Here is a 72,089-nt window from a genome sequence, read left to right as displayed (position 1 = left end):
AAGTTCAACTTTTTAACTAACTAATAAATAAATATATATAAATATATATATATATAATTATGCTTAATTTCAAAGTGTCCGGATTGCCGGATCGAGAGTTGTGGTTAATTTATATATATGTGAGAGTAAATGGATATTTGGGTAGGATTGTGAGTTGACCCGCCCATAAACTTAAAACGGTTAAAATTCAAATTAAAATGATATATATGTTTTGAACTTCCAACCTAACAAAACAAGTACACCCTTTTAACCAACTAGGTTAATAAGACTTTATATTTTAAATTCAACACCAAATTTGATAAATGTGGAGCATTTTAATAATATAAGTTCAACTTTTTAAATAACTAATATACATATATATAATGATGCTTAATTTCAAAGTGTTCAGATTGTCGGGTCGAAGCTGTGGTTAATTTGGATATATATGTGTGAGTAAATGGATACTTGGATTGGATTGTGGGTTGACCCGTACATAAACTTAAAATGGTTAAATATCAAATTAAAAATGTTATATGTATGTTTCAAACTTGCAATCTAACAAAACAAGTACAAACCTTTCAAGTGTGATTGAGATGTGGTTTGTCGAGGGATAATATGTCGTTATCAATTGAAAGTGGTTAAAAAATATGAATAAAATATTTGATTAACCAAAGTGTAAGATCACAATGTTAAATGTTAAAATAATATGAATTAAATATTTGATTGACCAAAGTAAAGTGTAAGGTCGCGAGATGAGATGTTCATTCAGAAAAAATATGTGATGAGATATGTGAAAAGATAAATTATTTTATCTAACTAAATAAACTTTGGAATGAGAGTGTTTTATTTTTTTATGTTAATATATTATTTATGATTTATTAAAAAATTTAAACATTAAATACATATTATTAATATTATTAAATTTATTTTATTTATATCTGTATCCCTATGAATTGTAGGATAACTTTCCTAATTTATACAAATATGCATACAAAAATCAAGAAACAAAAATTGAAAAATACATTCAAAAGTTTAATGGAATGGTAATTTAAATACTTATGTGACAAAATATATATATATATATATATATATAATTTTATATGTAATAATATATAATTATATATTATATATATAACAACCTATTTTAAAAAATATATATTATTTGTCACATTTTTATATTAATATTTTTAATTCTCTATATTTATTAGATATATTATTATTATAAATATTTTATATTTTTCTTCAAAATAAATTTTCTTAATAAATAGTTATATATATATATATATATATATATATATCGATAATTATATTTTTATTAATTATTTTATAATATATATTAAAAATAACGAAATAATAATTAATTATTAAACTTAAAAAATAGTAAATAAAAATTCATTTATCTTTTTAACTCTATTTTATTATATATATAATTCTATTTTTATTAATTATATATATAGTTATATATATATATATAATAATAACCTATTTAAATAAATAAAATTTATTATTTGTCATATATATATATATAATTCTATTTTAATTAATTATTTTATAATATTGAACCCCGAGAATACATAGCGTCGTAGGGTGGCTCGAGATTCGATGTGTTTCAACTTTGGTTTGCGGGTCAGACATCTTTTTAAAATGAAACATTACTTTTAAAAGATTTTAAAACTACATAGGAGCTTTTGAAATTAATCATTTAAAAATAATTAATTTTGTTCAAATTTTAATAATCTAGGGATCAAATAATAATTTGATTAAAGCCTGGTTTAAATTAATCAAAACATAATTGATTTAAAAGATTATTTGAAAATAGAGTTGCCAAATTATTTTTAAAACAAATCAGTAAATGTGTACGTGTATAAACGTATTTCATACTAGAGTTTCCATAAGATGTTCTTTTTTTGTTACGCTCGGGAAATGGTTTTTGCGATATGTCCTCTACACTCGTCAAATGACGGTTTTATTTATAAAATAAATGTCTGGCTATCAAATGCTTTATTTATAACATTTCTTTTCTTCAATTATTAGTTTGTGGGTCCTAAACAAGGATAGGTTTAGATTACGTAAATAATTGTACAAATTATTTAAAAGGGCGTACCTATGATTCGTGATATAAAATTGAGTAAAAACCCTGAAAAATATCAGAAAAGTATTAGAATTTAAAAATAAATTTCAAACGGGGCCTTAGTCAAAATATTTGTTTGGGAAATATCCCAAAACTATTTCATATTCATTTTCTAACCTTTGGGGATTAATTGAAAATGGATTAGGGTTCCAAAATTACAAAAATAATTTTTAATTTTGAAAAGTGGAACCAAACATGCCTTAGGATCGAAGTCCTAGGAGTTAGGTCCATTTTTGCCGATCTGAGTTTGGATGGGCTCGGTCTAGATTGGGGTGGTCTGGATTAAGGCTCGGTACGCTTGGTCAAGGGACCGAAAAGCTCGGTCCTGGGATTTAGGAAGCTTGGTCCTAAACTCAGCTTGTTCGGTCCTAGGTCTGGGATGCTTGGTCCTAGGTCTAGCTTCCTCGGTCATGGACTTGGGGGTCTCGGCCCCATGTTAGACCTCTCTATCATATGTTAGAAACCTTGGTCGGACTCCTCATTCCTTGCTCAAGAACACCGATCCTAGGTCTCGGTCCTAACACAAGAACATTGGTCCTTAGTCTTGGTCAGGACCGAGGATTCTCGGTCCAATCCTACAAGACTCGGTTAACGGGGACCGAGTGTTCTTCATTTGGCATGAAGAATTGCAGGTTTGTGTCTTTTGGTACAGATCATTAACTATAAGTTGCAATCAACTCATATGAATGTAAAGATCATAACCCCTAACCCTAAACACGATCAATCAAACTTTATAACAATTAATTTTCCAAAATCAATTTTAGGGATATTTTGGGAACTTTTGGTTTAGGCCATCTCATGGCCTAAGATGATTTATAAGCTTTATGTCAAAAGAAATTTGATCAATTCAACATAAATCGAAAATACCCAAATTTGATTTGAAAATCTAGAAAATTTGATTTTTGTGTTCTTGAGCTTCTAGGCTTGAATTTTGATTCAAATAGTTGTTAAACATGTTTTTAAAGATATGATGATGATTTCCAAATCATAATATCAACATCCCGATCATGTTTGATCCAATTGAAATTTAAAAAAAAATTAAATTGAATTTCAGTTTTGAATGTTGTTATAAAGCTTGATTGATGTTCTTATTTTGGTTTTGTTTGACTATAATCATAATTCAAAGTTGTTACTTCAGACGTGGTATGAGTAATGCGCGAGTAGACGTCGACTATCTTCATCAGACGTGGTCTAAAGAAGAGCGCGAGCAGACGTCGTATATCTTCATCAGACGTGGTCCGAAGAAGAGCGTTTGATGTTTTGCTTTAGCAGCCGTCTGAAGGAAGCATCCGTCTACTCATCCAGTTCATCTGTAGTGTTCGTTATCAGCAGTCTGACAAACCAACTAACCTTAACAAATGAACAACTACCACGTACACCAATATTCAAATTTCTCACGCTATGTTGTACGTTCCAGTATAACATAATATTAGAGAATATCCGGCGCACTATTAGTCATGTACGGCCACGATCCCAATCCTTATGCTCTGCTTTACAATCATGTACTATTGGCGGCCGTCCAACGAACACATGACACGTGTCCACAAAGAAGTTTCGATCATTGCTTCTTTTTAAGTATAAATAGATACCTAAGGACAACAGACGAACTACCGGACTTACTACTTACTTGATTTCTTACACGCTCACTAAATTCCTACTTGCTGAAAGCTCGATGCGAATTAAGATTCATCAAGTGTTGTATTCACTTTCCCTGTGATCATTATATAAATTATATATTGTTCTTTCTGTGTGAAATCTCAGTATTGTAAATTGAATAAAGGTTATTTTGTTCAACAGAGAGTTAGCTAAAAGTTCAGAAACAGACAGTTGTTAAGTCTTGTGTGTTTTTGACTGGGTTTGTGCAGTCGTTGTACTAAGTCATAGTCTTCTAGTGAATATACTTCCTATTGAGGAAGAAGGGGTGACGTATGAGTTTTATCTCCGAACATCCATAAGTCTCTGCGTTCTTTACTTTTTGTCCATTGCATTCATCTGTTTGACGTTTCAAATCCAACAAACTGTTCCGCACTTGAATCCTTTCAAGAGTTTGCGAAGATGTGTGAAGAATAGAAACATATTTTAACTTCTAACAGAGTTAAAATTGAATTGAAGTCATAATCAAGCTGTTAACAATAGTCAGACCATTGTCTCTATAGTCGACACCGATCCTAACAAAATGTCAGATTATATAATTATAAAATATGTTAGGAGATGGGTTGTTTGACGAAGTGAGAATAAGGTCTCTAGATGAGAGGTCGATTGTAAGTTAGTGGATAAATATAGAATGAGATGGTTAATTAGTCAAAGTGAAAGTAAGGTAACGAGATGAGAGGCCGATTTTGGTGGATAAATGTGGAATGAAATGTATGGTTAGCCGAAGAGAGGATAAGATATCGGGTTGTATATTATAAAATATGTGAGAAGATGGGTTGTTTAATGAAGTGAAAGTAAGGTATTCGAGAGATGAGAGGTCGATTGTGATTGGTGAATAAATGTGGAATGAAATGATTTTTGATTAGTCGAAATAAAAGTAAGGTAAAGATATGAAGATCGATTGAGAAAGAAATTGATATTAAAGAAGATTAGTTGTGAACGAAGTGAAAGTTAAAGTCACGATATGAGAAGTTCGATTTGAATTGGTAAACAAATGTGGAATGAGATGGTTGGTCATTCGAAGTAGGTCAATTGAGCATTGGTGGGTTAAAGTGAGGGAAAAAAAGAGATTGGTAATGTTTAAGATTTTTGATTTGACCAAAATAAAAGTGTAAGGTCACGAGATGAGAAGTTCATTGAAAAAGAATATTTGATTTGAGATATGTGAAAAAATAAGTTATTTTACTGAAGTGAACAAAATGTGAAATAAGAGTATTTTATTTTTTATTATAATATATTATTCGTGACTTATTAAAAATTTTAAACATTGAATACATATTTTTAAATTATTAAATTATTTTATTCAAATTACATTTGTTTATACTTGTATATGTGCATCATAAAAAGGAATATAGGTATATTTAATACTTTCTTTTTTAATTATTAAATTATTTCTTTAAAAATATTTTAGTGTTTTATTTTATTTAAAATTTTTAATTATATAACATATATAATTAGTTTTTTATAATAAAAATATATGTTTAATATATTTTAAATTTTTTTAAATAAATGTATAAAGTTAACATGATACCTTACTCATGACTTGAGTCTTCCTTTAAAGCGTCTAATTTAGAAGAAAATAATGATAATAATTCTTACATTCAAATTATAAAGTTTCATTTTATTCTGAAAAAGTTTAAAATATATTAATCACATTTTTTATTATAAAAAAATAATGGGAAATTTGACGAAATAACCCTCATAAGAGGGTTATTTCCAAATTTAGCATAGGCTAAATGATTTTTTTTCAAATATAACATTTTCCCTATGGAAAAAGACGTTTTTGCCCTTAAATTAAAAAAAAAACAGTTTCCCTTCCTTTCCCCTTCTCCCCTTCAGTTTTCCCTCCCTCTCCTCCTCTTTTCATATTTCCAAACCCCATCTCTTCCCGACGACGATCCAAGCCCCCGAAACCTCACCTCTCCCCGACGACGTTCCAAACCCACGAAACCCCACCTCTCCCCTGACCCCCGACGACTATCCGAGCCCCCGACGACATATACGAGCCCCCGACGACAATCCAAGCAGAACGACTATCATTGAAGGTGAGTTTTTCCCGTTTTCTGTCTTTTACCTTCCATGCATCTGTCGAAGGCTTTAGTGTTTTATTGTGAACGACTATCCAAGCAGAAGCAGAACGAATGACTAGGGTTTTAGTATTTATTTTTAGGTTTGGGTTTATTGGCTCTGACTGAATCGTTTTGGGTTTAAAATGCATATGTCGAAAGTTGTTGCAGGCTGTCGAAGGAGAATGTGCATCTGTCGCAGACAAATGCGCATTCGTCTGCGACAGATGCGCATTCTTCTGCGACAGATGCATATTCGTCTGCGACGTTTGCGATATGTATCTCTCAATCTCCATTTTATGTTTTGCTTACTAGTCTATGCATGTGTTATTTTGATGTCTATAATCAGTGAATGAGCATAACTTCACTAGCCTGTACGTTTGAATGCTTTTGAGGCACACAGAATGGGCGTTGAGGATGGAGTCCGAATGAAATGGGTAACAATAACAATGGGTGGACACACAGAATGGGTGTTGAGGATAGAGGGAGCCCGAATGAAATGGGTAATAATAACAATGGGTGTGGAGAGGTGAATGCACAAAGGGATGATCAGAGAGAACCTTTAGAGTATTTTCTGAACGACGAGGAGACTTATAATGGGCAAAACGATTGGCGTGATGGAGGGGGTGAGTTTGATTTAAATGCTAAGTAAAAGAGGAACAATTCTAAATTTGAATCCAAAGAATGATATTTTGATTGATTGATATGTTTGTGAATTAGAAGGGTTTTATTTTCATCACTGAGTGGTGGTGTTTGTTGTTGCAGTTTTTTTTTGTCATAATCATTTATATCGAAATCAGATTACTAGAAATGATTTTTAATTGTTGATATATGTGTTAAGAAATTAAGTTTCATTTAAACCAATCAGACATGTCATGATATTGATAATTAATAATTTACTGTCCAATCTAATAATCATTAATCAAAATATTTATATTATTGATGTTTTTACATAAAATGAATGTTATTTGAAAACAATGAATTGGAGTTGGGTACTAAGATTTAATCATTCTCATGATTATTTAAATTATCACCATGTATCATTTATTGTAAGACACTTAATTTGAATGTTCTAAACAATTGTCAAAATATCTTTGTTTTTCTGACAAAGTCTTCGCCATCAGATGAACATCGCTCTTTTCATCGTTATACTGCATTGCATTGTCGAACACTAGCCTCATATCAGCAAAAATGTCACGGACATTCTTATAACCAGTTCCATCTTTGGCCTCAATTTGATTCTTTATAGTACTGAAGTACATAGGTCTGTCAATAACCTATACACACTTTCCAACATTAAAATCAATAGAAATGTAAACCAGAAAAGAAAAAAGTACCTTAACTCATAGTAGTCATCCAAACCAAGACCTTCAATATCAAGATACTGCATAAAGGGCCATGCCCACTTGTGCTGAGTTATCTGATAAGTAAATCACAATGTCAGAAAGCAAACTAACATTGTTTGTACAAACAACTAAGTAACCAAAAGGTCGCAGACGAAAAATGCATCTGGCAAAAAATGTATCTATCGCAGGCGAATGCGCATCTGTCGCAGGCGAATGCGCATTTGTCGCAGGCAACAGATGCGCATTCGTCTGCGACAGATGCACATTCGCCTTCGACAACCTGCAACAACCTTCGACGGATGCATTTTAAACCCAAAACGATTCAGTCAGCCAATAAACCTAAACCTAAATCTAAACCCAAACACTAAACACCAAAACCCTAAACCATTCTTCCATTTCAGCATGCATTGAAGGTAAAGGACAGAAAATGGGAAAAACTCACCTTCAATGTTGCGGCGTTGCCTCGGGAGTTCGTTGCTTCGGAAAAAACTCAACTTCAATGTTGCGGCGTTGCTTGGGAGTTCGTTGCCTCGGAGAAAACTCACCATCAACCTCAACCTTCGTTCGTTCTGTTTTTTTTGTCATCGGGGGCTTGGATCGTCGTCGGGGCCCGGATAGTCGTCGGGGGAGAGAGGTTTCGGGGGAAGATGAATAGGCAGTTTGGAAAGGGGAAAAAGGGACCGTTTGGAAATATGAAAAGAGGAGAGGGAGGGAAGAAACTGAATTTTTTTTATTTTTTTAAGTTGAGGGCAAAAGAGACTTTTGCCATAGACAAAATGTTATATTTAAAAATTTTAGTTGGCCTATGCTAAATTTGGAAATAACCCTCTTATTTCCAAATTTCGTCAAATTTCCCAAAAATAATTATGTCATTATTTTTCCTATTTCAGCGTGTATTTTATAACTTTAAGCATTTTTAATTATTTTGTAATGGTAGTACTCTAAAATTTCATTTTGTATTATTTTTTAATTTATTTAATCCATTATATATATATATATATATATATATATATATATATATATATATATATATATATATATATATAATGGTTATATTATAGCTACTAGAAAAGATAAATGAAAACAGAAAAAAAAAGTAAAGGTAAAATAATATTAGTCAAGATAATTATTTGAATGAAAAAGTTAAAGCATTCAAAAAAAACAAATCTATCAAACAATCAATATAGAACCATTTTGATTTACATTGTCTACCATGCATATCTAATTTGAAAGGAAAAAAAAAATCTAAATTAGAATATATATGAGAAATTATATATATATATATATATATATATATATATATATATATATATATCACTATATATATATATATATCACCGACTTTTGTGTTAAAGAAGTTTTTTATAAAAGTTTCTTAAATTGTTTTACCATTTTGTTTATTAATATAATAATAGAAATGATTGGGAAGGAATTTGGGAGGGAGTGACACAATCTTTTGTAAATAACAAATTTTGCATCACTCTCTCATTCTCTCAAATTTCATCTCTTTGTCGTTCCTTATAATTGTAAGTTATTAAATAAGGTATGGAACATAACAATTATTTTCTGACCACTTATGTTACCTCCATTATTGTTTTTGGGAGGTACATAACAATTAACAGGATTTTCTTAAATTTCACCACAAAGCTTGAAAGATAATATATATATGTATATATATATATTTGAAACATATTTTCTACTAAATATTAAAATTAAGAAGAATAGAGAATAGGTGAAGGCAATCTATAAACAAGTTTTTTTTTTTTTTGGAAATTTTTGAGCTAGATTTTTATATAGTTAATGGGTGAGAATTTTGTTTTAAGTTTTTATTATTTATTTTTCAAATGTTAACTAGTTATGTTTCAGATTTATTTGGTGTCATTTTGGAATACTAATTATTTTATATTACTCCTGTTATTAAGTTTAAACTACTCATTTTTATACCATATTTTATAAAAAAATCAATTTTTTTTATTAAAATTTAAGTTAAAGAAAATAACATAAATAGTACATGACACTCTTTATCCTTTAAATTATTTAGAATCTTATAATTCATTATGTAGGTCCTTTGTTAGGGCCAGGACAGCACGCCACTTTGGAATGTGTTTAGAAAAAGTAGTTTTTAACCAACCAAACCCCAACAGGTAAGTGAGTGAGAAATGGAATAAAATCATTAAATATATATATTTTTTATTTTATCTTATTAATTAAAAACGTGATACTTGCCGGTTTCACCTTTTTCATTTTTTTATAATTTTCTACTATTTCTTACTGTAGATCCAACGCGATTATATTTAATTAATAACTTTTCTTTTTTCTTTTTATTTTCAGTGTGATAAAATTAATTTTTAATTGATCAAATATATTTCATTCATTCAGTTGTCGGTTGCGATCTTTGCAACAGTTATTATATTGTTTGTGATAAGTTTTTTAAATAAATTAAAATTTTATTATTATTATAATCACAAAAAAAATATATAGAGAGAGAACTTGGGATAAAAATTGTCATGATTTATGAATGTAAATTAAAAGGAAAACCTTATTTCAACACAGATCTTATAATGCATCTCCTAATATCAATGCTCATATCATAATTTACTTTACTATAAATTATATTTACCTTTTTATGTTTTAAGTTTGATATTTTCTAGTTAAGAATTATCAAAATTTTAACTTGTTGACTAAAAATATATTATTTCTCCATCATTTTTAAGGGATCGAAAATAACGGATTTGATATTCACTTAAAAACACTTTTAACTTATTATTGTGAGCGTAATATTATATTCTTAAATTCAAAAAAATAATATGATTTAAAAATTAACAATAAATTTGGCATTATATATTGAGTAATGAAACGGGAATTTAGTGCTATAAATGTTGTCGAGAATAAACTTAAAATCTAATAGGCGAGAGAAATTTCAATTTTCAAGTCCACTCATTTACTCGTTTAATGTCTCATCATTTCGACTGACACCAAATTCCCGCTCCATTCATTACATTGATAGTTAATACTAAACAAAAAAAGTTTCTATCTCCATCATTATCATCTTCACCATCTCCACTAAGTTCCTTCCTCCCTCCGGGGTGTAGCATCCATCATTGATTTTAATTTATATAAATACATACCCTTCATCATCATCATAGTCAATTCAATTCAATCCAATCCAATCCAATCATCATCATTGTTTCTGTCCACACTGTTGGAGATCCGGTTTCTAGCATGGTTATCCAGATTATTTCTTCTTCTGTCTTCAACTGTCCAATCCTTCCTGTCTTTATCAATGATTATCGGTCCTTCGGCCAGAATGAACTGCATCTCGTCATCCATGGTGATTAAGTGTAGGTGCATGCGTGCCTTCCAGTTGACAAAGTCATCACCTTCTAACATTGGTGACCTATCGAAAGACATGCTCGCTTGAGTATTGAAACTAACTGCTCTGATACCAATTGTTAGGATCTAGGTCGCGGCTGGGGGACCGGGGTTGGGCCGGTTAGCGCGTCTCACTCAAAGGGTGGTGATTAATTCGGTTAGAGATTAATACCGGGGTTTCAATACTACACAAACTGTCACAAACCCTTGAACCAGGTTCAAGCACGGAAGAGGTTTGTTTCAGGTTGAAGCAGCACACTCACGAGATAGGCAGAACCAGTTTTTTGGATAAGGCAGGTTTGGAAGTTGCTGGGTCGGTTTGGAGCTTAGTGATTCGGTTTAGGTAATGTAGAGTTGGTCAAAGCGGTGTAAGTAGGTTAGTACAAATCGGTAAAAATATAGAACTGGCAGAGAGTAAATAACAAGACAGGTTTTTATGGATGTTCGGAGATAAAACTCCTACGTCACCCCTTCCTCTCGAAACCGCAAGAAGGATATTCACTAAGGAATACAAATACAATCCGATCGAGACTTATTTCCTGCTCGATAACACCCATACAATTTACACCGAAATTGTAGAATTACACTTCAACTTAGCACTTAAGCTTTTCTAGAGATAGAACACACTATTTTCACTTGTAGATTAATTGTCCACTATGTCCCACATTTACTCCTCTTCAGCTGCTCCTTTTATAGGTGAAATATGTCAACGGTCATATTTCATTTCCTTGAATTTGATTGGTTGAGCAGAGGTTCAGTGATTTAGACCTGGTGGTCAACCTTTCAAACCTGGCGGTCTGTTCTTCCAGTATGTAGGACAAACCGGCTAGGTTTGTCTTTTACTCAATGTGGTAACTATCGGTTAGACAGTTGTCTGTACTTGGAAGATTGCCTTTCTGATTTATCCTGAAGTGGAAAGATCTTGTAGGACGGTTTTCTGCAGCCTGCAGACTGTCCTCAGACTTGTATAAATATGGAAATGTTTAGTCTGTTCCTTTGGTATCATTCTCAACAGATACCCGAAGTATCTTCTTATGCTGGTCGGTTATTTGTCTTAACCGGATGGCTTCCGGACTGGTCGGTCATTTGTCTTAACCGGATGGCTTCCGGTTATTCCCTTGGCTTCTAAATGACCGACTGTCTGGTGTTTCCCGCTTTTAGTTTTGATCGATCTTGCCTTCTTTGTGCGGTCATGTTTCTGGTCAGTTTAGGTGTTTGGCCGGTTGAGCTTCTTAACCGGTTCATTGGTTTGACCGGTCCGGTTCTTTGTCTGTTCCTGCATAGGAAGTTTATTTGTGTTAAGTTCTATTAACCGGTCTAATTTTATCTAACATAATATATTATTCGTGATTTATTAAAAAATTTAAACATTAAATATATATTATTATTATTATTAAATTTATTTTATTTATATTTGTATCTGTATGAATTGTACGATAATTTTCCTAATTTATACAAAGATGCATAAAAAAATCAAGAAAAAAAATTGAAAAATACATTCAAAAGTTTAATGGAATGGTAATTTAAATACTTATGTGACAAAATGAATATAGTAATTTAAATGAGCTAGGTATAAGTTATATATATATATATATAATTATATATTATATATATAATAACCTATTTTTAAAAAAATTATTATTTATCACCTTTTTATATTAATATTTTTAATTCTCTATATTTATTAGATATATACATTATTATTATAAATATTTTATATTTTTCTTCAAAATAGATTTTCTTAATAAATAGTTATATATATATATATATAATTATATTTGTATTAATTATTTTATATTATATATTAAAAATAATTAAATAATAATTAATTATTAAACTTAAAAAATAGTAAATAAAAATTCATTTATCTTTTTAACTCTATTTAAATATATATATATAATTCTATTTTTATTAATTATATATATATATATAACCTATTTAAATAAATAAAATTTATTATTTGTCATATATATATATATATATATAATTCTATTTTAATTAATTATTTTATAATATTGTAACCCCGAGAATACATGGCGTCGTAGGGTGGTTCGAGGTTCGATATGTTTCAACTTTGGTTTGCGTGTCAGACATCTTTTTAAAATGAAACATTACTTTTAAAAGATTTTGAAAATACATAGGAGCTTTTGAAATTAATCATTTAAAAATAATTAATTTTATTCAAATTTTAATAATTTAGGGATAAATAATAATTTGATTAAAGCTTAGTTTAAATTAATCAAAACATAATTGATTTAAAAGATTATTTGAAAATAGAGTTGCCAAATTATTTTTTTTTTAAATCAGTAAACGTGTACGTGTATAAACGTACTTCATACTAGAGTTTCCATAAGATGTTCTTTTTTTTATTACGCTCGGGAAATGGTTTTTGCGATATGTCCTCTACGCCCGTCAATTGACGGTTTTATTTATAAAATAAATGTATGGCTATCAAATGTTTTATTTATAACATTTCTTTTCTTCAATTATTAGTTTGTGGGTCCTAAACAAGTATAGGTTTAGATTACGTAAATAATTGTATAAAATTATTTAAAAGGGCGTATCTATGATTCGTGATATAAAATTAAGTAAAAACCCTGAAAAATATCATAAAAGTATTAGAATTTAAAAATAAATTTCAAACGGGGCCTTAGTCAAAATATTTGTTTGGGAAATATCCCAAAACTATTTAATATTCATTTTCTGACCTTTTGGGATTAATTGAAAATGGATTAGGGTTCCAAAATTACAAAAATAATTTTAAATTTTGAAAAGTGGAACCAAACATGCCTTAGGATTGAAGTCCTAGGACTTAGGTCCGTTTTTGCCGATCTGAGTTTGAATGGGCTCAGTCTAGATTGGGGTGGTCTGGATTAGGGCTCGGTACGCTTGGTCAAGGGATCGGAAAGCTCGGTCCTGGGATTTAGGAAGCTTGGTCCTAAACTCAACTTGTTCGGTCCTAGGTTTAGCTTCCTCGGTCATGGACTTGGGAGTCTCGGCCCCAGGTTATACCTCTCTATCATATGTTAGAAACCTTGGTCGGACTCCTCATTCCTTGCTCAAGAACACCGATCCTAGGTCTCGGTCCTAACACAAGAACATCGGTCCTTAGTCTTGGTCAGGACCGAGGATTCTCGATCCCAATCCTACATGACTCGGTTAACGGGGACCGAGTGTTCTTCATTTGATATGAAGAATTGCAGGTTTGTGTCTTTTGGTACAGATCATGAAATCATTATCTGTAAGTTGCAATCAACTCATATGAATGTAAAGATCATAACCCCTAACCCTAAACACGATCAATCGAACTTTATAACATTTGATTTTCCAAAATCAATTTTAGGGATATTTTGGGAACTTTTGGTTTAGGCCATCTCATGGTCTAAGATGATTTATAACCTTTCTGTCAAAAGAAATTTGATCAATTCAACATAAATAGAAAATACCCAAATTTGATTAGAAAATTTGATTTTTGTGTTCTTGAGCTTCTAGGCTTGAATTTTGATTCAAATAGTTGTTAAACATGTTTGTAAACATATGAGGATGATTTCCAAATCATAATATCAACATCCCGATCATGTTTGATCCAATTGAAATTTAAAAAAAAATGAAATTGAATTTCAGTTTTGAAAGTTGTTACAAAGCTTGATTGATGTTCTTATTTTGGTTTTGTTCGACTATAATCATAATTCAAAGTTGTTACTTCAGATGTGGTCTGAGTAATGCGCGAGTAGACGTCGACTATCTTCATCAGACGTGGTCTGAAGAAGAGCGCGAGCAGACGTCGTATATCTTCATCAGACGTGGTCCGAAGAAGAGCGTTTGATGTCTTGCTTTAGCAGCCGTCTTAAGGAAGCATCCATCTACTCATCCAGTTCATCTGCAGTGTTCGTTATCAGCAGTCTGACAAGCCAACTAACCTCAACAAATGAACAACTGCCACGTACACCAATATTCAAATTTCTCACGATGTGTTGTACGTTCCAATATAACATAATATCAGAGAATGTCCGACGCACTATTAGTCTGTACGGCCACGATCCCAATGCTTATGCTCTGCTTTACAATCTTGTACTATTGGCGGTAGTCCAACGAACACATGACACGTGTCCACAAAGAAGTTTCGACCGTTGCTTCTTTTTAAGTATAAATAGATACCCAAGGACAACAGACGAACCACCGGACTTACTACTTACTTGATTTCTTACACGCTCACTAAATTCCTATTTGTTGAAAGCTCGATGCGAATTAAGATTCATCAAGTGTTGTATTCACTTTCCCTATGATCATTCTATAAATTATATATTGTTCTTTCTGTGTGAAATCTCAGTATTGTAAGTTGAATAGAGGTTGTTTTATTCAACAGAGAGTTAGATAAAAGTTCAGAAACAGACGGTTGTTAAGTCCTGTATTTTTTGACTGGGTTTGTGCAGTCGTTGTACTAAGTCATAGTCTTTTAGTGAATATACTTCTTGTTGAGGAAGAAGGGGTGACGTAGGAGTTTTATCTCCGAACATCCATAAAAGTCTTTGCGTTCTTTACTTTTTGTCCATTGCATTAATCTATTTGACGTTTCAAATCCAACAAATTGTTCCGCACTTGAATCCTTTCAAAAGTTTGCGAAGATGTGTGAAGAATAGAAACAGATTTGAACTTCTAACAGAGTTAAAATTGAATTGAAGTCATAATTAAGTTGTTAACAATAGTCAGACCATCGTCTCTATAGTCGACACAAATCCTAACAAAAGGTCGGATTATATAATTATAAAATATGTTAGGAGATGGGTTGTTTGACGAAGTGAGAATAAGGTCTCTAGATGAGAGGTCGATTGTGAATTAGTGGATAAATGTATAATGAGATGGTTAATTAGTCAAAGTGAAAGTAAGGTAACGAGATGAGATGCCGATTTTGGTGGATAAATGTGGAATGAAATGTATGGTTAGCCGAAAAGAGGATAAGATGTCGGGTTGTATATTATAAAATATGTGAGAAGATGAGTTGTTTAATGAAGTGAAAGTAAGGTTTTCGAGAGATGAGAGGTCGATTGTGATTGGTGAATAAATGTGGAATGAAATGATTTTTAATTAGTCAAAATGAAAATAAGGTAAAGATATGAAGGTCGATTGAGAAAGAAATTGATATTGGAGAAGATTAGTTGTTTGACCGAATTAAAAGTTAAAGTCACGATATGAGAAGTTAGATTTGAATTGGTAAACAAATGTGGAATGAGATGGTTAGTCATTCGAAGTAGGTCAATTGAGCATTGGTGGGTTAAAGTGAGGGAAAAAAGAGATTGGTAATGTTTAAGATTTTTGATTTAATCAAAATGAAAGTGTAAGGTCACGAGATGAGAGGTTCATTGGGAAAGAATATTTGATTTAAGATATGTGAAAAAATAAGTTATTTTACCGAAGTGAACAAAATGTGAAATATGAGTGTTTTATTTTTTATTATAATATATTATTCGTGATTTATTAAGAATTTTAAACATTGAATACATATTTTTAAATTATTAAATTATTTTATTCAATTTACATTTGTTTATATTTGTATCTCTGTATCGTAGAGGAATTCTCATAATATTCATTATAGGTATATTTAATACTTTATTTTTTAATTATTAAATTATTTCTATAAAAATATTTTAGTGTTTTATTTTATTTTAAAAAATTAATTATATAATATATATAATTAATTTTTATAATAAAAAAAATAAATTAATATATTTTAAACTTTTTAAAATAAATATATAAAATTAGCACGATACCTTACTCATGACTTGCATCTTCCTTTAAAAAGTCTAATTTAGAACGAAGTGAAAATAATGATAATAATTCTTACATTCAAATTATAGAGTTTCATTTTATTCTGAAAAAGTTTAAAATATATTAATCACATTTTTTATTATAAAAAAATAATTATGTCATTATTTTTCCTATTTCAACTTGTATTTTATAACCTTTAAGTATTTTTAATTATTTTGTAATGGTAGTATTCTAAAATTTCATTTTGTATTATTTTTTAATTTATTTAATCATTATATATATATAATGGTTATATATAGCTACTAGAAAAGATAAATGAAACCAGAAAAAAGAGTAAAGGTAAAAAAAATATTAGTCAAGATAATTCTTAATTTTTATTTGAATGAAAAAGTTAAAGCATTAAAAAAACAAATCTATCAAACAATCAATATCAAAGCCATTTTGATTTACATTGTCTACAATGCATATCTAACTTGAAAGAAAAAAAAAACATCTATATTAGAATATATATGAGAAATTATATATATATATATATATATATATATATATATATATATAATATATATATATATATAATATATATATATATCACCGACTTTTGTGTTATGAATTTTTTTTTTAAAGTTTCTTAAATTGTTTTACTATTTTGTTTATTAATATAATGGTAGAAAAATGATTAGGAGAGAATTTAGGAGTAAGAATTTAAAAAAGAAGTGACACAATCTGATTTTTTTAAATAAATAACAAATTTTCTCTCTCTTCACCTTTTATCATTTTCTTACACATCATTCTCTATCTTATTCTCTCAAATTTCTCAAATTTCATCTTTCGACTCCTCATAATTGTAAGTTATTAAATAAGATAACTCGCTCCTCATCATTGTAAGTTATTAAATAAGGTAAGGTACATAACCGACCACTTATTTTACCTCCATTATTGTTTTGGGAGGTATATAACAATTAACAAATTAACAGGATTTTCTCAAATTTGACCACAAAGCTTGAAAGACTATATATATATATATATATATATATATATATATATATATATATATATATATATATATATATATATATATATATATATTCTGTTTGAAAAGGTAAATTTTCTACTAAATATTAAAATTAAGAAGAATAGGTGAAGACAATCTATAAACTAGTTTATTTTTTTGAAAATTTTTGAGCTAGATTTTTATATAGTTAATGGGTGAGAATTTTTTAAGTGTTTATGATTTATTTCTCAAATGTTAACTAGTTATGTTTCAGATTTATTTGGTGTCATTTTGGAATACTAATTATTTTATATTACTCCTGTTATTAAGTTTAAACTACTCATTTTTATACCATATTGTATAAAAAAAATCAATTTTTTTTTAATTAAAATTTAAGTTAAAGAAAATAACATAAATAGTACATGACACTCTTTATCCTTTAAATTATTTAGAATCTTATAATTCATTATGTAGGTCCTTTGTTAGGGCCAGGACAGCACGCCACTTTGGAATGTGTTTAGAAAAAGTAGTTTTTAACCAACAAAACCCCAACAGGTAAGTGAGTGAGAAATGGAATAAAATCATTAAATATATATATTTTTTATTTTATCTTATTAATTAAAAACGTGATACTTGCTGGTTTCACCTTTTTCATTTTTTTATAATTTTCTACTATTTCTTACAGTAGATCCAACGCGATTATATTTAATTAATAACTTTTCTTTTTTCTTTTTATTTTCAGTGTGATAAAATTAATTTTTAATTGATCAAATATATTTCATTCATTCAGTTGTCGGTTGCGATCTTTGCAACAGTTATTATATTGTTTGTGATAAGTTTTTTAAATAAATTAAAAATTTATTATTATTATAATCACACAAAAATATATAGAGAGAGAACTTGGGATAAAAATTGTCATGATTTATGAATGTAAATTAAAAGGAAAACCTTATTTCAACACAGATCTTAATGCATCTCCTAATATCAATTCTCATATCATAATTTACTTTACTATAAATTGTATTTTCCTTTTTTAATTTTGATATTTTTTAGTTAAGAATTATCAAAATTTTAACTTGTTGACTAAAAATATATTATTTCTCACTTAAAAAAAATATTCTTAAATTAAAAAAAATTTTAACTTATTTCCTTTTAACTTATTATTGTGAGAGTCATAATATATTCTTAAATTAAAAAAAAATATATAATTTAAAAATTAACAATAAATTTAACATTATATATTGAGTAATGAAACGAGATTTTGGTGTTATAAATGTTGTCGAGAATGATATGTCGTCACCCGAATAAACTTAAAATCTAATAGGTGAGAAAAATTTTAATTTTCATGTCCAATCATTTACTCGTTTAATGTCTCATCATTTCCCATTGACACCAAATTCCCGCTCCATTCATTACATTATAGTTAATACTAAACAAAAAAAAAAGCTTCTATCTCCATCATTATCATCTTCACCATCTCCACTAAGTTCCTTCCTCCCTCCTTCAGGGTGTAGCATCCATCATTGATTTTAATTTATATAAATACATACCCTTCATCATCATCGTAGTCAATTCAATTCAATTCAATCCAATCATCGTTCTCTCTTTCTTCAAACCATAAAAAACAGAGCAACAACAAGTGAGAAACAAACTTGCAGAGGATCATGGTGATGTCGGCGGAGGAGGATCATCATAGTCCAGATTGTGATAACACATGCCTCTCAGACGAATACATGAGACTAGAGCCTAACGAGGTAACATTCATAGACCTATTCAAGTTCTTGTTCCTAAAAGACAATAAAAAGTGGGAATTTATCAAGACCGAATCACTTAAGAAAGACAAGATCAACCCTTTTGATTATCCCAATGAGGAGCCTAAATTCATAGACCATAAAGAAAATAATAAAAAGAAGCAATCGTCCAAACCTTTTGAGTATCGCTGGATAGTCTTCGTCTGTATTTTCATACAGAAGTTGTTACTATTTGATTCCAAACCTTTTAAGTATCGCTGGATAGTCTTCGTCTGTATTTTCATACAGAAGTTGTTACAATTTGTTTCCAAACCTTTGTCATGGGCTGGCTCTAAGTTTGAGATGTGGCTCAATATCTGTTCTCGTAACGGAAACATTTCTGGTCTTTTACTTAAACTGCTTCGATGGGAGATCATCGAAATCCCCGAAACGGATAGCGAAAACTATTTTTCCTTTATTGGATGCCTCGACAAGCGAATGGAATTACCTAACCATATCAAACATGGTGACCCTACATATTACTCTTCAATTGCTGTCATGGCCTCCAAATTATCCTACGAGAATCAATCCCACGTCAAAAAAATCGTCACCGATTTTTGGAAGGTAAATATTAAGTACTTAATTTCAAATAAAATCTCAAAATCTTCTCGATTCAAGAATCAAAGTTTGATCTTTCCCAACTTGCAGATGGAATTTAAGGGCTTCTACGACTTTTGGAATGGTAAGAACCAACTATTTACAACTTCTTCAGATATCTTTAGCGACGTTATATGTTAAATTACCGTCGTTTAGTTATTAGCGACGGTAATATACCGTTGTTAAATGTTTACTTATAGTCGATTGTAATTAGCGACGGAAATAAATCGTGTCTAGAGACATAAGTTTAAATATCAATAATTTTCGTCTTCTTCTAATAGAAACTTGTATTGATTGCTTGTAGATTACCAAGACAAACCAACTACCCAAGCATTTATCTTCATAAATAAGAACGTGGAGCCGGAATTAACTGTGGTGGCTTTCCGCGGAACTGAAACCTTTGATGCAGATGCTTGGTGCACTGACCTTGATCTCTCGTGGTTTGATCTCGAAAAGATAATGGGAAAAGGAACGGGAAAAGCCCATTGTGGCTTCATGAAAGCCTTAGGCGCCAAGAAAGGCCAAGGATGGCCAGAAAACATCGAAGAAGAAAAAGGAGAAGTACTGAAAAAGCTTGCTTACTATGAAATCAGGAAGATCCTTAAAGAGGTTTTTAGGGAGAACGATAAAGGAAGGTTCATAGTAACTGGACACAGTCTTGGAGGCGCATTAGCCGTGCTCTTTCCTGCAATACTATCCCATCATAACGAAAAAGATTTATTGAAGAGAATGGAAGGAGTTTACACATTTGGGCAGCCGAGGGTAGGGGACGAGGAATTTGGTAATTTCATGACAAAAATGTTCAGGGAACATGAAATTGGATATCATAGGTTTGTTTACGGAAACGACATAGTGCCTAGGTTGCCTTACGACGACACTACACTTATGTTTAAGCATTTCGGTTCTTGTATACTTTTTGATTCGTCGTACATTGGTGATGTGGTGGATGATGAACCAAACAAGAATTACTTCTCTAGAAAATGGTTTTGGAAAAAGATTAAGATTGCTTGTAAGGAGCTGAAGAGGAGTTTCACTATTGCCCGCGAAAAAAGCGATGATTATAAGGAAGGATGGATGTTGATGTTCATTAGAATGGTTGGACTGGTTTGTCCAGGCTTCTCGGCTCATTCTCTTCGAGATTACGATAACTCGGTCCGCTTAGGGTTGGATGATGTTTTTTCCCGTCATAAACATAAGCTTTGTCATTATAACTAGGTTAAGTCATTATTATCTGCTATTGTTTAGAGATGGTAAGAATTATTGTGTTGTTGTTATTGTTATTGTAGCATCACCAATGTGAATAATGGTTAGTTGATAAAGCCTAAGGTTTTAACTACTATCATTTACACAAAAGTGTGATCTTCATAATGAAAATTTCATGTTATCATATCAAACTCTTCAAAAAAAAATGTTACCTACTCACAAATTTCAATTTTCAAAACATATATATCAAATTACATTTATTTTTATTATTCATAATATTTTAAAATAATAAATACTTATAATATTTTGATCATTTAATTCAATTATAAATTTTTATCTAACAACTTTTTCCTTAAAAATAACCTCACATTTATCTCTATTTTAAAGGGCAAGCTAACAATAATATTTAACTTAATGAAATAAGGATTAAATTATTAACCAATGAAATTACAAAGAGGGGAAAATATATATGAATAGGCTAATTTTCTCTTGTTCTAAACAAAATATTGTCCTTTAAATAATTAGTGTCTATTTCATTCTCATCTAAATACTTTGGGGACTCATTTACATATTTTCCACAATATTAATATTGTTTCTCTTTAGTAAAGTGGATGTAATGGCCTTGTCAAAAGATGGAACTTTATAATTATTTATTATATTGCTAAATGAACTTTAGTATTAAAAAAGATTACAATGAAATAATGTAGGAATCTCAATAAGATAGCTGCCATTTTTATTTAATATATTGTTAGGTCTCTTGAACTAACCCATTACTTTTTTAGATCCAATGGTTGCATTTTAATAAGATGTGGATGCACCATCAATGAAAAGGTTGAGCCAATTCAAACCAAGGGGGTTTTAGTAAATAATAATAATATTAATAATTTAATGTTTGAATACAAAAATGCATCAAAATACAAATCATGAAACAAAAGATGGATGAAGAACATATTGAAAAGCTAAATGAAATCTTAGCTTAACATGCAAAACAAAATTAGTAATTCTGTATAAAATATATTTCATTAAAATTGAGAAAAATCAATAAAATCACCAGTTGACAACAAATAAGTCAAAGCCCCTTAATTTATAATTGTGACAATTATTTTTATTATTATTTTCTTTTATTTTTAATTTTAGGAAGCTCGCACAATCTATCGTCACCACTTTATTTTTCTTAGACATGGGCTCTTAACAATTGAGCTGACTTAATGAGTTATAAATATGGCTATTATTAGTTATTTTCTCATAATCTTTCCAATTACTCAAATGACTGTTTTTGAGTAGTGGGCTTGTTTTCCGTGTTAGATTGAGCCACAACAATTTTTTTTCATTTGATTTTAAAAGTTAGCACAACCGGCCCTCTTAGTCATGAGTATCGATTCAACTTAAAAGTGTTCTAAACGGCAATAAAATCTTCGCGCCAGGCTTGCGTAAGTCAGGCTCCCTTCGCCTATCGGAAGCGAGAAAGCGAGCAGCGGAGTCGGGTTACATAACTAAAACTATTATAGGAAGTAGAACGTCTCAGTGAAAGTATCCCGAAAGCGCCTGAATGCCGAGTCTTTCTCCGCCGCCAACTCAACGTCGTCGTCACCTGCAAGATAAGGCCAAAAACTGGAACTAAACCCGTAAACCTTCTATCTCTTAGCCACCGAGAATTTGTAATTTAAGTTATTCTAGTGGTTTAAGTCAGGCCCATATCTGAAATTTTTGTTATTGTTATATGGGTTGTTTGAAATTGTTGAGATATGTAAAACGTAAAAGTTCCGAATTTTCCGAATCCGCACATATTCCACTCACATGGAGGCTGTTTTGTCCCTCCCTGGTAGGGGAATAGGGATTGATCTAAAATATGTGATCTGACCGGCTAAGTTGGTCAACCCTTATTGTGTTGGGCAGTATAAAGGGTTTTTTTAACCTTTTAATGTTTGTTATAGTTATTGATCATAATGTGAATACTATTTATAGTATTGTCCTAAAGAATATATTTTTTTTTTATAATGTGTTGGGTAGTGTTTGGTAGGATGTATTAGACTATTAGGATAGTATGCTTATACTAATAGTGAAATTATAAAAGTGTTTGGTTTGATTAATTTTATATGTACAGGAAAACCAATGGTATAATTTATACCTAGAATGAGGTATAAATTAGTAACACATCTTCCTTGTTACAAGGTAGTATTAAAATTTTAATTTCTTTTTATTATTATTTTAATCTAATTTTTTTTAATATTAACATTTATTTAATCAATAAATAAAAATAATATTTTAATTTTAACATATATTACTTACTTTTTTTTATAAAATAAACTTATTTTATAAATTTTATTATTTAAGAATTTTAATAATTAAAAAGTTAATTTATTTTTAATAAAAAAATTAATGTTAATTTTATAATTAGTAGTATAAAATAATAATAATAATATGAATATTAATTATAATTATTTATTTTTATATAATATTACTAATTATTTATTTTTATATAATATTATTAATTTAATAATAACACAATTATATTATTATTTATTTATTTGATATAATATTTAAACTAATTAAAATAAAATATAAATATTTAAAATATTAATAAATTTAACTAAGAATAATATTAAAGAAACAATTACCAAAAATAAAAATAATATTTTATTCTTTTACTATATTTTATACTATCTACCAAACACAAATTATAAACTTATACAATTTATATTATATCTTATACTTCCAACCAAACAATAATAATATATATAACTTATACCTTTTTATACCTTATTAAAATTTATACCTATATATAATTTATACCTTATATATTATACCTCGTAACAAACGCAACCTTAGGAATACTATTGCCTCCGTTTGGTTAGATACAATACTGTACATCTAGGATACTAATGTATACAGTAAATTTTAATTCATGTTTGGTCAAAATATTTTTATATAAACATTGTAGTTAAGGTATATCAAATGGGGTATAATGTTGTAACAGGTATGATCTGTTGGGCGTTCAGTCCAATTAGGCAATATAAAAACCAAATAAACCCTAATTTTGTTTCTCTCTCTACCACAATTTTCAGTGAGAGTTCTGTGAAGAGATCAAGAGAAACAGAGTGAAGAAAATACAGAAGAAGAAGAAGAGAAGAAGATATAGAGGAAGAAGAAGAGAAGGAGAACAAAGTATCACCTTCTTTGTCTTGATTACCCTCATCCTCATATTCATTTCTCTCTTATTTGTAAAGGGAATTTCATGTTTTCTCAAACCTAGATATGTTTGAGTTTGAATGAAATTAGTTTCTCTGTATGTATACCTCAACTTTAGGTTTAAAGTTGAGAAGAACAATTGTATCAGTTTCTTACTGATTAGTGAAATCTGTTGGTTTTGCCCCGTGGTTTTTTACCCACCATGATGAGAGGATTTTCCACGTAAATCTGGTGTTCTTTATTACTTTGTTGATCTGCTAGTATGATTTAGTTGACTTGTGAAATTAATCAGATCAATTGATTTCAATAAAAAGTATTATTCAACTTAAAATTCCTAACATGATCAGGTATAAAAAAAATTAATTTTTTCTTTCCCTTTTTAACCCTGTTCTCAATATAATTCCTTTTTTTTTCATTTTTAATCTTTCATTTAAGTTTTTTTTTTGTTTTTCTCTTTTCTCAAACATTTGGCCATTCTTCTTATTTGTAATCTAAATTCTTAAGACAACTTATCTTCTTATTTTTTCATCTTACATGGTTGGAGTTGAAGGAGTTGCTCTCTCAGTGAAAGTCACTAAATTCTAAAAGGCAAACAAATTCTTTAATTTTTTTCCTTTTTTTTTCAATATTATTTAAAGTCAAATAAAAAGATTGTTTTAAAGAATGACTTTGATTTCTGTAGGCAATGAAACAGTCTTCTAGTTATTTTCATTATAGGTTTCAATAAATGATATTGGTTCAATAATTTTGTTGTGACTTTCTTATTATATATTTAACAATTTTAATTATTGATAAATAATATAAAAAATTATATATAAATATATATAAATATATATATATAAAGAACTTATATAATTATATAGCATTATTATTTAATTACAAATATTTATATGATGATTATATTTTTTTATTAATTTAAATATAAAAAATAATAAAAAATAATTTAAAATAAGATAATTATTAAAATAATTTATATAAATACAATGATGAAATAGTCTTTTACTCTTTTTACTATTTTATTATATCAATAACCAAACACAAAATTATAAAACCTATATAATTTATACATCTTTTATTCTTTCAACCAAACATTAATAATTTATATAATTTATACATCTTAATACCCCTATACAAATTATTCCCTTTACAATTTATATATATATATATAACTTGTACTACATAACAAACAACTCCTTGATATACTGCAACTTTATTGAGATTGTGCAAACAGAAAATAAAAAATAATGGTCTTAGAGTTCAACATCTTTCTTTTCTTTTTGTAAGCAGAATCAATCCTTTCCTTCCCCACTGCATGTAAGTGAAGATGCTGGACCAATATTTTTCCAACTTTAATTCCTTGGCATGCATCTGGTTCCCTGTCTTGATCAAGCAAACCCAATCTACATATACTTGTAATCAATCACAAAACCTTGTCTAATCTGATCTTAAGAGAGAAACAGATTAACTATGATGAAAGATATAGTAATAGAGGAGGAAATGGAAAACAAACCATTAGTTGGATTGGAGAGCCATAGACGGCTAGCAGTAAAGGCAAAGGATGGATTGACTAAAGACATGATTCATTTCTGGATGAAAGGAGATATCAAGAAGGCAAGGAAAGATAATCTGATAGAAGACCATAATTTGAAGGACAAATATCTCGAAGACAGAAGTGCTATTTTAACTTCTTTCCTTGCTCAAAAGGCAGTAGTCGTTTTATCGCGTCCCATGAAATGGCTCGGCTCTCATGCCGACTCTCTTCTCAACCTTACTTCAGCCAATCATGGATTTTCCACCCTATTGATTAATTATGCCATAGGTTGGTTTTCATTTCAGTTTTTCATTTTATAGATTGTCCAAGGAAAATGAGAATTGACATATTATACAGGTAAGTTGAAGAAACCGAAGAAGGAAGAACAAGTGTCTGTGATTGGGCATTTAGACAGCAGATTTGAATTAGATAGAAACATAAAGCTAGATGAACCTAAGTATTTTCCAGCCTTATGTGCTATGGCTTCAAAGATAGCTTACGAGAGCCCCGACTTCATTCAGAATGTCGTTGAAAACAGTTGGAAGGTACGTTCGTGTAAATTATATTCAAATTCAGTTATTTTACTAGTATTCTTAATGGTTGCAGATGAAAATGGTGGGAGTTGGAGCTCAAGCCTTTTGGAATGGTATAATCATTGTATAATAAAAATAGTAATCAAGATAAATAGTAAAAATGGTAACGTTTGTTATGTTTTAATATAATAGATTATCATGGGAAGAACACAACTCATGCATTCATGATGGAAGATAGAGACCGAGTGATCGTGGCCTTTAGAGGCACACAAGTTTTCGATCCAGACACGTGGGAGATGGACGTGGACATCTCCTGGTTCAAATTCAAAGGGGCGGGCATAACCCACATGGGTTTCATGAGAGCTCTCGGCTTAGTAGAGACGGAAGATGGTATCAAAGGATGGCCTACGACACTTCAAGATGAGACAAATCCAAGAGCTTACTATGCCATTAGGGATTCGCTTAAAATCCTTCTAGTCAACAACAACAAGAAGTTCATAGTCACCGGCCACAGCCTAGGCGGGGCATTGGCAGTACTTTTTACAGCTGTATTGGGTTTCCACGCTGAAAATGAGTTGTTGGATAGGCTAGAGTCCGTTTATACATTTGGCCAGCCCAGGGTGGGTAATGAAAAGTTCGGAATGTTCATGGAGAAGATAACTATGAGAGACGATCAGACAAGTAAGTATATCAGGTTCGTTTATGGGTCTGATATTGTGCCAAGGCTGCCGCCATGGGGTTATAGTTACAAGCATTTTGGGACATGCGTATACTTCAACAGCTTCTATGAAGCCCATATTATAAAAGGGGAAATTGAAGAAGATTATTTCTCTATAAGGTCAAGATTCATCGGGAGAGGAATTGCGGGGTGGGAGATGGTTAGAAGCATTCTCAGGTTTAATGTAATGAATGGAAGAGACAATAACAAAGAAAGCATACTTATGACATTGATAAGAGCAAGCTTTCCAGAGGCAGCTGCTCATGCTCCTTCTGATTATGTCAATGCCACCAGGCTTGCTTCTAATTTGATCTTCACAATAAAATTCGGTTTATATGGTTTAGGAAATAACCCAGGGTTCAAGAACATAGCAAATTAAAGAAATCTCCAACATAAGAAGTACTTCAGTTTAACTTCGGGTAAATTTATATTGAATTCAGTGCCTAGAACGACTCCTACCCCTGCACAACACACACACACACAAAAACTGCTAATTGTTAAAATCCGAGATGGGATCTGAAAGCTGCACAAAACAACCATAAGTAGGACTGAACCAACATCACCTTGGAGAATGAGAGGGTGACTTTGAATGAGAACGAGATCTGGATCTAGACCTAGAACGTGATCGTCCACGAGATATACGACTTCTACTTGGAGGAGGACTCCTGCTTCTTCCATATCTGTGAACAATTGGACAAGTAGAATATGAAATTTACATGTTACCACCATATTACTTACCAAACATCTTAAACTAATTATTGTGAAAGGATAAGATTGTATTATTGTTTAGGGTAATTGTGTGATATGTTTCTAAAGACTGGGTTGTTTCTAAAAATAGTGTTGCGATCCTACATTAAAAATCAATACAAAGTAATTTAAAATATAGCGGGCTTCATAAGAAAGTTTTAAATATAGTATGCACAACTTCAACAAATTTTCAAAAATTAAAATTTCTAAACTACAATCTTCCTCTTAGATTAAAAGAATAAACTATCTTTCCCTTCCTAATTTCATTAATCCAATAAAACAGTACAAAAGGTGTAGGAGTACCCTCTCCAGTCACAATTATTTACTAACTTTCAATTTTCATTTCTGTGTAGTAGAAAATTGCAGTGATATTTAGGCTCATCCATCACTTTCATTTATTCAGTCATAATCTGTATCCTTTTGATGTCTGGATACATAATTATACTTTCTCTACATATGGACAAATGTAAGCTCAGTAATAATAATCTTCTTTCATTCATAGCCAAATGTAAAGAAGCCAAATGGATGAATGATTGACACTACCTCACAGGTGATCGACTGTAGCTTCTGCTCCGGCTGCGGTGCCTGTATCTACTTAACCGGCTTGTCTCAGCAAGCTTATCAAGCCTCTGTCGCTCCTGTTCTCTCTTCTTTGCCATATCAGCAGCAGTGTCTTTCTTAACTGTAAATCAAAGAAGTTAGGAGAAAATAAACATAATCAAGACTGCTTTATAATAAGACTTTGATTGGAGAAAGTCCTACTTTGTTTGTTAAGTTGTCTGCTCATAATTCGTTTAAGCCGTTCTTGAGGTGTTTCCTTCTTTTCTCCTTGTTGTTTAGAGAGGACTGCGCTACCGGTTGGCTTGCTTAACTTTGCTAATGCCGAGGGAGTACTAGAGAACGCAATCAAGTAAGACCACCACATAAATCCATGTCAAATGAAAAAAAATTCAAACATGGCCTAGAACCTGTGACATACCTCACCGATGGCTTCAACAATTTTCCACTTCTTTCCTTTTCATTGGATACACCAGAAGCAGGATCAACATGAAGGGCATCAAGTATGTAATCAGACGATGGCCTGCAGAAAGCTTACATTCAGTAGAGAAAAAAATACTTTGGAAGACCCTATAGCAAACATTTATGCATTCATTAATAAGAGTCCAATTGGAGGAAAATGAGCTTCCAATGGAACCCTCGTTTATTTTAAACCACTAAAGTTTGCCTCAGGTAACAATAGAGGATAAGCTGCAGCAGAGTAAATGTCCAATCTATCTTTGCAAGAATTAAAGGGCCAGTGCTCCGACCGGCTCAACCCAACAAACTGGGATGGAGGAGATGGTGGTGGAGAATATCCTTCAAGCTGTGGCTCGTTTCCGTCAGCAGAGCCTCCAAATTCAGTTATATACTCTATTTTAGGAGCTTTTGATTTGCTTTTGTAAATATCATCTTCATGTCCAACACGGGAATATCGCCTTGAGTGTGATGGGGAGTGGGACTTTGATCTTGACCTGCTAAATTTATTAATCTTATCAAATATTATATAAATCCTCCCTCGCCAATAAAAGAGACAAAGGAATGAGATGATGCACCTTCTAGAACGATAATAAGACTCATAAGTGGGGCTTCGTCTAGACTCCCTGTAAGAAATGCAAATAAAGAACAAGGTATTATTTGTTTGCTAGGTTTCTTAATGGCTAAAATCAAGAGATGTCATTACGTGCCTGTAGGGATCATGATGAAGCACATTTCCACTTATCCTAGCAGATTCTTTTTCTCGTTCTCTTCCAATCTGTGAAGCCTTTCGCCTTTCCTTTCGACTAAGTTTCCTCTGAAAAAGACCCCAGTTAATGTTAGTATCACCTAGTCCTTGAATAATAATTTTTCAGAAATATGTTTTTCAAAAACTTACAATTGAGGGATCTCCTTTCACTATTTCTTTTTGTCTTCTTTCCTCCTCCTTAGCCTTTTTGTCCATATAAACAAGCCAACCATGCCTCTTAACCCCAAACTCTTTTGCAATTTTCTCTGTCTCATCGTCATTGCTATCATCACTGTTGAAATCTTCCTCATCTTCGTCATCGTCATCTTCGTCCTCCTCATCACCATCTGCATAATGAGTCTCTTCTTTCCCATTACCATCGTAAGAGAAAGCAACCTGTGAATATGACCCCTTGCTTGCAGGAGCCTGAGTTGGCTGAGATCTGAAACATCCATATGCATGAGAAGGAAATTATAATAACTGCTATAGCATCCCACAGACTGGACACTTAAATATAGGTGCTAAAATATGATTTGGAATATTGAAACAAACTTGTGATTGCTTTGATGTTGTAAACCACGGGGGAGACTAATATCAAGAATGGAAAGAAGAAACCAATAATTGTATTAGACTATGGGTTATCTCATTAACAATAATTGTATCAACAAAAGTGTCATGGCTGGAAGGTCACAAAGACAATTGCCCAGCTTATAAATTAACCAGCTATGGCTTTTTCATCCCATCAAGCAAAGACTACTAGAATTGTGACATCGATGCTCATAATAAGAAATTTTTTTTTTTTTATGATGTAGAGTATAAAGTTAGTAGTTAGTAAGTCCTATCCGTTGTGTTGGATCATTGTAGTTTGTGAATTGTTTTTTAAGATACTGTTAGAATTCTTATACCATATTGCACTATAGTAAGGAATTTTAGTTTCATCCTTGGGAAAACTAGGGTTAGATAAGTATTTCTACCCATATAAATTGTCCCAGTAAATCCTATTTGGAAAACATTAATATAAGGTACAGCTTGTTATAGTGTCTCTTTACAAGATAAATACAAGAAAGAAACTAAAGCCAACATTCAGAGAGTAAGGAAATCTAGAATGTAACTTAATTTTGACTAAATTTAGAGAGAATTAAAAGATAAAATTGTATTTGAACCTGTCAAATCCAATAGAAGCAACAGCCTTTGTTTCCATTTCTTGATTGACATGTTGCAAACCATCTTCATCCAGAACTGTTAATTAACAATGTTGAGTCAAATACATGATAAACAAATTCCAGCTAAAATACTACTTCAAACAAGAATGTCTGGTTGTTAACATGGAATGCCATGACATTATTAAAAAGTTGGTTATAAATTATGAAGGAAAAAGTAACATATTCATGAGCAATTAAACACATGGACCGAGAAACAAAAAGTACCGACATCCTCTACGCCGATGCTTAATTAAATCCCGATATCGCTCAAAATTAACAAACTCTTCCAGTTCTTTTTCTTCTTCTGTCTTCTCAGGGGCCCGTCGAGAAACAGGATTGCGAATAAAATCAAGAAGAGCACGGCCATCAAATCTATACAAACATAATATTGTATATTAAACACCATAATATGAACAAACTAAAAGTCAGAAATCTAATGTACCTGTCAATTAGAATATCTTGTTTCCCATTCCAAGGTATCCTGGGAGACAAAAACATTAGAAGCTTAGATACAGAAAATACATTCAGACAAAATATTAGGCAACAAAGATAATAGCATGCCAATTGCAAAAGATGATGTAATCATATGCTAACATTGCACAGTTTTAACTTTGTCTTTGTGGTCAAAAACTATAAATATTTACTTCACACTATATGGTAAACAAAAACCATATGTTGGAACTGCAAAAAGCTCTCGAAGACCTTTATGTTTAATAAAGACACTCCACTCCTTATAATGACCATTTCAAACTTATCAAAACAAGAAAATGCATGGGGTGATATTGATTTAGAATGATCACCAACAAAATACTTCCTCTTGAGTATTTTGGCTCTATATCAACATTCCAATGCAACATTAAACTATTTCTCCACAATTATTAGCTCTAGCACCTAATTATTGTATGCATGCATATATCACATGCAAAACTAATTCTAAATACCTTCACTTTGGACAATGATTTTAAGCATAGAAAATTATGGAATAGATGAGCAGTCACCTCGCTTAAGGTCAGAAAGAACCATTTTTTTTTGCACCTTCAAGATTTGTGACTTTCGGAAGGAACTAATAATAATTTATATTTTGTAAAGCAATGATACACATATGCTCACCAATTAATTGTTAAAGTAATCACAACATAAGCTCTACCGAATGGAACAGAAAAAGGTACTACCTACTTTTCCAAAAGTTAAGTACTTTGTACCCAAATTACTCAGGATCTCTAAACAAAATAATCATAATCAACTCCAACTGCAGTTGAATGTTCCATCTACGGCCAAGGTGCGCTCAAGTGGTTTGAACCAGGGTCTTACCACCATAAGATGTCAAGTTCATTTCACATTAAAAGCGCCTATATTGAAGTGGGAGTCGGCGGGTTGTTGTGCTAGCCTCTCCCCAGGGATTTGTCGAGGTAAGGACTTCTAAACAAAAGACTTGTAATCAACTCCAATTGGTGTATAGTGTTCCACCGTAAGGAACAATTCCAATTGTAAGAACCTAGATTGAGCTGGGGGTAATGGCAATGAGATGTTGTACTATCATGTTCACAAGCTGGGCTAGACACTTTGGACCTAAGAGGAATATTTTAAAATGTGTTTCATACAGTTTTTGCTCATCTTAACTAAAGCGCTATGTGTACCAATGAGAAGGTTAAAGTCAAGGAATTTTTGTTACGTGTGCCTTTGGAGGACATCTTATTGTAAGTGCCTTAGCCTCCATTTGGTAGGGGTCACAGGACTATGGAGGCACAAGTGTATATAAGGCAATAATGGTAAAGGCAAGTAAAGATGTTTACTGTTTTTACCACAACTCTAAATATAGTCATTTTATGGATCTTCTACTGGCAAACCTTAAGCACTTGTTGCAGGTTTAGTTGTCAAATGTTGAGATTTGCATTAAACTAATATTTTGGCATTCCTATTATAAAGGAAAATTTATATACAATTTGCTACTCTTGCCCTCTAGGATAAAATATGTCGAAACAAGAGTGTGTCAATTCAAGATGCTTTTGAGTGAATTATTGCTCGACTTGCTAGAATATACATTTGCAGAAGATCATGGAGCTTCCAATAATCTCTACAGTTCTTGATTTATAGATTTCAGAACATTCAAGGAAGGTGACACCTGCAAGGTTGTTCTTTATGAAAGGATATATTGGTAGGGTATGTGAAATCTTTGCACATATATCTTGTGCAGTTGCCGTCAAACAATGTACAAACAAGAACCTTTATTAGAAGCAAGAAATGTTTAATAGGTAGGAATGTCACAGCCAAGGAGAAGACGACTCTTTTCTTTCGTGTTTAATCATCTCTGCTATCCAGCTACAATCTCCTTTCTATCTATTATATACATCTATGTTTCCTCTCATTCATATGTTGATCCAGTTCTATCTATGTTTCAGTCTTACTAGCCAAATTCATCATTGTTGGACATGACATTTGGTGAATGTACTTCTACGAGTATTAATTAAAAACACGGAATTATAGCACGCTACTCTCAATCAAAGAAGACACGTTTAATTTTGCCTCGAAACACAAGCTTTATTTATAGCCTATAACAAAAACATGATAAATTTTGTTGGAGAAACTCACAGGCCTTGCTGATCCTGCGTGGCCTGGTAGAGTCCTTCGTCGCGATACAACCGACATCTAGTACCGATGGCTTGAATCGATTGCTGAGGATCGCCTCTTCTCTTTGCCAGATAAACCGCTCGCCTCTGAGCTCTCTTCCGAGCGGCGTCCATCATGTCATGGACCTTCCTCTCCGATCTACGAGCTTCATGCCACATCTTCTCTCTCTCTCTCTCTCTCTCCTGTTCAATAGAAGGCCGATCACAGATTCATAACCCTAACTCTCAATCTAGGCTCACTTTCATCATCATCATAAAAAAAAAAAATATTAGATAATAAAATTTAATAGTAAATGTACATTTAGGTCAAATTAATTTAATATACTATTTATTATTTAGTAATTAAGAAACTGCAAAGTACTTTGTATATTTTGACACACAAAATAAATATTTGGTATATAAATTTGAGTTATCAAATTGATTAATTCTTTTGTTTTTCTATTTTTATTTTAAAAGTTAACCTAACCCTATCATGACACACATTTTAGGTTTAAACTAAAATATTGTCAATATAATTCGAAATTTTGAATCTATTATACAAGAATCTTAACACTTAAACTAAATTGACTAAATATTCTTTTCTCAATTTCATTTTATTTCTTAATTATAATTTTATTTTATTTTAAATACATACAATATGATATAAATGATAGTAGTTTAAGGATAACGACAAAAATATTACAAAAATACGAGTATTCACTTTGTCATCAAACACACCGAAAACACAACGAGATTAACCATTTAAGAGCAATAATAAAAGTATAAGTTAAAAATGTTCGTCAACGAATAAACATAACATAAAAACTAGCATTAACGAGCGTAAATCCTCAAGAAGATAAATGAGTTTATCGACGAGTTCCATCGGTAACCGGTTTTCTAGAACAAATCTTCCATATTGTCATAATAATAGCATTGTAGAATAAATGTATCGATCGACCGCAATCATAAACGGCATACGGTTCATTTCGAGCCAAATAATTCACTAAAAAATAATGGAGATATGGACTCATCGACTCAACCGAGCTCGCAGTTTCTATCCCAACAATCGACGATTGACTCGGGCATCACCCACTTAAGTCAGTCATGTTCAAAAGTAAGATATAAATCGTAGTCACACATTTACAATGCAAAAGCAAGTAAGGTGTTGTCTAACCATAATGCACATGTTTTCATTCATCTACCATCCGTCAAGATCCCTCCATAAATGACATTCCCTCTAAAAAAAACAATATTTTTAAAGGGAATTTAGAATCCCACAAGTCATATGGGATAATCTCTACAAATAATGTGTAACAATGACCAACCTTAAAGAAATTTATATATTGCCAACGTAAGATATCAAGCGAAGAATGAATCAACACATTACGCCCCACTAAGAGCGATATCATTTCATGTAAGGTTATCTCTTTACCATTAAGTCTTCTCCTATATCAGATTCTACTCGCAAAACTATTCGATGGTTTATTGAACATGTCCTTGACCGAAGTATTTTTACAGATTGCGACTAAGGCAATATCTCTAACAATACACCAAACATCATCCTAGAAAATGATCGATGAGTCGTCGCATATCGAGAATCTGCACTACCCGTAAAAAGACTTCCACATAGTAAAAATGTCTCTCTAAACGCTATAACTTTGGTGAACTATCTAGACCAATCATTTTTATATTTGTATATGATCATATTAGCCCATAAACAATTAGGCTCCGAAGAGAATTTATTGCACCATTTTGATAAGAGAGCTTTGTTGAATTAATTAAAATCTCTAATTTTCATGTTCCCTTGATCTTTAAATCTCTTCACTTTAGCATAACTCATCAAATTACGAAATGAGGACTCAAAGGATCCCAAAAGAAATGTGCACATAATTTTTTTCATCTTCACGGCCACATATTTTAGAATAAAAAATAAAGACACCATAAAAGTGAGCATAAAGGTCAATGCACTTTTTATGAGGACTAAAAGACCCCACTTTCGAAATCATCTTCCTCTTCCAGATAATCAAATCTCAAGAGGTTTTGGAGCGGGCTTTAGCACCAAGAGACATACCAAGATAAGTAAACGGAAATATTCCAAGGCTGAAGCCCATAATACTTATCAAATATGTTTTCCTCTATTGGAAAAAGAGTCCGAGAAAAAAATATTAGACTTAGTTGTTAGGATTTGGATCCCCAAATCTAACCTATTTAAAACGATATATAAAAACGCAAGAAAAAGAAGAATACAAGAAGACACAAATTTATAATAATTCACTCAAATGAGTTACGTTCACTTCAGGCATCACCAAATTTTACTAGGAAGAAGAATAAAAAATACAGAGTTTTTGCCTCACACTTTTTCTCTCTAAAATTCTATCATCTCAATTGTAAATCCTTAATAATCACATATTTATAGGGTAAATATTCGGGTAATAAAATATAAATAACTCTTGGTCAGGCCCAAGCTCAAACTCAAATACAAACTCAATAAATTTCAATTAACTATTATAGAGTTTATTATAAGTGTAGGCTTCATAACTTAACATTAGCGATATTGACCCGCAATTTAAAGCATGCTCTGAACAATCAATAATATAATGCAGATGTTTGACATTTCAGTGTGTGGTATGTATTATGCACAGTGTATCGGCAGTGAAGAGTGGATGAAAATGTCAAAAGGAGGCATCCTTGCCCGCAATTCTCTCCTTTAATGAGACCAGTATATTCTGCGAACTTTAACCTTCTAGAAAGTGATTTCATGACAATGACGAACAAGAATGGAGACACGGGTCACCTTGTCTAATAGCCCTTGAACTTTCAAAAAACCCTTTAGGACTTCCATTCACAATCACAAAAAACTTTGTCGTCGAAACGCAAAATTTTATACAATCAATTCACTTATCCTCATTTTTGTTCTACCCATTAAATCATTTTATTATATAATAATATATTTAATTTTTTATATTCAGATAATTCATTTTTTATAACCAAAACCAATCAATCTTAGTAATAACTACTAGGATGGCATTGCGTTGCAAATTTAAAGCTACTTATTTTAAAAATTCAATGATACAAAATTAACTACAAAAATGGTCATAAACACTTAATAGGTTCTCAAGAACCGATTAAAATATTTTAAAATAAAAATAAAAAAACTTGACTAATTTGAGTATATTTGTGTAAAATCTCATATTATAAAATTAATGTTATAAATCATAATGGTATATATTGTTAAAAATGTTAAAATTCGTCACTAATATTACGAGAAAAATTAATATCACAAAAAAAGTGACGAGATCAGATATAATGGTTGTTGACAATCCTTTACAATTTTTTAAAATAAAAGAAGAAAACATGGTTAGATTAATGTTTTTCTATATTATTGTTAGATTAGGTTTGATTAGGTTTTTGGATTTGGTTTTTAGATTGATTATGTTGGATTATTGTTATATTATGTTTATATTATTGTTAGATTAGGTTTATATTCTTATTAGATTAGGTTTATATTATTGTTAGATTGAGTTTGAAATAGTTTGATTAATGTTAGATTAGGTATATGTTTATGTTGATTTTGTTGGATTCATTTTAGATTTGGTTTATTATTGTTTGATTAATAGGTATATGTGTTTATGTTGATTTTGTTGGATTCATGTTAAACCTTCAGTCGCCCGCCCGTCGATCTACCTACAGCCGCCGCCTCCCACGCCATTGACGAACGATGCCGCTCTTCTTCGTCGCTCTTTTCCTGTAAGATTAGTTATTCTTGGTTTATTATATGGTTAGATTAGTTTAATGTTTGATTTATATTAGATTTTGGTTAGATTTTGTTAGATTTATGTTAGATTTTCATGTTAGATTTAGGTTAGATTTAATTTTGATTTATGTTAGGTTTGATTTATGTTATATTTTTTTAGATTTAAGTTTGATTGATGTTAGTTTAGGTTTGATTTATGTTAGATTATATTAGATTTAAGTTTGTGAATGAATTGATTATTATTGATTTATGTTAGATTCATGTATTGAATGAATTGATTATTATTGATTTAGGTTAGATTCATGTATTGAATGAATTGATTTAGGTTAAATGTGTATGAATGAAATAATGTTATATTAGGTTTTATTATTGTTTGTTTAGGTGGAATTTTGGTTGGATAATGTTAGATTATATTGAATTTTGCTTGGATAATGTTAGATTATGTTGAATTTTGGTTGGATAATGATAGATTAGGTTTATTTTTAGTGTGATTGATGTTTGATTATGTTTTATTAATGTTAAAAAGTGGTTTATATTGAGTTTGATTTAGGTTATATTTTGATTAGATTTATGGATATTAGGTTTTTAATAGGTTATATTAGGTAGAGATTATGTTAGAATTATGTAAGCCTAATTAATTTAGATGAATTTATGTAAATAATAATGCGAGTTGTTTTACATCTTATTAGAAAGATGGAAATACCTGATAAAAGTTGGATGACATTACGTCGAGATCATCCAGATTACGAGGAAGGTGTTGACAAATTCCTCGATTATACTGTTAGGAGTACATCCCAGCAAACAGTGAAATGCCCATGCGTGAAATGTCTAAACACGACGTTTATGGAAACAGACGATGTAAAGACTCACCTCATCATTTATGGAAACAGATAAATGATGAAGGAGTGGTTCATTATCCAGAAGCGCCTTTCACTTTGACATCCGATAATAAAAAACGTCTTTGTAAATTCTTGAAAGATCTCAAGTTGCCTGATTGTTTTTGCTCAAATATCGGCGGTTGTGTAAATTTGGAAGAGAAAAAGATTTCGGGATTAAAGAGTCATAACTGTCACATTTTATTAGAATATATTATTCCTTTAGCAACCCGTGGATTACTTCTAGATAATATGTATGATGCGTTAGTAAATTTGTCTCAGTTCTTTCGGTTGTTGTGTTTCAAAGAGTTGATTCAAGCGGACCTCGAACATTTGTACATGGATATTATGTTAACACTTTGAAATTTGAAATGATTTTTCCACCGTCAATCTTCGACGTCATGATGCATCTCCCAGTTCACTTATCATTTGAGGCTTTGCTTGGGGGACTTGTCTAGTATCGATGGATGTATCTGTTTGAACATTACATTGATACAATGAAAAGATATTTGTGGAATAATAACCACCCCGAAGTCTCTATAAACGAGAACTATCTTGTAAATGAGAGTATTAGTTATGTGCCAGGTATATGGAGGAAGAAGACCAAGAAAATGTACAAACTGAAATCTCGGGAATTTCAATATTTTCATCGTTGGAAGACCTATCTAACGGAAAAATATACAACTTAGATTATAACGATTGAGTGACAGCTCATTCATACATTTTGAAAAATTGCCCCGAAGTATAACATTTTTACATGTAAGATTCTATGTTGCTGTTATGGTACGTCTTATTAATTAGCATTAAAGAGTATGCTATTCGATCTATTTGTAGAGATTATATGCAATATTGCAATAACAATGAGTCCCGTGGAGAAACATTTGCCACCTATTTCAAGCATGGAGTGAGTAAATTATAAACCATATCTAATAACTTTATATTTATTTTAACGACTAAATTTCGGGAATGTATATATATAGGTCACTCAATTAGTAGAAAAATAACGACATATCAAAAGACCTCAGGATCTTAGGAGAAGGTCCAGGTATATACTCGTCTATGTATGTTTGGTGTAAAGTAAACGGATACAAATTTTGTACAAAAAAACACGACGAAGGTTTGACCACTCAGAATAGTGGGGTGGTTGTTAAAGGGTACAACGGGTCTGAAACTATGTCATACTACGAAGTTTTAACGGATATAATCGAAGTACAATACTTTTCTCACAAACGAGTTGTCTTATTCGAGTGTAAGTGGTTTGATACACACTCGGGGGAACTAGGAGTGAAAGTGGATAAATATGGCTTCGTAAGTATAAATGTAAACCGAATTTTAAAAACCCAAAGTCAGGACCTGTATATATTGGCGAGTCAAGCAAAACAAGTATTTTTACGCCCCTGATATGTCAGCCCGACCCGGTTGGAATATTGTGACAAAAATAAAACTACGGTTTACAAATATATAGTTCAGATTAATTAATTAGGTAGATTTATGTTTTTTTACTTTATATTCATTCTTATTACTACTTTATTTCGATTATTCGCTCATTTTATTAATGGTACATTAAGAATGTGTGAAGGTCGTAAAGAAACTTGGAAGAGTATGAGGAAAGCACCCAACAAACTGTCTAAGCACTACCAAAACCTACTTGCACAATCAGAAAACTTAAGGTTCTAAGAAGAGTCTTCTAGAGATCAAACACATATTGCTGTAAACCCGATAGCTACTACTCCCCCAGTAGACGAGGATATTGATGCTGAGGCTGAAGAGTTTGTTTGCTGATATGGGGGATGACGATGAGGCTGACGACGAGGCTCACGAGTAGGAGCACGGTTTCACTCCTGACCCATCATCGACAGGTAACATGTTTACACTTAGTGATTGTTTGTATTGATTTACATCTAATTATAAATTTGATAATTTTGAAGAAACTTCCTCCCGCAAGAGACGGGGGAAGAACAAGAATATCGCGCTATTGAGGAGGCCACCGGGGACAAAGATTTCTCTGACTTTTAGAGCGATAGATGGGAGGCTCGGTGGTGTCGGCGAGGGAAGAACAATGTGGTCTAGACATTTGGGGTCTGTTGTGCGGGACCCCTTAGCCATCTCACACCGCCTCCTGTAGTGGAATGCATTAAGTGCTGATCAATTGGATTCGATTTGGATTGCTATGACGGTAATCATTACTTAATTATACATTAATAATTCAATACTTATTTATAACATTTGAATGATTTATTTTTCAGGATCCGTTCGAGTGTACTGATGGTTCTATTGATGATTATCGAAGGTCCGGATTGGCACACGCCAAATAGATATGGGATAAATGGCACTCGGATTTGAATAGAGATTATATCCGAATTCATCTAGAAGACGAGGCGGTGGTACTTGCCAATCCTCCACGAGACTACAACCAAGATGATTGGGATTTGTGTGTCGAAACGATTACTTCACGGAAAAATTTAAAGTATGGTTTCATAATTCAAATAAAATATGATATTAATTATTCTAACTTCATTTTTTATTTTAAATTCAGAAAAAAAAAAGTCGTACAAATGTTGTTAACAGAAAGAAGCTAAAATTCCCACATCATACGGGAAGTAGATCGTTTGCTCAAGTGGAAGAAGAGTTGGTAAATACATTATTTGTAATAACTTAATATAAAAATTGTTATTAATTATATAAATCATTTATTTCAACAGGCGCTTGAAATGGGACAGACACTCTCTGTCGTTGAAGTATTCAAGAGCCGTACCCCAAAACCTACCAAAGAAAACTCAACCCCCAACCCAGACGAACTAGCGCAAGAGAAAATTGTAAGTGAATTGAATTTAAATAAATTATTTATAGCTAATTTATTTATTATATAAATGAAAATTTATTTCAAATGTGCAAGTTGAGATGGAGGAAGTAAAAAGTAACGAACTAGAAATATCTGACTTTGAGTTGATGGAGAGAGTGTTCGGACGCCAAAAACATAAGGGAGTTATCGGTATGAGATCAGGCGTCCGACCCACACACTTTCGTGAGGATCTTCGAAGTGACAACAATTCACAACGAGCCACTAATCGATTGTTTGAGGATAATCAAAGAATGACGATGGAACTAGAGGAATTGAAAAAAAGGGATGAAGAAAAAACTCAAACGATTAATCAAATACAAGAGGAAAATGTAGAATTGATTTCAAGAATGGATAGGGAAAGTGCAAAACAGGAGAAGGAAATGTTAGAAATGAATGCAAGATTAGAGAGTTTTGAAATGTTTATGATGCAGTATCAACCACTCCCTCCTCCCCCACCAGCTAATTCTAGTATGTTTCGACTAAAAACAGGTTTATGAATTGAATACGTTTTAATTTTAATGTAAAACATGTTGTTTGGATGATTGGTTTGGTTGAGAATTTTGGAATGATCATTTGCTTTATGAATGTCATTTGTTTTATGAATTGATATTGGTTTGGCTGAACAGATTTCGGTTGAGCACAAAACAATCGGGCTATTTTGTACATTTTGTAGGAAAAAAACGAAAGTTAAATAGAATCTTTCGGTTTTTCTTGAAAAGGAAAAACCGAGAGTTCTTCATATACCTCTCGGTTTTATTTGAAAAGGAAAAACCGAGAGATATTTGGAAAGCTTTCGGTTTAGATACCCGAGAAAAAAACCGAAAGTTAATTGGAAAACTTTCGGTTTTTCTTCAGAGGGAAAAATCGAAAGTTAATTAGGTCATTTTCGGTTTTTCTTCAAAGAGAAAAACCAAAAGTTGTGTAATTAACTTTCGGTTTTTCTTCAAAGGGAAAAATTGAAAGTTTTCCAATTAACTTTCGGTTTTTCTTCAAAGGGAAAAACCGAAAGTTTTCCAATTAACTTTCGATTTTCCCTTTGAAGAAAAACCGAAAGTTAATTTGAAAACTTTTGGTTTTTCCCTTTGAAGAAAAACAGAAAGTTTTTCAATTAACTTTCAGTTTTTCTCTCGGGTATCTAAACTGAAAACTCTACGATATCTCTCGGTAAACGCCCAATTGTTTTTAACGAAAGAGTTAATACCGAGGAATGACGAGAGTCACCTAAACTTTCGGTATTGGGTCTATACCGAAAAATATATGGTCAAAACCGAGAGTTTTTACACTCGTTTTTTACCCCTTTTTCACCAGTGATTTAATTATAATATAAAAATAAAAATATTTTTATATAATAGATTTTATTAATATCAAATTAGTTAGTTGATATAGAATAGTTAAATTATAATCATAATTTAAATAAATATGCTAAGTAGAAATCACTAGACAATTTCATTGTTATAATTTTTGTTTGGTTAATTGGATAAATCTATTTTAATCTTAACCCAACTCATTTAAAATTTTCCAACTCAAAATTTACCAAACCAAATTAATAATTTCATGTTGGTTTAGGAGATAAGGATTCAGATTCGAATTCTCGGATAAACCTTTTGTTTAAAAAAAAAAGATGCATGATTAATGGTAATGACAATTTCAAAAATATAGACGCAAACAAACATAATTTAACCTTAAAAAGTAAAAGGGGAAGAAGAAAACAAGAAAAAATATATTAGACGATAATAATAATAAATTGACAAGACTGATCTCCAAATATTTTTAAGTCAAGGTCGTGGAATAACACTATTTAGGAAGCAAATACTTGGAAGAAAGAAAAGACAAGCTTACGTGTTTAAATATTTGGATTTGCATTTTATTTTTATTTTTCGATTGATTATATATTACTTTTCACTTTGCACAAATAATTGTTTATTTCAAATCAGGGTTGTCGAGATCAAATTAAATAAAATTTTGATAAATTTAAATCAACATTTTGTAAAGTATCCAAAATGAGATTAACCATTTAGAGAATAACAAGAAAATCGTAAAAAATGTTTATCAACAAACAAACTTAACATAAAAATTTAGTGTTACGAGGTCGGAAATTCTCAAGAAAATCAATAAGTTTATTGATCGACTCCACCGATTTTCTAAAAGAGATCATTCATGTCGTCAGCGTTATAGAGTAAACGCGTCGATCGACAACAATCACTTAACGTCTTACGATTCTTTTAGAGCTAAATAGTTCACCATAAAATAATCGAGATAAATACTCAACAACTCAATCTAACCAAACTCGCGATTTTTATCCAAAAATATTAACAAACAACGATTGACTAAAGCATCACTCACTCAATGTCAATCATATTCTAAAGTAAGTATTGGAATTAAACTAATTTCATTAATTAAATGGAAATAAGAATTTGGGAAAATAAATTCATACCAAATTCAAATTTGAATTAATGGTGAAATTTAATTTAAATGAAAATGAATTTGTTAATTGTTATAATTAACAATAATGTCCTTAGGAGACATGTAACAAATAATGTTAATTGTTATTGTAACTACAAAATAATTATTGATATCAATTATTATTAAGTGCTAACATATTGAATCTATGTAATTTGCATTCTCCTAATAAAGAGGAAATGTCAATGTAATGAAGAGGCAAACAATGTTAATCATTGAATAGATGAATTAGTGGTCGTTGAATTAAAGTATTGATAAATGATTTAGGGTTTAATTTTCAACTATATATATATTTTCACTCTAATTATCTTACACCATATCATCTTACTCTATCTCTCTCTAAAATTCCAAAAGTTAATTCACTCTACATTTTCTGTTGAGCCCGGTGATAAGGATTCAAATACTTTTTAAGTTCGTTGCGTAGTGATTTTAGTGCCGAATTACTACTAGATTTGTTGTACTCTAGGAGATAGTCATCTGCGATAAGCTCCAACACAAGAGGAGATGTTGAATCTGTTTTAAGGGGAAATGTGTCTAACACATGTCTCGAATTAACTATCAAATTCGGTGATTTCGTTCTTTGTATATTTTATTTTATTTTATTTCTTTGTAACATTTTATTTTATATATATTATGTAATTTAAAGACAATAACACTAACAATATGCTTCAAATCGTGTAACTCATTTGCAATGCAAAAATAAATAATGTGTCGTCTCAACCTCTTCGCTACACATTCTACCGCGACAAACCATAATTTTGTATTATAATAATAGAAAATTGAACATCCCTAATAATACATCATTTTTCTATGCATCTATCATCGTCAATATCCCATGCATCCCATGCACGACATGTTAGAATATGAGAAAGAGAAATTGTATATTGGATGGTATATTTAGTTACATAGATTATGTTTATTATATAGACATTAATTATACTTATCAAAAAAACTAATATAATATAATAATATAGTAATTATATTATCAAAATTTATAATATTGTAACATATATTATTATTATTATTATATATTATAACATAATATAATAATTATATTATCACAATTTATAATATTATTTTATATTTGAAAAGAGGCTCATTTTACCAACAGTTAAATAAGGTCCGAATCTTCTACGACCTTTTGATCAATACTCTCCCTCAAACTTAGCTAAATTATTGGAGTGAAGGATAAGTTTGGAGCATCTGTGAGTACCACTTCATTAAAAACCTTATCAAGAAAACTCTTTAGGACAAAACCTTGATAAGGGAAAAAGAGTGTAGTCTTCACCGATTAGAGAAGAGGATCAATGTCTCGAGAGATCTACTAGCCCATGTTTGCTGTAGATGTGGTTGCAAATCTTGAGGCTAGCGGCCTTGGTGAATATGTCAGTAGATCAACTCCTTATAAAACATGGCAATGTTACTCCTTCTTTAATCTTATCTCTTACTTTGTTCTAGTCAACCTCTATATGTTTGTTCTTTCATGAAAGACTAGATTTGTTGCTATATAGATTTTTGTTTGATTATCATAATGCATAGTGATTGGAGTTGATGATTCGATACCTAAATCCTTGATGAGAGCCTTTAACCATACCAACTCATTTGTTAACTTCCTCATAGCCCGATATTCAGTTTCAACCCTTGAACAATACACCACTTTCTATTTCTTAGACTTCCATGTAAACAGATTGTCTCCTATGAAAGTGCAATAGCCCGTGGTTGATTTTTTATCAACGATGTCTTCAACATCACAATACCCAACTATCTCAACATTTCATTCTTTTCCATCCAAATGCCTTGACCCGGTGAGCCTTTGAGATACCAAAGAATCCTTTCAACCATGTTACAATGAGAGATCGTATGCTTCTTCATGTGTTGGTTAATAAGTCTCAAGTATTGAGGAGGATTGGTGTAAGGTTTGTCTATTGGATCATCATTTTTTCTCCCCATTTCGCTTGACCTTATAGCCTAATTTTCTCGAGTGGTGTTTTGGTTAGTTTATAGCCTAATTTTCTTGTTTCACTTATTAAATCAAGAGTATACTTCCTTTGTGATATAAATAAGCCTTCTAGAGAACGACATAGTTGATCACTACCTAAAATGATCAAGCCATCCACATAAATAAGATAATAGTGATGCCTTGAGGATTTTGAAGTGTGAATAGGGTGTGATCAGCTTCCGATCTACTAAAACATTTATCTTTGAGTATTGAGATGAGCTTGTGATACCACGTTCTTGGAGATTGTTTGAGTCCATAAATTGATTTCCTAATCCTTAGGACTTTTCCTAGAGTGATTGAATTTTCAAGACCTAGTGGCGGAGTCATGTAAACTTCTTCTCACAATTATACTTGTAAGAAGGCATTCTTCACATCTATTTACTAAAATCCTATGAAAGGTTGGTAGAAATGGACATAATAACTCTAATTTTGTGAAGTTTTGTTGTAGGTGCAAAAGAATCCTTATAATCATCCCCATAGTTTTGCGTGAACCCCCTTACAACTAGGCCTGCCTTGTACCTTTCTATATCATCATTACTTAGGTACTTGATTATAAATATCCATCTTGAGATCACGACTTTCTTTTTTAAAGGTAACTCAGCTTCATCCTAAGTATGGTTTCTATTCATGTTACCAATTTCATTATCAGCTGATGCAACCCATTCTTTACTCTCATTACCTTCTTCCTAGCCTTGTGGTAAGTGATGTAGATCCATCTTTACATAAATGTTGGATAATTTGATGGAAAAGGGTCAAGTGAACACACTTGTATTGGATGAAGAATAGCTTGATTGTTGTAATACTTCGAATGTTTCGAGCCAAATTTTTTTTCTAGTGTTTCTTCTTAGTGGAATGATTTTTTCAACTGATTCTTCCACTTGATACCGAACTTGATGTTGATCTATAATAGGTTCACATTTATTCTTTCCTTCAGCTTGATATGGAGACTCGTCAATTCACGTTCACTCTTTCCTTCAGCTTGATATGGAGACTCATCATTTTGATATGATTCCACTAAGTCATATTCATTTTGATCTCTCATTTCTAGACCAGTCTCTAGATTCTCATTTTTATTTGGTTGAGTATTAGTATTTTCTTCATTAGTCCTGGTACTAAATGGTTGATATCGAAGACTCCATTATATTTGATGTAGAGTTGGTGAGATCCTTGATACTTTCATTTTGTCATAGTACCCTTAATTCTCCATAAATTTCACATCTTTAGACACTAGCAGCTTATTGTTGATCGGATCATAACAATTATATCCCTTTTGTGTTGTTGAGTAGCCTAGGAAGATATTCTTTGTACTTTTAGCATCTAGTTTGGTTCTTTGATCACCAAATTGATTTATATTGGCAATTTCTTTGAGGAGAGAATACAAGTCTTACTCACTAGATCACCATGAGATGTTTCTATTGCCACTTCTTTCATTTGTTTAGATGAGTCGGCTTGATCTTGACCTCTCTCAACCTCTTGAGAAATATTTACCCTCAATAAACTTGGCCTTAGGTGTGGATAGAGTATGTACCATTTTGCAACTAGGTGACTCTTCGTCTTACAATGGGTGCACCATGGTGGCTTATAGTCTTTGACGAATTTATTGCCTTGGTATCCACCTTTATTGGTTGTTGGAGTCTCTACTTTATTAGACATTGGAAGATCTCCTTCATTGTTAAACAAACCGAATGATCCTTGTTCCTTTTGAATTTGTAAGCACACTTCATCTAAGCTTGGAAGCTTGTCTACCCTCAAGAGATGTTTGATGAGATCTTAAATGAGGGGTTTAATGTGAGAAATAATCCAAAGACTTTTTCTTGCTCTTTTTATTCATTGATCACAGCCGAATCCATGGTGCTAGGTCTTAGCATATCTAACTCGGCCCAAAGTGATCTGAATTTTCCAAAATGATTGGTGAATTTCATGTCTTCTCGACTGAGGTTGTTACTGACTTTCTTGACTTCAAATACTCTAATGAGGTTTGAGATGTTTCCATAGATATTTTTTAGAGTTTCCCAAAGATCATTTGATGTTTCTCAATATGAATAAGCCTTCAGAATAGGTGCATCAAGGGAATTTTGAAGAAGACCAAGAACGATTTTATCTTCTTGAAACTATTTGTCTTCTGCTTCTAGCTTGGTTTCTTCTTCCTTTTCTTTCATGGTAGTGTCAAAGTCTCCATCTTTCTTGATGATGGGTTTTGGCAAAGGCTTGGTTCTTTTAATATGAATTCATTTGTCTTTTATTTCCAGCTTGGCTTCTTCTTCATTTTCTTTCATGGTAGAGTCAGAGTCTCCATCTTTCTTGATGATGGGTTTTGGTGAAGACTTGGTTCCTTTAACATGAATTCATTTGTCTTATGTTGTCAATTTGGTTTCTTCTTCCTTTTTTTTGATGGTAGAGTTAGAGTCTCCATCTTTCTTGATGATAGATTTTGGCGAATGGTTGGTTTCTTTAACATGAATCCATAACCCTCTACCACACAGGGTGGTTGTTCTTGTGGTTCTACACTATAGGAGATAGTTTGCTCCTTTTAAAATTACTGGAATCGCAACTGGTTTAGTGCTATCCATGGTTTTAAATTAATTTGCTTCAAAAAATAGAGATATCCACAATTCTAGTATTTTGTCAACTCAAGAATCAATGATTTTGATGATTAAGTCTTAGAGTGAAATAAGTCTAGTAAAGTAAAAGATTTAAGAACTAAATATTTTAATATTTGAAATCAGAGTTTTGAGCGGAATAAGACTAGAAAAGTAACCAAAGATTGAAAGAATATGGTTCCATATTAGAATAGTAAGAATAATTGTATTTAATTGTTATATATTATAGCATTCCATCAATGGCTAAAGTAACCATTGATGGAGGCAGCGAAAGACAGTGATTATATGCTCAAAAGAGAAAAGAATGTTCTAATATCGTGTTAGAATATGGGTGTAAATGAACTGAGTCGCTCGTGAATGACTTGGTCAAAGTTTGATTCGAGTTCGGTCAAAATCGAATTTGAGCCGAGCTCGAGCCAGCTCGTTTAAGATTCGAGCCGAATTCGAGCTTAGGTAAAACTCGTTTGATGGCTTATCAAGTTTTTTTAGCCTAATCATATACAAACTTTTTTATTATGTTTTAATCAAAATTTGAAATTTACCCATAAGATTATCTATGAGCTTATTGCTTATGGGCTTTCCCAAAATATACTTATAAATTAAAAAATATATGTTATATAATATTTATAAGGAAATAAATAAATTTGATATTAATTTAATAATAAAAATATTTTTTTTAAATCATAAATATAATTATACTATAATATTATTTAATATATGCAATCTAAATTTAATATATTTTTATAAGATATAAGACTATTTTTATTTCACTATAAAGTATTTATCAAGATATATCAGAATAATATTTATAAATTAAAAAATATATATTATATAATACTTATAAGTTATAAGAAAATAAATAGATTTAATATTAATTTAATTGAAAAAATATAATTTTTAATAACCAATCAAAATATAATTATATTATAATATTATTTATATATGGAATCTCAATATATTATATTTTATAAGATATAAAATTATTTTTATTTCACTATAAAGTGTTTTATTTTTTAAAATAAACATAATAGAGTCTAATATATTTTTAAGTTTATCTCAAATACAATACACCACTTGAAAATATTCTTCTCAAACTTACTTAAATATGAATAACTCTCTTAGGTATTAGACGTGTATTCTTATGCGAACCAATACGTTCATTTTTACGTGAACCAAATCCTAGCTGAGGAAGAGTTACAGAGCGTAAAACAAAAAAAATACGCGGAGGGTTTTACGGTTCAATGTATAAACTCTCGATTTCCATTATGTTTTTTTAATATAAGAAATTAATATTTAAATATATTTAAATTCGAGCCTTTCGAGCCGAACTTGAGTCTATGATTATGTGATCGAGTCAAGTTCGAGCTTAATATTGAAAACTCGAGCTAAGCAAGTAAAAAAACGAGTCGAGCCGAACTCGATTTAGGACTAGTTCGAGCTCGGCTCAGCTCGTATACACCCTATGTTAGAATATGAAAGAAAAATTGTATATTTGATAGTATCTTTGGTTACATAGATTATGTCTATTATATATATATATATATATATATATATATATATATATATATATATATATATATATATATATATATATATATATATATATATATATATTAATTAGACTTATAAGAAAAATAATATAATATAATAATGATATTATCACAATATATTTTATCAACATATTATATTATATTTGAAAAGAGATTCTTTTTGACCAACGGTTGGATAAGATCTAGAACATTTTGATCAATATGATACTCCATCCAAAATATGAGATTTTTAAAAGAAATTTAGAATCTCACCACTTCTCCCGTAGATAACCACACACGACAATCTCTACAAATAAAATGTGACAATGATCAACTTTAAAGGAATTCATATATTGTCAATGTAAGATATCACACGAGAAAGAAATCATCACATTACGCTCCATATTAACTGATTTCTATCATTAAGTGATCTCATGTATTTAATATACTCGACAAACTATTCGAACGTTGATCGAACATGTCATTGACCAAAACATTTTTACAGATCCCGACCGAAGCAAGAGTTGAGAATGACAAGACAATACTTCTAACACTATACCAAACATCGTCTCATAAATTGATCAATGAGTCGTCGTCTATCGAAAATCTACCCCGCACGGAAAAAACTCACATAGTGTACATGTCTTCCCAAACACTAGAACAAGTTGGTTGATAAATAACTTTATTGAAACATCCATATCAATGATGTTCATATTTACATCTCATCCTATCAGACTAAAAGTTAGGATTTTCAATAGGTTGGTTATAATATATTAAGATCAATATTTTATGAGTTTGATAATTTTTTGAATCATATAAATCCAATAAATTATATTTAACAGGTTTATTAACTAATTTGATAATAATTAGTTAAATAAAATCAAATAAAAACATCATTACACTTTTAAAGATATTATTTTATGTCTAACTAAATAAATTTTTAATATATAAAAATATATATAAGTATTTTGAATAAAAATAATAAAAGTATTGAATAAATATAACATTTAACAACAATTAAAGAATAATAAAAAAAATATTTTTTAAGTTGGTAAATTTTCAAATTTTGTTTGTCCATTAATATTAATTAATATTTTTTGAGTGCGTCACAAATTAATTTAATTATATAAATAAATCTTATATTTGAAACTAATAAAACATTTTTACTATTAAAATTATATATTTTAATTTATATCTAACTATTTTATTTTTTATTTTGTTTGGATTCAATCTATTGTTAACCGATTTTAATCAATTTAAATTATCATTTATAATCCAAACTATCCTTTATAAGTTTAACCTAAAATATTATAGCCATCTTCCACAAATTGTACTTTGACTAAAAAACATTTAACTTTTAACAAATTAATCTAGTCCGATCTTCTATTACGTTTTGGTATTCCCCTCTTTTGAACCAATAAGAATACGCGTAACTTGAATAATATATTAATATATCAATTTGAATTAAAATATATATATATATGGAACTCGAATATAATCCCGCTTTTTTTCTGATTCAACTTGAGAAGCACAAAGGAGTGAAACTTCCTTCACTTCACTCATTTTTACATTACAAACCTCAAAAGCGTTAAGTAGTGAAATCTCGGTACGATAAAAGTAAAGATACCATGATATTGAATATTTGCGGTATCCTAAGATTCTGGTGCTTTATCAATATAAACTATCAAGTAAAACAAATATTTTATTTTTTAGTCAATTTCATTAGTCGTATTATATATATTTTTAATTTATAAATATTATTTCGATATTTTGCTATATATTTTGGTATATATACTAAAATATCAAAAAAATTAAAACTTAAAACCGAAAATGTATCGATAATTTCGATATCGGTACATACCTTACCAATTTTTTTAATATTTATGATACAATATTTTTGATATGAAACCGAAAATATCAGTAATTTTCTCTTTTTATATACTTAATAGACACATTGTCACATTATTTGAAACTTAAACTATAACATATAAATCTGAGAGATATATTATTCCTTAAATCCAATATTATATTTATCATATTTGCATCTTTTACACATGTTTCCAAAATATCATATACAAATATTACCTTAAACTTTAGTGTAAATTGACTATATTTGGATTGAGGAATATTAACTTTTAAAAAGTTACAATTAGAAAATGAGCATAAAAGAAAAAATAAAAACATATTACAACTGAAATAAAAAATATTACAAGCACTTGCTATATTTCTAGATTGCACTTTTTCGTGCTTAAGAACGACATGTTTCAAGTTATTCGTGTTGTGTATAATATGTACGTTTATAATTACATCTTTTTTGTACGGTCCACTGATTTTTGTGTTGTCATTGTTCATAGACAAAAAATAATAATTTGTTTATATTTTTATAATTTTGTTTATTTTTAAAAAATATAGTTAATTAATAAATTTCAAATTTATCTAAAACTTATTAAATTTCAAATAAAATTTTGTTATTTTAAATATTTTGATCGATTATATATATATATATATATATATATATATATATATATATATATATATATATATATATATATATATATATATATATATATATATATAAACGAAATGTGACGTATCTTCAATCTCATACGAGTCGTGTCATAGGGTGTTGGTGTTGTCGTGCCGAGTTATTTACAGACTCTAAACTTAATACCCTTAGTTTTGAAGGTTTCAATCAATACTCTTGCCAATTTTCTGGTTCTTCTAGTGAAGAACTCAATGAACAAATTCGAGTTTAGTTAAGAGTGCATAATCCCCTTAGTTTTACAACTAATTAAACTTAGTTGAATCAAACCAAATATTGTGTCAAAGTGAAGTGATACAGTGCCATTGATGGTTCACATACAACTTTCCAGAATCCCAACAATAAGAAGAAAAGATAAGGAAAAAAGACAAAGGAAACAGGAGAAACATAGCCAATGTTTGTATTTTACATACGTCTAGTGATACATTACAAGTCAAGATGTGACCATTTTCCACTCTTCATTTCATATCTGGATGCCAAGTTATTTATAAACTCCAGACATCGTGTGTCTTTGACATCGTGCCTTCCTATTATGTGTTTTGTTAAATCAAATACTAGCACTCAATCGATCAAGTGTTCAAAATATATAATAAATATTACCTAAAAAAATTGGTTCATATGAAATTTAAATTTGTTATTTTTATAACTTTAACGTTTATTAAATTTATTAATATATATATATATTATAAAAATGAATGAAAAGATTAACTAAATTAATATTTTCAAAATGAGATTCAACTTTGAATCTGAAAATTTTCAAATAAAATCAAATTTTAAATATTATAAAAATAATAAAAATTAAATAAATGAGGATAAAATTTAGGCGGGAATTGAAGCAACAAAATCTAGATCACGTGGTCCCGTCTGACTTGTCTGCATCTGCCAGCTCCCTTCACTGCAAGTCAAAAAGCTCAGTCAAACCATTTTCTCTTCCCGTTCTAGTTCTCTGGGCCAAATTCCAAATTAATACCTCATTTTTATAATATATTAAAATATACCATCAAGTTTATAATATAGCACAGAACACCACAAACGCTTCCAAAATTTGCTATTAAAAATAAATAATTTAGAAAAGTTAGTCATCCTCATTGTAATAATAACTGTTAATAAAATTTAAATGAAAATTTTTAAAAGTACATATAACCCCACCATACCATTAATGCTTACAACAACATATTTGACTATTTTAAAATTGGATTCTGATGTAACAAAAAAATAAAACTATCATCTTTCTCATCTGTAAACCATCTTTTTAATAGTTTAATATGAAATTCCTGGATTCTTTTTTTCTTCAGTGTTAATAGTCCATTTTCTGGATTCTTCTTTGAGTATTAAAAAAATAAAAATAATATAAATTTAAAAATATGTATATTGGAAGAGGAATATACCTGTGACAATTGCCTAAAAAATGGTGAAGTTAGCAATGGTTGTTCATAAAAAAGGGTATGGGATGGAAATACTTTGTTCTTGATTAAGGAAATTTACACATGTCTAGAAATATTTTAATTATATATAAATATTAACTTGTTCTCATGTTCACAAACTAGGGTTCATTGTTTATAATATATAATTTATTGTTAATAATGTTTAATAATTCAACTTATTTTATTCTCACTCTTTTACAATACTATTGTTATTAGAAAAATATAAGATTACTATGAATACCTCACTAAATATTCAAATAGAACATTATCTAAATAAGGGTAAGTTTAATTCACCATGTACTCGATCAGTTTATTCGCTTAAACTTATTCTTAGATACTATTTTGATAGGATTCCGCTTATTCGTTTCAACTTTTTCAGTTAGAAGTAGGAGGTACATAAAACGCAAAAATTTTGATTAGCATATCTTCAGTCATGACGTTCACTTTAATTTATGATCTTCTAAGTTCTAAGTGAGAATTGAATACCTAACTTTTGGTCTCTTAGAACCAATCTCAAATAACTTATAATCTCATTTGTAAGGCCTTGTTTGATCAATGATTTTACTCGTGTTTACTCTAAATTTCTATTATTGAGAAAATAAGTAAAGATGGTCGGTGAATTCACTGGAGACATCCGAGTTGTTTGACGATCGTTTTCTTTTGTTAGTGTTTGCTTAGTGATATCGTTTTATTCATGTGGATGGTACTTTTAGATCACTCAATTTTTTTTTTTAAATTATTAGTGAACTTGAAAGACTTTTATTTATATTTTTTTATATTCAAAATTTTCATTTTTTTATAATCTAACACTTATGTTTATCATAAATCATCCATATTATTTAAATTGAGTGATAACAAAGACAAAAGAGATGCCATGACAAAAACATCACATCATGATCAATGTGGGATGACATGCAATTCAATGTACTAAAAAAAACCCCTCTCATACCATCAAAAGATCCCCTTTTCTGTACTCTCTTTCTATCTCACTTTCTCTCACTCACAAAAACACACACACACCACTACTATAAAATAAATACCCACATCTACTCTCTGGTTTCTAACAGTAACCAGGGGGTCACTCTCCTCTGTTCTTCACCCCATTATTATTATTATCTATTCACCCACCCAAGCTTACCATTTTCCCATCTCATGGCATGTTTAGACATGTACACTTCTAATCAAAACTCTTCATCATCATCACCATCCGACCATAACAATAACAAATCCAACCTTCCTCCCATCAGTCCAAGAATCTCCTTCTCAAATGACTTCGCCGAATCCCATCGCTACCATCGTCATCACAAACCCCCAAACCCATCTTCTTCAGCTGCAGCCGCCGCAGCATCTTCGGATTTCGAGTTCTGTGTCCCGACCGGAAACAATTCAACCATGATTGGAGCTGATGAGTTGTTCTTCAAAGGAAGACTTTTGCCTTTGAAACAAGGCACGACCACTCTCAGGGAGGAGCTAATGGTGGAGGAAGGTAATCAAAGTGTTATTGGTCGTCGTCTGATGTCTCATATGAGGCCTCCATTGAAGGGGTGGAAGGAATTGTTGGGTCTTAGAAAGGGAGGACATAATAGTAATGGATCGAAGAAATCTTCTTCTGCCAAGAACAATGATCAGGAATTAAGTGGGTAGAAAAAACAAGTACTCTGGGTCTAACAGGTGAATGACGAAATGCTGCTCCCAATGAAAGAGGACATTCATTTTTATTAGATTATTTAGTTTCTCATGTTGTTTTAATCATCTTGTTATGTTTTCTTTTATTTTATTTTTATCATTGTAATTGCTCAAATGGTTTTTTAGAGGGGTTTTTTGGGTTTGTTCTAGTGATGAAAGTTGTTTTTTTAATTTTGGTTATTTATAATTTTGATTTGATTCTCGTTATCTCATTAGTTAGTATGTGTTATCTTTTGATTTTGTGTAATTGCAAGAGATAAGTCTTTTTTATATAAACTAAAAAGAACAAAGATGAACTCACTAGCTTGAACCCCTTAACTTGCTTCATAAATACCAACATAAAATGATCTCCTTTAACTTGTTTGATTGTGTAGATGATTTATTTTTTTTGGAAAAATAAATTATAAAAGTAGTTTAGAATAAAAAAATTTATTTTTAGTTAGTTCAAATATATGATTAAAGCAAGGATAAAAAAAGAAATAAAATATAATTGGTGATTTTTTTATAATAAAAAAACAAACAAATCAAACGAGCTCATGCATGTTTTTTTATCTTTTTAATAACATTATATTTCTTTTACAAATAAAGTACTTGTAGAGTTTATTTGATGTGATTTTTTTTGGGTTGTGTGCATTGGATTTATTTGGAAAAAAATGTCAATATAATTTTATTTTATTTTATATGTAAAAAAGTGAGTCTTTATTTTATAAAATTAATTAAAACTTATTCTTAAAGATTTATTTAAAAAATATTGATGAGTAATAATTTTAATTAAGGAGTTGTGTGTTTTTTTATAACAAAGTCTTCAAAGGTATGGAGGCATTAGAGTTTATTCGGTTCATAATTATTTAAATAAACTTTAATTTATTTTAAAAAAATATTTATGGTAAATGGTTTTGAAAAATTGGTTTTAAAAAGAAAAAAATATAATATATATTAATATATTATGATAAAATATATTTTTTTAAAATATAAAATATTTTAGTATTTTAATTGAGTGCGGTGAAAATAAAACATTTAATTTTTGTTTGAATTATGGAGAATATAACACCTCACGGTCATGACTTTCATTTCCATTCAAAACGCTTCCGATATGAATCAAACACGTGACAATTTAGAATCTTAAGTTTTAATCGGTCACTCAGTTAAGATACACAATCAGTGATTCTATCCACAAAATACATATCATGTCTTATTTCTTTTCAAATTTTCAAATATTTATAATTTTTTAAATAATTTCAACACAATCAACAAGTATTCAATTCCCTCTAATCAATAACATCACTTATTTAATTAATTAAATTCAATAAAAAGTATTGAAATAATCACAAACTATTCAAATATCCTTATACTGAACAAGACCTTAATTTATTATAATATATTTTTATTTGATTTTTGATAAATTTTAAATATAACAAAAGAAAATAGTAATCAACCAATTATTCAAAAAAATTAATAAATCCCATCTCCAAATAACCCATCATCAAACAAGGTCTTAAATAAAAACAGTATAAAGAAACAGGCCCACTGAGTGAGTGAAGTCTATCATAGTAGCATAATAGGATTCTACACACCAAACAAACCAGTCCAATTAGAAGCAGAGGTTTGCAGTCAACGTTCAAAAAGAGACAGCTAAGCGACAGCTGCCATGCCATGTCATACATAATAAATCCCACTAGACAACAAGAAACCACTTCCAAGAACCAATACTACTTATGGATGGTTAATTCATCAAGAAGCATATTTATTTCAAGACAAATTTACCTCTGTGACATCCTTAAATATGTAAAAAAGTATCAAATAACCTCTAAACTTATTTTCAAAAAGTTCATTTCATTAAAGTTATTAGAATACATAAAGATACATTAATGAGATCATACAAAACATAGTGTTGAAATGAATCTTTACACAAAATTGTTTTTCTTATTTCAATCACAATTGCATAGTAAAGTGAAAATAATAATGATGTTGAAAAGTTGGGGATATAAAGTGTTGTATAGATAAAAATTGAAGGTAATAAATTGAATTTGTGTGGGTCAATATATGCTTTTTTTTTCTCTGGAGACGAAAGAAGGGATCAGATGAGACCGAGTCAGTCAAACATATGTCCGACCTCTATTGGTTTGGTCTGGTCTGGTCTGCACAAAGTAGGAGCAGCAACAGCTAATTCTCACATCCTTTAATTGGTCTGTTTTTTGCCCCATCACTCCAACCATTCCAAATCCGTGAAACATTTTATCTTATTTAATAAATAGTTTTAACTTTACCATTCAAATTAATTATCTCTGACATTTTAACTTTTATTTCCTTTTAATGCTTCTTTATTATATTTTTGTAATTACTTTTTTTTTTTTAAATATCTTATCATAGAGAACGTTTGGTTTGATTTGATTTAAACTGTATTTTGTTCATGTTTGAAATCATCTTAAGTATTTGATTGAATATATATACTTATTAATATACATATTTTTCGAAACAAGTTTGTCTTTGATATTGTCGTCGAGTATGAGTTTCGTGTCGAGATATTAAGTAATAGTAGCGTGTATCTTGTGTAGTGTGGTGTGATGATATGACAAAATAGAGATAGCTGGAGAGACTAATTTTAAAAAAGATTCATAAATTATAATTAGAGACTTAAACTTAAGAATAATAGGTAAAAAAACAGAATTTGGTATATAATAAATATTTTATTTGTTTTTGACCGAGCTTAATAAATAATATATATTTTTTAAGACTTATCTCATCTTAACCAGCTCTATCATTTCATATCATTTTTGTCTGAAATTTTAATTATCATATTATTATTATGTCTCAATATTAGTTTATAATTGTAACACTAAGAATTTTCTTTCCCGTAAAGCTAGTTTCTAGCACTACAAAAAAAACATGTATTTGCGACGGAATTTATCGATGAAATTTCTGACGAATATATAATTTGGGACGTTATTTTCATCTATATAATTTTTTTGCAAATATGAGTGTCGCTAACACTCCTACGGTTAAATATTTAGTCGGAAAATATTGGTGACGGTTTTTACGACGATATATTAGTGACAGAATATTCGACGATATGTGTGACAGAGTTTTTGACGAATTTTCCTACGGTATAAATAATTATTCTTTTCAACCTTCATTCCTACCCTTCATCCCAAGTTATTTATGGGTATATCCGTCGAAAATTTTATATTTTTAATATTTTATAATTTATATTATTACCTAAATTTTGTATTATATTTAAAAAAATATATTAAAACTAAATAATACAATTAATCATCCATTATCACAAAATAATATCATCAATCATCTATTATCACAAAATATATATTCAAATTAAACTTTAAACATAAGTCATTAAAACTAAAATATATATCAAATGATATTCTTGAAATTACGACTAATAGTACTAACAAAATCCATAAACACAATCAACTTACACAATCCATAAATGCAACCCATTGATTCTTTAAACATCAAGTATATATCAACGGGATCCAATAAAGCTTCGATCTTCAAACATATATCAACGGAATTCAACAAAGGTTCATCTTCAAACATATATCAACGAAATTCAACGAAGCTTCATCTTCAAACATATATCAACGACGAGTGAACAAAAGCTCGAAACTGCAATCAATCTAAATCAAATTTAAAATTAATTATGAAGATATTTTTATTACCTTCAAAATAGAAACAATAAATAACATAGTAAAATTGAAATTCATACCTTATCGTTGTCACTTCTTCCGACTTTTAAATGTTGTCATTATTTCGTTCATTTGGGCTTGCATAATTTCTTGTCCTTTTAGAAGAGCAGCAATTACAGCATCTGATTGAATCTTTTCTTCCTTTGTTTTCCTTCTTTCCTCAATCAATTCTTCATCTTTTTTTTTTCATTTCTTCTTTTCGTTCTTCATCATTTTTCTTCAACTCTTGTATTGTATCCTCTAATCTTGCAATTTTTTTTGAGATTTGTAAAGATGAAGATTCTTGATTCATGAAACAGAAGCTTGCCCCCGTGCCCATGCCAAATATTCTTCCTTTTTTAGGGCCACCCACAGCTATAACCCATAATTCCTCGCTTGTCATTTTGTTAGATTCGTCACAACTATCATTAACTTCGTTAAGCTCCACAAACTTTTCCTAAAAATACATACAAATAATATTGTTCAAAACAAATATGATTCATTTTTTTAAACAATCTTAAACTGAAATAATATAAAAGTAATTTAATACCGCTGCTTTAGCAGCTCGTGGGCCACTCCAGCTGCCATTCTTTTTTTGATATGTACGCATGAATGTCTCCATTACCGTTGGTATCCTTCCTAACTCCACTTCCTAGATAAGAGAATATATAACATAATATAAATTGATATTTATATGATTTAATTCACAAAAGATATTATTAATTAAAAAGATTAACAAACTTACAAGCCGTCTTTTATGTGTTTGAATACTTATGGATCCTCCACAATATATGGACCCCATAGATTCCTCAGAATTCGCTTTCCGACTTGTTTTTGCTTTTTTACTTTTACACTCATATTCAGGAGTCGCGAAAGTACTTTGCATTTTTTCCCAACTTTGGTCAGAAATGAACCATGGCTTTTTGTTACATCGTTTCGCATGATATACAACATTCCTTATTTTTTCACCCCCTTTTCTATTGAATATTCGTCGAATCTCTGATGTGTGAATCTCATCGTATTTGAAACGCAGCTGTCATAGATTATAACATATTTTTATTCATTTACTATAAGAAAACAAAATTAAATTAACTTACATTGAATTAATGCCACCATAATTCTTTAACTTCTAGTGGCACATCATTCCAATTAATATAGGGACCACCTTGCCATAAAGACGTTATCATTTTGTTCAATATCCTCGTAACATCCGGTAGAAAACTATCAAAAGTATTAAAAAAAATATATTATATTTGAATAAAAAATATAGTGTAATCAATGGAGAGAAAATTACTTATATAATCTATTTATATTCAAAATTTATAAAAATGTGAAACACTTACTTAAGTCCGTCAGGTTGAATTTCCAAAATATCATTTCTTTGTGCATATGAAGACAAAGATGGAATTCCTGTATCTTGTGTATTCTCTTCGGACATAATCTGGAAAAGATTAAAATATAATTAAATCAATATCACTTATGATTTTAATAAAGAAATACATAGAAAAAGTTATGATCCTAGATATATAACTGAAGTACTGATCCTACTGTTAAGATCTTTGTACTCTGGAAATGGAAACTGAAAGTGATAGATTGATACAAGCATGAAGACAGAGAATCACAACAAAACCAATGACTAGTATTATTTCCATTGCAGGATAAACAGAGAGACTTTCAGAAATCAATCAAGCAAGAAATCACAGAAGAATCAATCCCAATTCAGATCTAATCAAAACAGGAACATTATTATTATTATTATAATGATCATCATCATCATATCACTAATTAAAGAAGAAGAATCAAGCAGATGAAATAGGTGTAGAAGTAGAAGAAGAAGAAATAAACAGATTAATATAAAAAAGCAACTAGGAATTGAAAAAGAGAAAAAGAAAGGCAGTTACTACTCAATCTCTTTAGAACATCCATTATTCAAACCAGTTAGAACATTCAAAGTGAATTATGACGAAGACCAGACATTACAAAAACAAAAATTAACAAATTTAAAAAGAGTGATTACATGTATTATGATATGAGTAGGGATTTTGGTTCCTTTCATGGCTATAGCAGCATTATGTGTTCTTATTTCAATGATCTGATTATTTGAAACACATATATTTTCCTATTTTCCCAATCTAATCTATAATCATGATCAGAGTGCACACATACTCCACTGTTCATTGTAGATTTGTTTGATCCATATTCTCGAGTGTGCCAAACAAATCCATTAATGAAATACATAGGCCAACTCGTTGATGGGCTATTGGGACTCCATGCAAGGTTATAAAGCAACCCTTTTTCGGCAACAAGAATAGGATCGATAAGAATCTGAAATTGAATAATGAATTATTCTTAATATGTTACAAATCATTGATAATAAGAGCTTTATTTTAAATTCTTACTTGTGAAGAAAACCACTTAGCAAAATTATCGGCAACAACACGATCTAATTGATTTGCATGCACTCCTTCGAGTGAATTACAATATCTCCTGTAAATTAACATTTACAATAATATATTATGTACGTTTATAAAAATAGTAATAATTAGTAACACTATAAAAAACTTACTTGTAGTACGGATCCACTTCAGGACAATTTAACAGAACATATGTATGTGCGGCTCGAAGTTCTTCATCATTTAAATATCGAGGCTTAGAACCACTACTTGGGCGTCCAAGGTAATTGAATATAGAATGTGTAGTGATAAAACTATTAATTGGACCTTCTGTGTTCCTTTGCGGTCTTTTTCTTTTTGAATTCACGTGTGGTGCAAAAAAGTGTGACGCAAATGTGGATATTTCTTCAACAAGATAAGCATTGCAAATTGAGGCTTCCACTTTCGATTTGTTTTTCACTTTCTTCTTTAAATGATGTAAAAACCTAACAAATTATCATGTTATTAATAAATCATAAATAATATATATAGTAAAATAAAATATATTGCGTACCTTTCAAATGGATACATCCATCTATAATGAACGGGACCTCCAACTTTAGCTTCATAAGGAAGATGCACCAAAAGATGCTCCATTGAGTCAAAAAATGATGGAGGAAATATTCTTTCAAGGTTGCAAAGAATCACTGGAATATCAACTTCCATTCTTTCAATATTTGAAATACTCAATGTTGTTGAGCAAAGTTCATGAAAAAAGTTACTCAAATCTGTCAACGCGCCCCACACAAAATTTGGTAATAATTTTTTGAAAGCAATTGGAATCAATCGTTCCATAAAGATATGACAATCATGACTTTTCAATCCACTCAACTTGCATCCATTAAAATCAATACATCTTGCAATGTTTGACACATAACCATCGGGAAATTTTAGACTTTTAAGCCATTCAAGCACTATACGATTTTCTTCTTTGGTTAACGTATAAATAGATTTAGGCTTCGGACCATTACTATCGGGATGCACATGCAACGAGGGACGATTGCAATGTAGAAACATGTCTTTCCTCGAATTGATATTGTCCTTTGTCTTTCCTTTCACATTCATAACGGTGTGAATGACATTATCGAAAAAAAAAATTTCAATATGCATGACATCAAGGTTGTGACGGATGAGAGAATGTTTCCAATAAGGAAGCTCCCAAAAAATACTTTTTTTTGTCCATTTATGCAACACACCGAAATCTGAAGGCGTGCCATTAGGATTTTCCATAGCCGTGGGCAAATCACACACCATTGACAATATTTCATTACTGCTCGGTCTTTGTGGGGGAGGTGACAACTCAATTCGGTCTTTAATGAAATTTTTTTTATCTAGTCTGAATTGATGTTGTTTTGGTAAAAATTGTCTATGAGAATCAAAGTAGCACGGCTTCATACCAAATTTCAGTCGAAACGATTTTGAATTTTTCATACATATAGGACATCCATGAATCCCAGCAGTACTCCAACCAGATAACATTCCATATGCTGGAAAATCATTTATCGTCCATAAAAGAGCCGCTCTCATATTGAATGTTTGTCCACTTGATATGTCAAATGTTGGAACACCTTCCACCCATAATTGTTTTAACTCTTCAATTAATGGTTGCATATATATGTCAATATTCTTTTTTGGATTTGATGGTCCGGGCACAATCAATGAAAGAAACATGTATTGTGTTTTCATACACATACCTGGTGGAAGATTGTATGGAGTCACCATTACCGGCCAAGAAGAATATGTAGACATATCAAAAGGTGAAAATCCATCAGCGCATAGTCCTAAACGAATATTGCGTTTCTCGACTGAAAATTCTGGAAATTTACGATCAAATGATTTCCACGCCTCTCCATCTGAAGGATGACACATCACGCCATTTTCAATATCATGTTGCGCATGCCACGTCATGTGTTCGGCTGTTACATTTGAAGCGTATAACCTTTGTAACCTTGGCGTCAAAGGCAAATATATTAGCTGTTTCCAAGGTTTTTTCTTTGTAGAGTTGACTTCATTTTGTTTGTATCTTGGTTGCAAACAAAACTTACAATGCTCAATTAGATTATCATCCTTCCAGAAGAGCATACAACCTTTAACACATACATCAATTTTTACAACCGGCAAACCTAGATCTTTGAGCAGTTTTTTCGCAGTATAATAATTTCTAGGCAAGTTGTTGTCACTTGGCATTAGATCGCGCAACAATACAATAATGTCATCCATTGCACTTTCAGATAAATTGTAATCAGATTTGAGACTTATAAGTCTCGCAGTTGCTGATAATTTTGTTTCTCTTGGGTGACCTGACCAAATAGGTTGATCTGCAGCATTTAACATTTCCCAAAATTTGTCGCCTTCAATAGGTTTATCATCTACCGGAACATTAGATGAAGAACTCGCACCTTCATTTTGTATTGGCGGATCATAACTAGCTGCAGCATTGAAAACCATTCTATGGTACGAATTATTATCGTCAACGCTATAACTTGGTTCAACATTAATTTCGTCCGAAAACGGTACAAACTGAGTTGGTGCTTCCCCATGACATACCCACGTATAATAGTTCTCGATAAAACCACTACGATAAAGATGACTTCTACAAGTTTCTGAATCTTGAAACTTACGATTTCTGCATTTTCTACATGGGCACAAAATATTTCCTACATTCATACCGTTAGCATTGTGCATAGAAAATTGAATAAACTCTTCTACCCCTTCAATAAATTCGTTAGTTAATCCTCGACGATCTGGTAAATTTTTGCTGTACATCCAAAGCCGATTTTCTCTCATATTATTCTGAAAAAATTGTAATTGCCAAAAAATTTAATTAAAATTACCTTGGATAGACTCTCATGAGAAATTTGTAACAATTATTACAAATGAATCAAAAATAGTGATGGACATACCTGTATTATTCCAATAGCAGCTAAAGATTATTCATCAACAAATGCAAAATGATAAGCTCAGCTAAATCTCCAAATATAAGGACCGGATCTTTAGAAGCCCTAGAATATAACTAAAATTTCAATAAGAAACAAAAAATTTGTTTAAATGGGTTTCCATTTCATGTGGGAATCATCGTTTACAATGACTAATATGTTTTAGCAATACACACTTGTTGTGAAGAACTGGAGATACAATGAGTAACAACAAGTATAGCTAGTAGTAATAGTAGTGACAAACAATAAAGAGAAGAAACAAGTAATTCTGGTACACTGTTATTTACCATTGTTAATGAGAGAACCTAAACAAATCAAGAACTAAATCATCATCATCAACAACTAAAGCTCCAACAATAATAATAATAATAACAGCAATAGGCTCTATAGGTTTTTGCATCTTGCCTGGAAGAGATTACTCCATATTGCAGCACTGATCCTCTTACAATCATATTCCATCGTCTTCATCCAGTTCTCAAAGTCTCCAATTTCCTGCACAATCAATCAAGTGAAGATTCGGTAACTCTATATGAAGTGACTGAAAGTAAGTTGGAAAATGTTGGATCCTCATGGAAAGAGTTAGTTTATGAGGTTTTCTATTATTATAAGGATGAAATTCGGGTTAAATGTTTGTGTTGTTTAGTGGAGTCGAGTGGAATCTTATGTAGACATGTTATGTCTGTCCTGATAAAAAAACAGAATAAATGAGATTCCGTCTCATTATATCTTAGAGCGGTGGAGAAAAGATATTAAGCGGGGCTATACATTTGTGAAGAATAATGAAGAAAGGGGACAATGCAACTTGGGATTATGGCCATTATTGTGTGAAGTACTGGAACTTGGAAGTGTATCAGATGGTTGTCATGAACTTGTGGTTTCGTTATTAGGAGAAGTGAAACAGAAGCTTCTTGATTGCGATGCTTTACAAGCTGCTGCTTCTAATCACGATTTGAAACAAAATACGCAATTGAAGCGAAAAGAAACGAAAGCAGAAGTAGTAGCAAGGAAAAGAGGAAAGAAGGTGGACATGAGTAGCATTTTTTTGAAACAGGTAATTTTGTACAATTTATCTATATATCATCATGATGAACCAACAATAATAATACAGTGTGTATTTGCAGGTTGATAAAACTACTCATCATACTAGAGTTTTTGGAAATGAAGATAACCCTGGCGTTGTATTTCCATCAGATAATGGTGGTGGGGCTGTAACAACAGAAAAGCGAGAAAGTTTTGAAGTAAGAAACAACTCGAATATGATGAAGATGGTATCAATTTTTTTTGGGAATCTGATTTGACTAATATTAACTAATATAATAAATCTAAGGGATTACATACTATATGGAGCCCTATCAATTAATCTCATAAATGTTACACAAACACATAGAGTGCATTAAACCTATCAACAATGAAACAAGGCTTCAATAGCTTCAAAAACATTTTAACAAACACCTAGAGTGCATTAAATCTATCAACAATGAAATGGGGCTTCAATAACTTCAAAATCATTTTAACAAACACTTAGAGTGCATTAAACCTATCAACTGTAAAATTTGGGTTCAATAGCTTCCAAATCATTTTAACAAACACCCAGATTGCATTAAACACATAACAATGAAATGAGGCTTCAAAATCATTTTAACGAACAGCTAGATTCTATTAACCCTATCAACAATGAAATGAGGGCATCAATAAGTTCAAACTTATTTAAAATCATTTTAACAAACACCAAGAATGCATTAAACTTATTCAATCCTTCAAAATCAACTTGCATTGCATTCATTAAACCGATATCTATTAAACTGTTAAAAGATCAAACCATTATAATCTAACATCAAGCAATCAAATCATCAAGCCACTATGAGATTGACCTTAGATTGAAGAATAACGGCTGGAACGAAGAACAATCAATCGGTTGAAACACTTACAATCGATCGGTTTTGGAGTTTGCAACGGAGAACGTATGACGTGACCAACACAAATATGTTTATGATTCTATTATACCCATATCTCCAAACTCAACAAAAACATAAAGAAACCGGAGCCTTCATTATGTTGTTCTTTCTTAACCTAGTTAATATAAATGTTTCTCATTTACGATGAAATTTATGATAAAAATGAATGTAGAAAATAAAGTTAAATATAACGTCGAAACGACCGTCGAAAATCTACAACGAATTTTGAACACTAATATTTTCTACGGAATTTTTGACAAACTAAATAAAACTCCGACACTAAACATTTTCGTCGTAAATATAATCCAAAATATAGTATAAATTAATTGACAGATTTTCCTACGGAAATTTACCTTTAAATTTAGGGACGATTATTGATCATAGGTAAAATATCTTTATTTATTGTGATGATTTTTTTTTCATTTATTAATATTTCCGACGATTTATGTTTTTCGTGGATTAAACCGTCGCAATCGCCGTCACATATTTTCGACGCTAACTAAACGTCGATAATTATTCGTCGCTAATTGGGCATTTTCTTGTAGTGTAGGTTAAAAATATTTTATTTAAAAAAAATTAAAAATTATAATTTAATATTTTAAAATTAATTATAATAATAATTAATTTTTATGATCAAATTTAAATAATATTTTAAATAATAAAATTATAATTTGATTAAAAGAAACTTTAAATTAATTAGAAATAATTAATTTAAAAAGATTATTTATTTGATTGTAAAATCGCAAATTAATTTTAAAATTTAAAATTAATAAACATTGATAAGCGTGCATAAACATAATTTTATAGAAATTGTATTAAATTCAATGTTTGGTGATACTCAATAAATGATTTTTGCACTATATTCTTAATTTCAGTCAAAGAATATCATATCCTTCATAAAATTTTGACTATTTATTTGAAAATTTTGTTTTATTACGTTTTATTTAACAATTATTTTTCAAGTTCTATATATGTATTGAGTTTTCTTACATTTACGATTATAAAATAATATTTAAATGTATATGTGATTAATGTCGAGAATAGGAATCGAATTTAATGTTTTACACAAATAAATAATTTGATTCATACGACGATGCCGCCCATTTATCTTTCGTGGAAGCCCCCGGCAGAGAAAAGGGCTGTAGGTGATGGCGCGTTTTGCTTCTTATCTAGAGAGGGGCGCTTCAATCGTTCCTATTGGGTAGTGCATGGCAGCTGGTATAGATGAATAAAGGCGGACCGCTTGAACGGGACCTATTCTCGGTGTTGCAGGACTCTCATCCTTATCCGTCGGTCGGAACGAACCTTATCAATCCAGTTTTTCTTCACTAATAGGAAGATTACATCCTGCTTTCGGCAGGTACCGCTTTACTAGGGCTCTACGCCCTCTAAGTACAACTCTGTGTCGCTTCGTGTAACGCGATGTGCCTTCGCGTAACGACCGTGCCGCTTCGCGTGCCGACCGTGCCGATTGTGCCGCTTCAAGTGTTGAGCGTGTCGCTTCGCGTAACGCGACGGGCCTTCGCATAACACGATGTGCCTTCGCGTAACGTGATATGCCTTCCCGTAACGCGAAAAGTGAATCTTTCCTGAAACGAAACCCATATGATCATCGACGAGATTATCTGCAAATATCATCATCGACATATGAACAACGAATAGTAAAATCAATATGAACAATACACTAGTAAAAAATCGACTTTTATCGACGATTTTTCCGAAGGTTTTATAAAACTCTCCTAAATACTCCCGAAAGGAATAAATCTTTCGGTATTAAAAATAGATTCCGAGAGGGGTGTAAAACCTTCGGTTTTATTAATTATTACCGAAAGTTCTTTGTAGAACTTTCGGTTTTTACCTTCCAAAAAACCAAAAATAATTCTAAGTGTTGGATGTGGGTTAATTGTGAAGGTTTTTACAAAAACCTTCGGTTTTGAAATCCCGGAGATTTTTAATTGCGAAGGTTATTCAAATAACCTTCGGTTTTACCTTTTTTGAAATTCTCTTTTCCGAAGTTTTTTGGAAAACCTTCGGTTTTGGCTCAATTAAAAATAATTCAAAGTTTGGTATTGGTTTTTTCCGAAGGGTTTTTATTAAACCTTCGGTTTTGACTAAAATCAAAACCGAAAGTTATATGAAAATCTTCGGCATCTACCTCTATAAATATAAACTCTAACCCTTCTCTTTTTCATTCCACTCTCTCCTTTCTCTCTCTCCCGCGCCGCAGCCGCCTCCTCCTCCACGACGCTTCTTCTCTTCTCGCGTTCATGTTTGTTTCATTTGGTTTTTTTTGTTGTTTATTATTAGATTTAGATTTCTTAAGTTTATATATATTATCTAGATTTAGGCTAGTTTAAATTATTTGTTTGTTTCATTGATTTAGATTTGTCTATACGTTATTGTTTAGATTAGATTTAGGTTAGTTTGTTAAATATATATGATTTTGTTAGTTTTATTGTTTTGTTTGATTGGAGTTATATATATTAGATTTAGGTTACGATTATTTTGTTTGATTAATATATATATATACATATATCTGAAATGCATTTAGGATGGGTGATTCATGGAATAGTCTTCGGCGTACACCGGAGAAACTGCCTCCGTGTTACCAGAATTTGTTAGCACAAACAGAAATTGCGGCACGTGAGGAATAGGTGAGACAGATGACGCTGGAAATGGAGCAAATCCGATTGAGGGATGCGGAAAGAGGCCGATTGCTGAGTGAAATTAAAGCGGACAGAGCTGAAATGGCCCAAAGATTAGAGAATCTCGAATAGGAACTTGTATTATTGAGGAGTCGACTGAATCAACCACCCCTCCTCCCACCCCATCTAATAATTTCTAGATTAATTATGTGTTTATTAGTTTTCCGTACGAACGATGACATTAATTTTTATGTGTTTTGTTTTAATATTCATGAATTATTATTATTATCTTTGGTTTGGTTTTAATATGTTGTTCATGCATTATTTTATTTTTGTTTGCTTTTCACATTTTTTTAAAAAAACAGCATGGCCAAAACCGAAGGTTTATTTGAAAACCTTCGGTTTTGACCCTTGTTCAAAAAAATCTAAAAAATTTCTAAGTATGGGGAAGGGTAAAAACCGAAGGTTTATTTGAAAACCTTCGGTTTTGACCCTTGTTCAAAAAAATCTAAAAAATTTCTAAGTATGGGGAAGGGTAAAAACCAAAGGTTTATTTGAAAACCTTCGGTTTTGACCCTTGTTCAAAAAAATCTAAAAAATTTCTAAGTATGGGGAAGGGTAAAAACCAAAGGTTTATTTGAAAACCTTCGGTTTTGACCCTTGTTCAAAAAAATCTAAAAAATTTCTAAGTACGGGGAAGGGTAAAAACCAAAGGTTTATTTGAAAACCTTCGGTTTTGACCCTTGTTCAAAAAAATCTAAAAAATTTCTAAGTATGGGGAAGGGTAAAAAACAAAGGTTTATTTGAAAATCTTTGGTTTTGACCCTTGTTCAAAAAAATCTAAAAAATTTCTAAGTATGGGGAAGGGTAAAAACCGAAGGTTTTCAAATAAACCTTTGGTTTTTACCCATGCTTAAAAATCCGAAATTTTTCTAAGTATGGGGAAGGGTAAAAACCGAAGGTTTATTTGAAAAACCTTCGGTTTTGACCCTTGTTCAAAAAAATCTAAAAAATTTCTAAGTATGGGGAAGGGTAAAAACCGAAGGTTTTCAAATAAACCTTCGGTTTTTACCCATGCTTAAAAAATCCGAAATTTTTCTAAGTATGGGGAAAGGTAAAAACCGAAGGTTTATTTGAAAACCTTCGGTTTTGACCCTTCCTAAAATATCTGTTTAAGGTCAGGACCGAGAGGTTTTCTTAAAAATTTCGGTGAAACCCATAAAAACCGAAAGTTATACTATTAACTTTCGGTGTTACCAAATCATAATTTGTAAAATTAATTGGTTTGATACATTCCAATTTAGATTCTGAACTAACCTAATCAAGTGTGTGTTGTTTTTTAAAAATTAAGATTGTGTTTCATGTTAAAATGTTTATGATTGTGTTTGATTATATAAAGAAGTGTATTTATATGTTTGTGTTTGATGATCACATGAATGTGTATAAAGTTTGATCATATGGATTATGTAATGTTTTAATGTTATCAAATGTGTTAAATTAATGATGTTCAAGGTCATTAGAAGATTAAAAAATCAATTAATTTAACAATTTGTGAAATGGTATTTCCGAGAGTTTAGAGTAAAATTTTCGGAAATACCCATAAAAACCGAAAGGTTTACTATATACTCTCGGAATTACCACTTCTCAATTGTTTAAGTTAAAGTGTTTTTTACCTTCAAATCTAGAGTCCTAACTAGTATAATCAATTGTGTATTGTATTTTAAAAATTAATATTTTGTTTAATGTTAAAATGTTTAAGATTGTGTTTGATTATATAGAGAAGTGTATATGAATGTTTATGTTTGATTATCCTATGTATTTGTGTAATGTTTGATTATATGGATTGGGAAATGTTTTAAGGATATCCAATGTGTTAAATTAATGTTGTTCTAGGTTATTAGAAAGTGATAAACCAATTAATTTAAAATTTTGTCAAGTTGTAAACCCGAAAGTTAATTATATAACTTTCGGAAATAATTATCAAAACCGAGAATTTAAATAAAACTTTCGGTTTTTACATTGATAAAACCGAGAGTTTTTCTAAAACTTTCATTTTTTACATTGACAAAAACCGAGAGTTTTAATAAAACTTTCGGTCTTTACATTGATAAAAACCGAGAGTTTTAATAAAACTCTCGGTCTTCACATTGATAAAAACCGAGAGTTTTAATAAAACCTTCGGTTTTTGTCAATGTAAAAACCGAAAGTTTTAGAAAAACTTTCGGTAATTAACTTAATAAAAAAAACAGCCCTTTTTTTTCCCTTTTCTTCTTCCCCGTTTTCTTCTCCCCCGCTTCTTCATTCGTCCGCTCTCTTCCGCACCGCCTTCAATCCCCGATCGACGCCGCCCGAAGACGACGTCCGACAGAAGACGCCGCTACTCTTCTCCAACTGCTGCCCTGCCGCCAGACGCCGATTGAAGAAAGCCGCGACGCCTCCCTGCTGCTGCCCTGCCGCCGCCTGCCGCTTGAAGATAAGGTAAGTTCATTGTTTTTCCATATTATTGTTAGATTCTTCTTTGATTAAATGTTAGATTAGGTTAAATTAGGTTTTGAATTTAGTTTTGGATAAGATTTTGGATTAGGTTTTAGGATTATGTTTTTGTGTTAGGTTTTTGGAATTGGTTGTTAGATTTTGTTTTTTGATTAATTATGTTGGATTATTGTTAGATTATGTTTATATTAATGTTAGATTATGTATTAGATTGTTTTGGATTGGTTTTGTGTTAGGTTTTTGGAATTGGTTGTTAGATTTTGTTTTTTGATTAATTATGTTGGATTATTGTTAGATTAGGTTTATATTATTGTTAGATTTGTTTAGATTATGTATTAGATTGTTTTGGATTGGTTTTGGATTATGTTTTTGGAATTGGTTTTGGATTTTGTTTTGGATTAATTATGTTGGATTATTGTTATATTATGTTTATATTATTGTTAGATTTGTTCATATTATGTATTAGATTGTTTTGGATTGGTTTTGGATTATGTTTTTGGAATTGGTTTTGGATTGTGGTTTGATTGGTTTGATTTATGTTAGATTTATGTTAGATTTATTTTAATTTAGGTTTTGTTTGATTTCGATTTGATTGTGGTTGGTTTGATTTATTGTTATTAGGTTTGAATTAGGAATTTCAGTCGCCCACTGTCGGCTCGTCGATCTACATCCGCTGCTCTTCTTCGTCGCTCTTTTTGTGCAAGGTTAGTTCATGTTGGTTTATTATATAGTTAGGTTAGTTTAATGTTAGATTTATGTTAGATTTTCATGTTAGATTAAAGTTTGATTTATGTTAGATTTTCATGTTAGATTGAAGTTTGATTTATGTTAGATTTGATTTATGTTAGATTGAAGTTTGATTTATGTTAGATTAGGTTTGAAATGGGTATGAATGAAATAATGTTGAATTAGATTGGGTTTGAATTATATATGATGGTTAGAATTGTTATATGGAATGAATTGTGTATGAATAAAGTTATGTTGGATTAGAATTGATTGCTTTGAAATGTGTATGAATGAAATAATGTTAGATTATATGTATGCTAGATTTA

At 30.6% G+C, this 72,089-nt stretch overlaps 4 protein-coding genes across 5 annotated transcripts; 3 read left to right on the top strand and 1 right to left on the bottom strand.

Annotated features, from left to right (window-relative positions):
- The first annotated feature begins 18,840 nt into the window (after positions 1 to 18,840).
- On the top strand, positions 18,841 to 21,078 carry LOC124922732 (triacylglycerol lipase OBL1-like). The gene is made up of 3 exons (XM_047463446.1): positions 18,841 to 19,658; positions 19,743 to 19,776; positions 19,996 to 21,078. The coding sequence occupies exons 1-3, from the start codon at positions 18,969 to 18,971 to the stop codon at positions 20,904 to 20,906; spliced, it is 1,635 nt and encodes a 544-aa protein (XP_047319402.1). The 5' UTR covers positions 18,841 to 18,968; the 3' UTR covers positions 20,907 to 21,078.
- Positions 21,079 to 25,539: 4,461 nt separating this feature from the next.
- On the top strand, positions 25,540 to 27,694 carry LOC124920137 (triacylglycerol lipase OBL1-like). Its single transcript, XM_047460555.1, has 4 exons — positions 25,540 to 25,902; positions 25,972 to 26,159; positions 26,221 to 26,260; positions 26,340 to 27,694. Exons 1-4 carry the CDS (start codon positions 25,551 to 25,553, stop codon positions 27,242 to 27,244), a joined length of 1,485 nt encoding a protein of 494 aa, XP_047316511.1. The 5' UTR covers positions 25,540 to 25,550; the 3' UTR covers positions 27,245 to 27,694.
- Positions 27,142 to 33,414, bottom strand: LOC124920136 (CLK4-associating serine/arginine rich protein). 2 transcript variants are annotated; one of them, XM_047460552.1, is made up of 13 exons: positions 33,166 to 33,414; positions 31,019 to 31,057; positions 30,806 to 30,948; positions 30,538 to 30,613; positions 29,525 to 29,816; positions 29,337 to 29,443; positions 29,205 to 29,252; positions 28,920 to 29,126; positions 28,592 to 28,693; positions 28,375 to 28,505; positions 28,156 to 28,294; positions 27,429 to 27,545; positions 27,142 to 27,326 (listed from the first exon to the last, which is right to left on the bottom strand). In XM_047460552.1, the coding sequence occupies exons 1-13, from the start codon at positions 33,360 to 33,362 to the stop codon at positions 27,302 to 27,304; spliced, it is 1,623 nt and encodes a 540-aa protein (XP_047316508.1). In that variant the 5' UTR covers positions 33,363 to 33,414; the 3' UTR covers positions 27,142 to 27,301. The 2 variants fall into 2 exon arrangements, with proteins under 2 accessions (XP_047316508.1, XP_047316509.1); XM_047460553.1 differs by having other exon boundaries at positions 28,920 to 29,123; positions 33,166 to 33,413.
- A 20,960-nt stretch (positions 33,415 to 54,374) lies between these two features.
- Positions 54,375 to 54,851, top strand: LOC124919977. The gene has a single exon (XM_047460355.1). The coding sequence runs from the start codon at positions 54,375 to 54,377 to the stop codon at positions 54,849 to 54,851; it is 477 nt and encodes a 158-aa protein (XP_047316311.1).
- The last annotated feature ends 17,238 nt before the right edge of the window (positions 54,852 to 72,089 follow it).

Source organism: Impatiens glandulifera, chromosome 1 (genome assembly GCF_907164915.1).
Source record: "Impatiens glandulifera chromosome 1, dImpGla2.1, whole genome shotgun sequence".
Taxonomy (NCBI): domain Eukaryota; kingdom Viridiplantae; phylum Streptophyta; class Magnoliopsida; order Ericales; family Balsaminaceae; genus Impatiens; species Impatiens glandulifera.
Note: the sequence above shows the minus strand (reverse complement) of the source record. Positions and strands in the feature narration are given on the sequence as shown.

Excerpts from the sequence above, each read along its gene's own strand:
- LOC124922732 (XM_047463446.1), top strand. The coding sequence starts at position 18,969 with ATGGTGATGTCGGCGGAGGAGGATCATCATAGTCCAGATTGTGATAAC. Across the intron at positions 19,659-19,742 it reads TCGTCACCGATTTTTGGAAG|ATGGAATTTAAGGGCTTCTA; the intron begins GTAAATATTAAG and ends CCCAACTTGCAG. Across the intron at positions 19,777-19,995 it reads CTTCTACGACTTTTGGAATG|ATTACCAAGACAAACCAACT; the intron begins GTAAGAACCAAC and ends GATTGCTTGTAG.
- LOC124920137 (XM_047460555.1), top strand. The coding sequence starts at position 25,551 with ATGATGAAAGATATAGTAATAGAGGAGGAAATGGAAAACAAACCATTA. Across the intron at positions 26,160-26,220 it reads TCGTTGAAAACAGTTGGAAG|ATGAAAATGGTGGGAGTTGG; the intron begins GTACGTTCGTGT and ends TAATGGTTGCAG. Across the intron at positions 26,261-26,339 it reads AGCTCAAGCCTTTTGGAATG|ATTATCATGGGAAGAACACA; the intron begins GTATAATCATTG and ends TTAATATAATAG.
- LOC124920136 (XM_047460552.1), bottom strand. The coding sequence starts at position 33,362 with ATGTGGCATGAAGCTCGTAGATCGGAGAGGAAGGTCCATGACATGATG. Across the intron at positions 29,127-29,204 it reads TCTTATTATCGTTCTAGAAG|CAGGTCAAGATCAAAGTCCC; the intron begins GTGCATCATCTC and ends TAATAAATTTAG. Across the intron at positions 28,506-28,591 it reads TTGTTGAAGCCATCGGTGAG|TACTCCCTCGGCATTAGCAA; the intron begins GTATGTCACAGG and ends TGCGTTCTCTAG.
- LOC124919977 (XM_047460355.1), top strand. The coding sequence starts at position 54,375 with ATGTACACTTCTAATCAAAACTCTTCATCATCATCACCATCCGACCAT.